Genomic DNA, 72089 nt, shown 5'->3' with positions numbered 1-72089 from the left:
AGATCAAAGGTTTGAATGCAGCAGTTATGTTTAGGAGGTATTGACTGGGACGAAAACGTAAGTCCAAATTCTCAATCAAAATGGAACACGCTCGTCTCTGATTTCCAAAATATATCCTCAATTACTATTCCAAGGTGAATTCAGTATTATCCGACTGATTGTGTGGAAATTCATGGTTTTTCAGACGCTTCTCAAGCCGCATATTGCGCATGTGTCTACATCAGATGTCAAAACACAACAACAGAGAAGAAAGCAAAGGTCGAATAAATCCCAAAAGAATAAAGGGCGGAGGACGTCCAAGCAACAACATCAACCGAAACAGTACCAACAACACCGGCCATCACAGCAACACAATCACCGTCCGAATGGACCCCAGCAAAATGACCGCCGTTCTGGCCATCGCTATCAACAACAACAACGTCACCACCATAAACCCCGCAACAACCACAACAACCATCGCCAACGCAATAATCAGCCAGCTCACCGTGTTCAACATCAACGCACCCAACCCAAGGCAGTAAGCAAAAGCGTCCTGATGCCCGATCAGTTGGTATTATCACAAGCCATGAAATCGTTTGCCATCATATTTTGAATTTTTAAAAAATAATATTTGAATTTCTAATGAATTGCTATCTGTATATTCGTAGAGTAATTATAATGAATTACCCTAGCGTTAAGTATATGAATTATATTAAGCACTAAAATCCATTGTGAATAGAAATCAGTATTTTGGAACTAGTGGTTACTTTCGTTAAATCTCTATTTGAATTGTATAAAACTCAACGAAGTAACCTAAAACTAAGCTTGCATTGTTACAAATCTAAAAACAAACTTCACTTGTTATCCAGCTACAAAACGGCGAGCATCCTCTTCTCTTCTCTTTTTTTTAACCCTTCTCTCATTTAAAAATAAAAACAGAAACCTACGCTTTATAACGTTTTCCGAAACTTTTGTTCTTTTTATTTGCATGTTATTACTGCAATATTATTTTCCTTTGGGTTGGAGAATAATATTGCAAGGTTACAACCATCTCGTCCACTTAAAAATACAGTCCACTTTGTCTCGTTGGTGCTCATCCGAGTTGGAATTTATTTGCTCTACACTCACTCATTTTTATTCAGCAGTTGATTAGATATACAATGTTGTTTTGTTGTTGCTTTTCAATTGTGGCTTTTGTATTTGAAAATATTGTGTTTAGTGTTGAGTTTGGTTTTGCTATCGGTAGGACTTAGCGACTACATTGTTTTGATTGCTAACTACCGACAAATTTCGTTAATTAACGAAATTAGTATCATTTTAATTTGTCCGATTTTTGTCGGTAACCAGAAAATGAGTTAGGGAATCCCACTACAGACTGATGACTGACATATGTGAACGGCCTCACTGTTAAACAACTGGTTATTTGAGCAAAACTGAAAGTCAAAACCAATCGTGTTTTGTGGTTGCATGATGAGTGACAAAAATGAAAGGCCACACTATCAAGCAACCGATTATTTGAGCAAATTTAAAACGGACAATGTGTACCCAATTTTACTTTTTAACGACTGCAAACACTATTTTTTGGTTAATGAGTACCGGTCCACACTAGAGTGATTTCAATGAAAAAATTGCATGAAATTATGCATCTCTAGATCGACTTCCATAGTAGAGTAAAACAAGTAAGAAAAGTCTATAGTCGGACGGAGGAAAGGATAATTTGGTTCACACAAACTAAAATGTAATGAAACCCACTTATGTAGTTCTACTACTTCCGTTGTTTAACCGCTACGTTATCGAAATTTTTACCAATTTCACACAAAAGTTTCAGTCCATTTAACCCGCTAAGTATTATCTGATCTTCACGTTAGTTTGTACGCTTCTTCTTCATCATAAACTCAAACTTTGTTTAAAATTTTGCAGGTTATTATTTTGACCTACAAAAGTGGTTAAAATTGTTGTTTTGGTCCATTTCATTCCCTGAAGATTTCACGATCATCACCAAAAACTAATCATTTCTATTCTGGCCCGAACCCAACCTCCTTAAAAAATTCGTTACAATCGGTCCATAATTGCGGCCTTAAGCTAGTTTACAATTTTTAATGGACGGACACACATCGCTAAATCGCTTTATCTCGTCGATATATGAATTTTACCAAATAAGGGGTCTAGGACGAATATTTCGTGGTGTTACATAAACTTTTGGAGAGATAATATGTAGCATGGGATAAAAATGTGGTTCTCTACACAGAACCCATTATATATTAGGCAGTTTGCCCGTTATCTTGCAAACACTCCCAGCAAAATGTTCGATGCCAAAGATGACATTCAATCATGGGTGCAAGTGATCTAGCATGTCATCTTTTTAGCATCTTCATCGATGAATTTTATATGAGCGTGGACCCCAAAAGATGACGTTCTTTTCTGGATCCTAAGCATGTCATTTTAACCAATGCTTTGGCATGTCATTTTCACCAACCCCTTGGCATGAAATTTTCATGTCTTGTTTGGAAAATCGAAATGCTGTATTGAAATATGGTTTTCATGAAAAACAAAACTCTTTATTAATTCAAACGAATTCATGAAATAGCTACAATTAATTTATCAGTTTAGTTTTTCAAAAGTTTACATCCAAAATTGCAATGTAATCACCACCGCAGCAACGCAAAAGATTACTTCCTCCGTTCTCCGCAACTGATATTCTTTCATCTTACAAAAGGTTTTTTCAATTATCTTCCCATCACCAGTTCAGATTTCAACATGGACTCCAAATGCACTCCTTTAAGTATTTTTATTTCGTAAATTACTTTTATTTTATAATTTTGTTATTTTATAACAACATTTTGGTAATTTATACTCTTTTGTTTAGTGACGGAAATATGTAGGGATCTACAACCCGGCTTGCTTTAGGGATCTCTAAGAACAAAATGTAACGAACGGGGAGGAGAGACTTTTTATGGAAAATACCATTTATGCTTAATTAATTTATTTTTAATTGTTTCTTTCCAAAAGTAGTTTCTTCTTTATTTTCAGATTCTTGTTCCTTTTCGTTTCGGACTTTTTTTTTCAAATTCCAAGAAGCGAGATTTGATTGATTTCATTCTATGTCAGATTTAGAACAGACAAGGGAACTTTTAAAATAGCAATGTGTGCAGTCCGATTCTATTTTTAGCTCGATGGTTGGGACTTCATATAATACCAATTGTTTAGAAGTTTTAGTTGGTTGATATGCAGGAAATGTAAGACAACATCACGACGACAGTTCTAACAACTTTGGTCTGTTCCAGAAACTGCGAGAATCTACTTATTTTTACTACGATAACAATTTTTCCTTTATGTTATCGGAAAAAATAGTAAAAATTAGTAGATTTTTGTAGTACTGGAACAAACCAAAATGAAAATAAACAGGTGTGTAAATAAAAACACAAACATCATCTCTATTGGATCGATGGAATGGGTACAAATGCTGATGAAAAGATCGGATCTTTCACGACTTCCTTTGCATTGGTTCAAATCCTAATGAAAAGATCGGATCTTTCACGACTTCCTTTAAACCAATGCAAAAGATGACATGAAATCACGTCATCGCAAAGAACCCCTTCCGTCAAATTTTGCTGGGCTTTATTGCAATTTACATCAGAGGAAAAGTCAGTAGTTTTTTTCCATATGTAGCCTACTTTGCGAAATATATGTATATATCCTCAAGGAATTAAAATATCGACCAAAAATAAAATTTTTGTATTTTTCATACAAAAGTAATGGTCCAACGATCGGTCCATAATTGCGGCCTGGAGCGTGTTTACAATTTATAATGGACAGAAGGACGGACGGACACACATCTCAAAATCGCTTTATCTCGTCGAGATATGAAGATTGGTATACCACATTGGGGGTCTCCGACGAATATTGCGCGGCGTTACATGAATTTTTACCAAAACAAACTTATAATACCCTTTTCCACATTGTGGTATAGGGTATAATCATAAAATTTCTGTAAAATCATAAAATTGCGATTTAAGAACGCCTAATTTCATGAAATTTTTAAATGAAATTCACGCTAGTGTGGACCAGGACTGAGTACATGCATACGTATATTTATTTATTAGTGGAAAAAAATTGGCGATATTTACCAAGGGGTAAGGCAGGGAAGACTATAGTTCAGATCTCGCCACAGATCTTCATCAGTTCCCTAGTTTCTTGTTTTTCAATAAGAAACTTTTTATACCGAAGTGTCAATTGCTCGCTCAAATAGATACGTGCGCAAAAAACACTCTGATCGAGAATTTCTTTGGCACTACCTAAACTCGAGCAACTTCACTTGCAAAAAAAAAACAAGTCTTTCCCACTGCTTTAATAAAATATTAAAACAACGACTATGGGATTAATCCTGACTATTTTGAAAAACAAAATAGAAGTCGTCATCCCAAATAAAAAACATCAACCCTCCTATGTATATTTATTTTAATTCTAATTGTTCGGTTTAGTAAATAATTTGAAACAAAACTTCTTTAAACCTGTTAAAGGACCGTAATTTATATACAACCATATACATACCAAATTATGTTCGAATTGAGTCTGCTTAATATGCACTCAATTTTTAAAATGGCAATAACTAAAAATTTTAAACTATTTATTTAGGTAAAATACTACATTTTGGTAGTCTTTGGTCGGATCTACATCCTCATATAAAAATAATGAACAATATCTTGAAATTAACCCGAAAAATTTTCTTCGACAAATTATGAGTTATTTGGTTTGAGTCACAACGCTGCGTATAACCTGAGTATTTATCTGTGTATACATTTATTAGTCTATGATCCAACCATTTTAAGATCTATGTTGATTACAAAATGCATATCAGAAACATTTTTGCGTCTATTGATTGTTTATAATACATTTTGGAATAGTGGTTTAATATCCCACATATTCTTTGGGAAGATCTTCTAGAAGATTTCCTGGTCTTCTCATAAAAGCCTCACTTGTCTGCTCCTCTCATTTTCTATTAGAAGTCATTAATGACTGAAAGACTTTTAGGTACTTTAAGAGAAATCGTACTGAAGACCATCTGAACTTCTATAGCAGTGATATTGATCATACTACACTTCTTTTTGAATTTGTATGAGAACAGTTAGAGTCTTCTTTAAGATGATCTTCCTGCCATTTTTTAAAAGATAACCTATCGTATGCCTTGAGGAAATTTTGGTTTCTTGAAGTAGTTTTGAAGAACAATACGACTTTAATTACGGAGAATTCTTCTTTATAACAGAAGAGCATGTGGTCATCTGTTGATCAATTTTCTACGAGATTTTTAGTGAAACCTTTTTAATTTCGCCCTAAGAATGTTTTTTCTCCTCATTACATTCTGTCTACTACCTTAAAATACGACTATGTACTTCGTACATAAAATGAAAAGTAATGACATATTCTAATGAGTGACGTTTCCTTTCAGTATCTACGCTAGAGTTATTTAAAACTAACACCAACGATAGGATCACGTCCTACTCGTCAAACCCTTTGTACACAGGTAATACCCATGTTTCAATTATTAGAAGGTTGGGCAGGTTCATGAAATTATAAAAAAACAACTCTGGTGCCGGTTTGCTTATAACTTCAAATTAATTAAACCTGTTGCATGGTTTTGTTTATTTGAAATATTGTCAAATATTCACGTTATGGTATTGGCCCCATATAACGGTACCTGCAGATTTTAGTTCAGAAAACTTGACTTTGGAGGATATAAAACGTTCGGCTCGGCCCAATGGACACTGAGCTCACCGGGGTCACCTTGAGAGCTACCTTTAACATCCGTTAAGGGTAGCGAGCTAGCATGTTTACTCATAAAGACGTTAAAACTTGAGGTGGGCATTGGACTAATAACACACCCCTCCCAAACATCGTACTATGAATGGACAGAAAACAATCCCTCTGTAGGTGAAGACCCCCGCAAACGTTGTATGTATCATAAACTGCTAATCGGCGCCTGGATTGTTCCGACTATTTATAGAAGTGCGGTTTACGCACTGGAAGATAAACTTGAAAAATACATGTCCTATACAGGAAATAAGATGGATTTGGAAAGGCGTTACAACAACACCTAAAAGTGACCACTGTATTACAGCTGCCATTAAAATAAAGCCTGGTGCAGATTTGTTGTTGGTCGGAGGTAAAAGCGTCTGGTATGCGGCTTCATTTCAGTGATTGAAAGAATTGCTACAATTCGTACAGAAGCTAAATTTTTCAGCATCAGTTTTATTTGTTCTCATGACATTCGACATTCATCGTTCTAAGGAGCAAACATGGACCACCACCTTGTTGAAAATACGTATCCACATAAAGTACGAACAGACACAAAACGGAAGTTGGACATCGGCAAGCTGCAATCATAACACATATCCACAGCATTTCCACTCATCTGGCCAAATTGCTTAACTAAAGTATCCATCGACAATGTTGAAGTCATTTCTGTTTTCAAATATCTTCTTCTATTTGTCTCCTTCTTTGTCTTCTATTTGTATTTATCAATATCAAATTTGATTTTAAATAAATTGATTTTGTCGTTTGTCAACCTTGTCAAAACTGTTTTGACACAATAGGAGGACCTCAAGAAAAAATTGTAATCAGATGTTTGCTCTGTCCTACCTTGTAATGGTAATACCGTTCCACGAACGTTAAATCAATAAAAATACAGTCCACTGCGATTAGAAAAATACTTTCACATCGTGTTTTATTTCTTTCTAGTTTTCTTTTCATATTGCTACGCAAACATTGGTCCAATCGAGCCGGATTTTACGATCGGTCTCTTTGCCTTTACAAGGAAAACCCAAAAGGACAACAAAAAGCAACGACTACGTCGCAGCAGCAACAACAACAAAGGATCTACGATCAACCACATCAATTTATTTTCCAATAAATTGCGATTTTTACCATTAAAAGTAAAAAACAAAACCGTTTGTCGTTTTACAATAAATATTTAATGTCCGTCCGCCACCTACGATATTGCCGTCGGTAAAATTCATTTAAAAATACGAACAAAACTAAGTGTCAAATCGCCCACTATTTTCTCACATAATAGCAACTACAATCACAGTGATTTTTTTATGTTTATTAATTTCCACATTTATTGGTGTTTTCGCACATTTCTTTTATATTTAATATAAGTTCATATTGTTATTGTGGTGTTTTCCTTTTATTCTCTTCTTCGTGTTCGCCAAAAACACAAAAATCATCACAACAATAACAATTCCAATATAAAAGAACAAATGTCATTCACTTGTCATTACTGCTGATTGTATCCACCTTTAATTAATAAGGGTGGCAGATTTGGCACTTATATACCATTTACACTACGATCGATTTCATTAGGGGTACTCGCATGTACTAGAAATTACATTTATTTATATAAAAATAATTTTGTGCCGTTTTAACGTACTTTTTGAGTTGAATCCTTCGGATATTGACTAAAAATAAACATTATTCGTGTTTTCCCTACCCTACAATCGGTAATAGTGAAATTTTTCGATGTTTTTACACATTTTTGGAAATTTGTTTTCGGCAAGCGCTATCTTCGATATATTGTCACAGTTTACGTGTATTATACGGTACACTCTAAACATTTTGCGAAATTTTGAATACACAGAGAGAAATTCTGAGTGGGTTTTTTTCTTAACATTTAAAGAATTTTTTTGTGGTTTAATCACGTTAAACCTCAAATATATTGCCATATCCACGATACGACTACTAATAAACTCAGTGTATTTTACCAATAAAAAAATTTTATTTTGAAGCATAACGTGTTTTAAAATTATTTTTTCTAATATTTTAGTGAAAATTTACTACCTTTATTGGATTTTCGCATACAATTAAAAAAATAATTTTCGTGCAATTTTGTTGAATTTGTACAACTACGTGCATTATTTAGGAAATTTATTTAGTCTTCGACTACATTTAATTACTCAATACGACATTTCGTGTCACAAATTATCTTTGTTTTGGACTTTAATCCTGAATTTCAATTTCAAAATGCCCCTCACTCCTTTAGATTTATTCAACAGAGCTGCTGATGCTTTAGTCAAATTTGATGCCTACTTCAGTTCCCAACAGGACGATGAGCTCGATGTTTATATCTTAGAATTGCTAGGAGCTGAGGCGAGAACATTATGGGAAAAAGTTAAACTACAATCTGATATATGACTCAATTATCTATATGAAGATAAAAATTCCAATAAGGACAACTTTGTAGCTGCCGACATCAAATTCCATGTCGCATACAAGTGTTTTATGATTGTTTTATCGTCCATTAATAGAAAGTTAGGTGTACTCCGGACCTCGTCTCAGTCACCTACTTTCACTTCTCCAAAGTCCCATATAGATAAACCTACAGTACCACGTACTGAAGATACGGCGACCTTTTCTAATGTTTCACATCGCTGGTCACAGACTTAATTTACCCCCCTGTGACATCGAAGTGTTTAATAGCGATTTTCTCTTCTGGCCTACGTTCAGGGATTTATTTTCTGTTCTATATTAACAACAGTGGCATAAGTGATATAGAACGCTTATGTCATTTAAAGAAAAAGACCAGTGGTGATGCTCATGAAATAGTGGCTAAGTTTTCGCTTACCCACACAAATTTTAGTCTGGCGTGGAATGCTTTGCAGCAAACTTACGAAAATCCACGTATTTTGGTGAACCACCAACTAAAACGCCTCCTTGACCTACCAGTTTTAGAAGAGGAAACTAGTTTAGGGTTGAAGACTTTGCAAAGAGGGATAAACGGTTGTATTTCGCCCATGTTTAATTACGACGTGCCGACAGAAGACTGGGATCCTATTCTAGTTTTCCTTTCTCTTCAGAGATTACCTAAACACTGCGTTGTGCTATGGGAACAATACATTAAAAACAAGTCTGCATTGTCCTGGTAGGCAGATTTGGACCAATTTCTCACGGAAAGAATCCAAACTCTGACCTGCTTACGTGATATTAGGGTCATAGACTACGTCGAACCTCTTAATCACAACAAAAGACTTTCCCATTCCACGAATAGTGAAAGCACTAAAACATCTGTGGCCACGCACAAAGCACACCTCGTTCTTCACGGTATTCTCGTGCACCCTAGCCTAAATCGTGTGCTCTTTGTTCACGACAAAGGCACCATCTTAGGGTTTGCCAAAAATTCCCTAGACTTTCAGTTCCTGACAGGTTAAATATAGTTAAGAAGAATTACTGTTGTATTAACTGTTTGCCCCACGGACATAAAGCTTCAAAATGTAATAGTTTACATAATTGTAGCAAATGTACTAAAAGGCATCACACCCTGTTACACAGGGAGGTCTCACCGCATCGTACGTCTCCGACGTTACCTGATTCCAGGAGTTTAGTTGCTTTAAATTCCCCTTCTACCTCTACAGGTCTTTCATCTGGGTCTAATTCTAGACAAGTGTTCCATACCACTCAGAATAGGGAAATATTGTTAGGCAATCAATTTATTTTCCAATAAATTGCGATTTTTACCATCACAACAAAGGTATGTACACATTTCTTTACGTGAAAAAGTGACATACCAAAATTTACAAGCGTTGTGCATAATTAAAAGTAAAAAACAAAGCCGTTTGTCGTTTTACAATAAATATTTAATGTCCGTCCGCCACCTACGACATTGCCGTCGGTAAAATTCATTTAAAAATACAGACAAAACTAAGTGTCAAATCGCCCACTATTTCCTCACATAATAGCAACTACAATCACAGTGATTTTTTTATGTTTATTAATTTCCACATTTATTGGTGTTTTCGCACATTTCTTTTATATTTAATATAAATCCATATTGTTATTGTGGTGTTTTCCTTTTATTCTCTTCTTCGTGTTCGCCAAAAACACAAAAATCATCACAACAATAACAATTCCAATATAAAAGAACAAATGTCATTCACTTGTCATTACTGCTGATTGTATCCACCTTTAATTAATAAGGGTGGCAGATTTGGCACTTATTTACCATTTACACTACGATCGATTTCATTAGGGGTACTCGCATGTAATAGAAATTACATTTATTTATATAAAAATAATTTTGTGCCGTTTTAACGTACTTTTTGAGTTGAATCCTTCGGATATTGACTAAAAATAAACATTATTCGTGTTTTCGGCACCGTGCACCCTACAATCGGTAATAGTGAAATTTTTCGATGTTTTTACACATTTTTGGAAATTTGTTTTCGGCAAGCGCTATCTTCGATATATTGTCATAGTTTACGTGTATTATACGGTACACTCTAAACATTTTGCGAAATTTTGAATACACAGAGAGAAATTCTGAGTGGGTTTTTTTCTTAACATTTAAAGAATTTTTTTGTGGTTTAATCACGTTAAACCTCAAATATATTGCCGTATCCACGATGCGACTACTAATAAACTCAGTGTATTTTACCAATAAAAAAATTTTATTTTGAAGCATCACGTGTTTTAAAATTATTTTTTCTAATATTTTAGTGAAAATTTACTACATTTATTGGATTTTCGCATACAATTTTTGACATCACGTGTCATTTCGAAACTAATAAAAGAATTTTCGTGCAATTTTGTTGAATTTGTACAACTACGTGCATTATTTAGGAAATTTATTTAGTCTTCGACTACATTTAATTTCTCAATACGACATTTCGTGTCACAAATTATCTTTGTTTTGGACTTTAATCCTGAATTTCAATCTCAAAATGCCCCTCACTCCTATAGATTTATTCAACAGAGCTGCTGATGCTTTAGTCAAATTTGATGCCTACTTCAGTTCCCAACGGGGATGAGCTCGATGTTTATATCTTAGAATTGCTAGGAGTTGAGGCGAGAACATTATGGGAAAAAGTTAAACTACAATCTGATATATGACTCAATTATCTATATGAAGATAAAAATTCCAATAAGGACAACCTTGTAGCTGCCGACATCAAATTCGATGTCGCATACATGTGTTTTATCCACTAATAGAAAGTTAGGTGTACTCCGGACCTCGTCTCAGTCACCTACTTTCACTTCTCCAAAATCCCATATAGATAAACCTACAGTACCACGTACTGAAGATACGGCGACCATTTCTAATGTTTCACATCGCTGGTCACAGACTTAATTTACACCCCTGTGACATCGAAGTGTTTAATGGCGATTTTCTCTTCTGGCCTACGTTCAGGGATTTATTTTCTGTTCTATATTAACAACAGCGGCATAAGTGATATAGAACGCTTATGTCATTTAAAGAAAAAGACCAGTGGTGATGCTCATGAAATAATGGCTAAGTTTTCGCTTACCCACACAAATTTTAGTCTGGCGTAGAATGCTTTGCAGCAAACTTACGAAAATCCACGTATTTTGGTGAACCACCAACTAAAACGCCTCTTTGACCTACCAGTTTTAGAAGAGGAAACTAGTTTAGGGTTGAAGACTTTGCAAAGAGGGATAAACGGTTGTATTTCGTCCATGTTTAATTACGATGTGCCGACAGAAGACTGGGATCCTATTCTAGTTTTCCTTTCTCTTCAGAGATTACCTAAACACTGTGTTGTGCTATGGGAACAATGCATTAAAAACAAGTCTGCATTGTCCTCGTGGGCCGATTTGGACCAATTTCTCACGGAAAGAATCCAAACTCTGACCTGCTTACGTGATATTAGGGTCATAGACTACGTCGAACCTCTTAATCACAACAAAAGACTTTCCCATTCCACGAATGGTGAAAGCACTAAAACATCTGTGGCCACGCACAAAGCATACCTCGTTCTTCACGGTATTCTCGTGCACCCTAGCCTAAATCGTGTGCTCTTTGTTCACGACAAAGGCACCATCTTAGGGTTTGCCAAAAATTCCCTAGACTTTCAGTTCCTGACAGGTTAAATATAGTTAAGAAGAATTACTGTTGTCTTAACTGTTTGCCCCACGGACATAAAGCTTCAAAATGTAAATAGTCTCACCGCATCGTACGTCTCCGACGTCACCTGATTCCAGGAGTTTAGTTGCTTTAAATTCCCCTTCTACCTCTACAGGTCTTCCATCTGGGTCTAATTCTAGACAAGTATTCCATACCACTCAGAATAGGGAAATATTGTTAGGCACGGCTATGGTCCATAGTGTGCACCAAGGTACTACATACCCAGCCAGAGCTTTAATTGATCCTGCTTCTGAATCATCTTTCATTTCTGAAAATATGCAGAGTAGAATAGGTATAGCCACAAATGCAGTTAGAGCCTCAATTTTGGGTGTAAGTAGGTCAGTTTCTGTCATTTCTAACAAAGAATGTTCCATTCACATTGTGTCTCCGTTGGACGCTACGCATTCAGTCGACACAACTGGTCTTGTCGTCCCGACCATTGCAGATAATCTGCCCTCCTGTTTCATCCCAACTGACACTCTACCACAATTGCCAAATCTACGTTGGCGAACCCCGATCCATCCTTACAGGTCCAATTCCATTCAACCATTCTGGGCCTTCTATTTAGGGATTCTCCTTAAAATAGTTAGGGTATACGACTGTGGGCATTGAGTTTTCGGGCTCCCAATTATCCATACAGACGCGATTGACAGTCATGCACTTGCTGACACAATTTATCTCGGCTCGTCTCATTGCTTTGGCACAATATACTCGAATGGAAAAAACTTTCTCTAATGATCTTGACTTACGTACCGAATATAACTCGGGTTTAAACGAATATGTAACTGTATGGTCACTTACCATACTTATGAGCAGCACTGTAAAGTTATTTTCTTCAAAATTGATTAGCGGTTCGCAATATGTTCATTGGTACATATGTATGCACATATACATACATACCGACGGCCGCTAACTAAGACCATTTTTTTTGCTGATTTCCAACGATTCCTGGAAGGTGCACAAGTTACGATATCGTCAACGCCAGAATCCAAAATCAGTTCGTCGTCAATCTTGAAAGTGTTCGATCGTGCCCACACCTTAAAGTGAACAAGTTACAACATACATTTAACATCACAACATTTTTTCTTGTTAAACATAAAATTTCACATACAACAAAAAGATAAAACAACATTACATTTGTAAATACACACAAAAAACATTGAACATAAAGTAAATTTAAACGTACAACATTGAATTACAAATACACGTACAAATTATCTACTTAAAACCAAAATTTGTTAATAACCCTAATTATTGCACTAAAATTACCCTGAAAATTGCACATACCCCCTAAATATATTGTGAACTAAAGCTTACATCTAATTTGAAACTTACCTTTAACTTGTGCTAAATTAAATCTAAACACTTAAAATTACCTAAAACTAAAAATAAATTGAACTATAAATATCATTTAAACTTACCCTACATTGTGCTAGTTAAAAACCAAAAATTGCGTTACAAAGCCTAGCTAAAATCAACACACATTGTACATACACACACATAACATTCATTGAATTACAACACAAAATAAAATCAAACACATTACAATTTGAAACAAAAAATACTTCATATCGAGAAGTCTGTATTGATAACAAATACAACTCCTATTATCTTCCTCATCACGCTGTTGTTCGCCCCGAACACAAATCAACAAAAGCACGAATTGTTTTTAATGCATCTCGCAAAACAAAGTCCGATTATTCGTTAAATGATGTCTCCATACCGGCCCAACTCTCCAAACAGATTTAAAGTCTGTCATTTGTATTGGAGAAAGTATCATTATGTCTTTAGTGGAGACATCCAAAAAATGTACAGACAAATACTCGTACATCCTCATGATAGACCCTATCAGCGCATTTAATTCCGTCAAGACGACGAAGGCCCCATAAAAGATTAGCAACTTAAGACTGTAATATATGTTTTTAATTGTGCGCCGTTTTTGGCGATCCGCACACTTTTACAATTGGCAAAAGACTCCGAAGATCAATATCCTGATGTGGCAAAAATTTTAAGGCAAGAAACTTATGTCGACGATATTCTCTTTGGCAGTTTCTCAACTGAAAAGCTATTCAAAAGCAAAACGATCTTATTGATGTTCTTAAAAGTGCTGGTTTCCCTCTGAAAAAACTTACCGCTAATGACCAAACAATTGTCTCTAATATTGAAACCGAAGATTTATATGATTGCGATTTTCTCCACTTACATGAATCAAGTTCGACCAAAACTTTAGGTATGAAATGGATGCATTCTCAGATCAGTTCTCATATTCCCTTGGCTCTCTTTCGACAAATTCATCTATGACTAAACGTATAGTTCTATCAGCTGTCGCACAACTATTCGATCCCGCAGGGTGGATGGCACCATTATTATTAGATCAAAGGTTTGAATGCAGCAGTTATGTTTAGGAGGTATTGACTGGGACGAAAACGTAAGTCCAAATTCTCAATCAAAATGGAACACGTTCGTCTCTGATTTCCAAAATATATCCTCAATTACTATTCCAAGGTGAATTCAGTATTATCCGACTGATTGTGTGGAAATTCATGGTTTTTCAGACGCTTCTCAAGCCGCATATTGCGCATGTGTCTACATCAGATGTCAAAACACAACAACAGAGAAGAAAGCAAAGGTCGAATAAATCCCAAAAGAATAAAGGGCGGAGGACGTCCAAGCAACAACATCAACCGAAACAGTACCAACAACACCGGCCATCACAGCAACACAATCACCGTCCGAATGGACCCCAGCAAAATGACCGCCGTTCTGGCCATCGCTATCAACAACAACAACGTCACCACCATAAACCCCGCAACAACCACAACAACCATCGCCAACGCAATAATCAGCCAGCCCACCGTGTTCAACATCAACGCACCCAACCCAAGGCAGTAAGCAAAAGCGTCCTGATGCCCGATCAGTTGGTATTATCACAAGCCATGAAATCGTTTGCCATCATATTTTGAATTTTTAAAAAATAATATTTGAATTTCTAATGAATTGCTAACTGTATATTCGTAGAGTAATTATAATGAATTACCCTAGCGTTAAGTATATGAATTATATTAAGCACTAAAATCCATTGTGAATAGAAATCAGTATTTTGGAACTAGTGGTTACTTTCGTTAAATCTCTATTTGAATTGTATAAAACTCAACGAAGTAACCTAAAACTAAGCTTGCATTGTTACAAATCTAAAAACAAACTTCACTTGTTATCCAGCTACAAAACGGCGAGCATCCTCTTCTCTTCTCTTTTTTTTAACCCTTCTCTCATTTAAAAATAAAAACAGAAACCTACGCTTTATAACGTTTTCCGAAACTTTTGTTCTTTTTATTTGCATGTTATTACTGCAATATTATTTTCCTTTGGGTTGGAGAATAATATTGCAAGGTTACAACCATCTCGTCCATTAAAAAATACAGTCCACTTTGTCTCGTTGGTGCTCATCCGAGTTGGAATTTATTTGCTCTACACTCACTCATTTTTATTCAGCAGTTGATTAGATATACAATGTTGTTTTGTTGTTGCTTTTCAATTGTGGCTTTTGTATTTGAAAATATTGTGTTTAGTGTTGAGTTTGGTTTTGCTATCGGTAGGACTTAGCGACTACATTGTTTTGATTGCTAACTACCGACAAATTTCGTTAATTAACGAAATTAGTATCATTTTAATTTGTCCGATTTTTGTCGGTAACCAGAAAATGAGTTAGGGAATCCCACTACAGACTGATGACTGACATATGTGAACGGCCTCACTGTTAAGCAACTGGTTATTTGAGCAAAACTGACAGTCAAAACCGATCGTGTTTTTGTGGTTGCATGATGAGTGACAAAAATGAAAGGCCACACTATCAAGCAACCGATAAATTTTACTTTTTAACGACTGCAAACACTATTTTTTGGTTAATGAGCCCCGGTACACACTAGAGTGATTTCAATGAAAAAATTGCATGACATTATGCGTCTCTAGATCGACTTCCATAGTAGAGTAAAATCATAAAATTGCTGTAAAATCATAAAATTGCGATTTAAGAACGCCTAATTTCATAAAATTTTTTAATGAAATTCACGCTAGGTTGGACCGGGACTGATTACATGCATACGTATATTTATTTATTAGTGGGAAAAATTGGGCCATATTTACCAAGGGGTAAGGCAGGGAAGACTATAGTTTCAGATCTCGCCACAGATCTTCATCAGTTCCCTTGTTTCTTGTTTTTCAACAAGAAACTTTTTATACCGAAGTGTCAATTGCTCGCTCAAATAGATACGTGCGTAAAAAACACTCTGATCGAGAATTTCTTTGGCACTACCTAAACTCGAGCAACTTCACTTGCAAAAAAATCAAGTCTTTCATCCTGCTTTAATAAAATATTAAAACAACGACTATGGGATTAATCCTGACTATTTTGAAAAACAAAATAGAAGTCGTCATCCCAAATAAAAAACATCAACCCTCCTATGTATATTTATTTTAATTCTAATTGTTCGGTTTAGTAAATCATTTTAAACAAAACTTCTTTAAATCTGTTAAAGGACCCTAATTTATATACAACCATAGACTAATAAATGTATAGACGGAGAAATCCTCTCAGTGAGTATGTTCGAATTGAGTCTGCTTAATATGCACTCAATTTTTAAAATGGCAATAACTAAAATTTTTAAACTATTAATTTAGGTAAAATACTACATTTTGGTAGTCTTTGGTCGGATCTACATCCTCATATAAAAATAATGAACAGTATCTTGAAATTAACCCGAAAAATTTTCCTCGAAAAATTATGAGTTATTTGGTTTGAGTCACAACGCCACGTATAACCTGAGTATTTATCTGTGTATACATTTATTAGTCTATGATCCAACCATTTTAAGATCTATGTTGATTACAAAATGCATATCAGAAATATTTTTGCGTCTATTGATTGTTTATAATACATTTTGGAATAGTGGTTTTATATCCCACATATTCTTTGATCTTCTAGAAGATTTCCTGGTCATCTCATAGAAGCCTCACTTGTCTGCTCCTCTCATTTTCTATTAGAAGTCATTAATGACTGAAAACTTTTAGGTACTTTAAGAGAAATCGTACTGAAGACCATCTGAACTTCTGTAGCAGTGATATTGATCATACTACACTTCTTTTTGAATTTGTATGAGAACAGTTAGAGTCTTCTTTAAGATGATCTTCCTGCCATTTTTTAAAAGATAACCTATCGTATGCCTTGAGGAAATTTTGGTTTCTTGAAGTAGTTTTGAAGAACAATACGACTTTAATTACGGAGAATTCTTCTTTATAACAGAAGAACATGTGGTCATCTGTTGATCAATTTTCTACGAGATTTTTAGTAAAACCTTTTTAATTTCGCCCTAAGAATGTTTTTTCTCCCCATTACATTTTGTCTACTACCTTAAAATACGACTATGTACTTCGTACATAAAATGAAAGGTAATCACATATTCTAATGAGTGACGTTTCCTTTCAGTATCTACGCTAGAGTTATTTAAAACTAACACCACCGATAGGATCACGTCCTACTCGTCAAACCCTTTGTACAAAGGTAATACCCATGGTTCAATTATTAGAAGGTTGGCAGGTTCATGAAATTTAAAAAAAAACTCTGGTGCCGGTTTGCTTATAACTTCAAATTAATAAAACCTGTTGCATGGTTTTGTTTATTTGAAATATCGTCAAATATTCAAATTGAAATAAATTATGTATGCATGTCCACGTTATCGTATTGGCCCCATATAACGGTACCTGCTGATTTTAGTTCAGAAAACTTTACTTTGGAGGATATAAAACGTTCGGCTCGGCCCAATGGACACTGAGCTCGCCGGGATCGCCTTGGGAGCTACCTTTAACATCCGTTAAGGGTTTACTCATAAAAACGTTAAAACTTGAGTTGGGCATTGGACTAATAACACACCTCCCAAACATCGTACTATGAATGGACAGAAAACAATCCCTCTGTAGGTAAAAACCCCCGCAAACGTTGTATGTATCATAAACTGCGAATCGGCGCCTGGATTGTTCCGGCTATTTATAGAAGTGCGGTTTACGCACTGGAAGATAAACCTAAAAAATACATGTCCTATACAGGAAATAAGATGGATTTGGAAAGGCGTTACCACAACACCTAAATGTGACCACTGTATTACAAAACAAAAAAACAAAAAAAACATTGTTCCACAACATCCCATACGGGACAAGGGAGACTTCTCTCATATCAATGAGTGCACCCCGATTCATATTTAGCTCAATGATATGGGACTTACTGTTTATCGCCGAGTCCGAACGGCGTGTTTTAAGACACCACTTATGGAGAAGTTTTTCAAGGCTGAAATACTCAGGAAATGTCGCCAACATTACTGAGGGGTATTTTGCCACCGTTGAAAAATGTTTGATGTTGCTTGGCCGGGGAATCGAACCCCCGACCTTCTGCGTGCAAGGCGGGCGTGCATACCATTGCACCACGATGGCACCCATACCACCACTGTATTACAGCTGCCATTAAAATAAAGCCTGAGTTTGGTGCATATTTGTTGTTGGTCGGAGGTAAAAGCGTCTGGTATGCGGCTTCATTTCAGTGATTGAAAGAATTGCTACAATTCGTACAGAAGCTAAATTTTTCAGCATCAGTTTTATTTATTCTCATGACATTCGACATTCATCGTTCTAAGGAGCCAACATGGACCACCATCTTGTTGAAAATACGTATCCACATAAAGTTCGAAAAGACACAAAACGGAAGTTGGACATCGGCAAGCTGCAATCATAACCCATATCCACAGCATTTCCACTCATCTGGCCAAATTGCTTAACTAAAGTATCCCTCGACAATGTTGAAGTCATTTCTGTTTTCAAATATCTTCTTCTCTTTGTCTTCTATTTGTATTTATCAATATCAAATTTGATTTTAAATAAATTTATTTTGTCGTTTGTCAACCTTGTCAAAACTGTTTTGACACAATAGGAGGACCTCAAGAAAAAATTGTAATCAGATGTTTGCTCTGTCCTATCATGTAATGATTGTACCATGGTAATACCGTTCCACGAACGTAAAATCAATATAATTACAGTCCACTGCGATTAGAAAAATACTTTCACATCGTCTTTTATTTCTTTCTAATTTTCTTTTCATATTGCTACGCAAACATTGGTCCAATTGAGCCGGATTTTAAGATCGGTCTCTTTGCCTTTACAAGGAAAACACAAAAGGACAACAAAAAGCAAAGACTACGTCGCAGCAACAACAACAAAGGATCTACGATCAACCACATCAATTTATTTTCCAATAAATTTCTTTACGTGAAAAAGTGACATACCAAAATTTACAAGTGGTGTGCATAATTAAAAATAAAAAACAAAACCGTTTGTCGTTTAACAATAAATATTTAATGTCTGTCCGCCACCTACGATATTGCCGTCGGTAAAATTCATTTAAAAATACCAACAAAACTAAGTGTCAAATCGCCCACTATTTTCTCACATAATAGCAACAACAATCACAGTGATTTTTTATGTTTATTAATTTCCACATTTATTGGTGTTTTCGCATATTTCTTTTATATTTAATATAAATCCATATTGTTATTGTGGTGTTATCCTTTTATTCTCTTCTTCGTGTTCGCCAAAAATACAAAAATCATCACAACAACAACAATTCCAATACATATGAAAGAACAAATGTCAGTCACTTGTCATTACTGCTGATTGTATCCACCTTTAATTAATACGGGTGGCAGATTTGGCACTTATATACCATTTACACTACGATCGATTTCATTAGGGGTACTCGCATGTACTAGAAATTACATTTATTTATATAAAAATAATTTTGTGCCGTTTTAACGTACTTTTTGAGTTGAATCCTTCGGATATTGACTAAAAATAAACATTATTCGTGTTTTCGACACCGTGCACCCTACAATCGGTAATAGTAAAATTTTTCGATGTTTTTACACATTTTTGGAAATTTGTTTTCGGCAAGTGCTATCTTCGATATATTGTCATAGTTTACGTGTATTATACGATACACTCTAAACATTTTGCGAAATTTTGAAAACACAGAGAGAAATTCTGAGTGGGTTTTTTTCTTAACATTTAAAGAGTTTTTTTGTGGTTTAATCACGTTAAACCTCAAATATATTGCGGTATCCACGATACATTATTGACGTAGTCTACGACCACTAATAAACTCAGTGTATTTTACCAATAAAATAATTTTATTTTGAAGCATCACGTGTTTTAAAATTAGTTTTTCTAATATTTTAGTGAAAACTTACTACATTTATTGGATTTTCGCATACAATTTTTGACATCACGTGTTATTTCGAAACTAATAAAATAATTTTCGTGCAATTTTGTTGAATTTGTACAACTACGTGCATTATTTGGGAAATTTATTTAGTCTTCGACTACATTTAATTTCTCAATACGAGATTTCGTGTCACAAATTATCTTTGTTTTGGACTTTAATCCTGAATTTCATTCAAAATGCCCCTCACTCCTTTAGATTTATTCAACAGAGCTGCTGATGCTTTAGTCAAATTTGATGCCTACTTCAGTTCCCAACGGGACGATGAGCTCGATGTTTATATCTTAGAATTGCTAGGAGCTGAGGCGAGAACATTATGGGAAAAAGTTAAACTACAATCTGATATATGCCTCAATTATCTATATGAAGATAAAAATTCCAATAAGGACAACCTTGTAGCTGCTGACATCAAATTCAATGTCGCATACAAGTGTTTTATGATTGTTTTATCGTTCATTAATAGAAAGTTAGGTGTACTCCGGACCTCGTCTCAGCCACCAACTTTCACTTCTCCAAAATCCCATATAGATAAACCTATAGTACCACGTACTGAAGATACGGCAACCATTTATAATGTTTCACATCGAGATGGAGATGTTAATGCTGGTCACAGACTTAATTTACCCCCCTGTGACATCGAAGTGTTTAATGGCGATTTTCTCTCCTGGCCTACGTTCAGGGATTTATTTTCTGCCCCCTATATTAACAAGTGATATAGAACGCTTATGTCATTTAAAGAAAAAGACCAGTGGTGATGCTCATGAAATAGTGGCTAAGTTTTAGCTTACCCACACTAATTTTAGTCTGACGTGGAATGCTTTGCAGCAAACTTACGACAATCCACGTATTTTGGTGGACCACCAACTAAAACGCCTCTTTGACCTACCAGCAACAACAACAAAGGATCTACGATCAACCACATCAATTTATTTTCCAATAAATTGCGATTTTTACCATCACAACAAAGGTATGTACACATTTCTTTACGTGAAAAAGTGACATACCAAAATTTACAAGTGGTGTGCATAATTAAAAATAAAAAACAAAACCGTTTGTCGTTTAACAATAAATATTTAATGTCTGTCCGCCACCTACGATATTGCCGTCGGTAAAATTCATTTAAAAATACCAACAAAACTAAGTGTCAAATCGCCCACTATTTTCTCACATAATAGCAACAACAATCACAGTGATTTTTTATGTTTATTAATTTCCACATTTATTGGTGTTTTCGCATATTTCTTTTATATTTAATATAAATCCATATTGTTATTGTGGTGTTATCCTTTTATTCTCTTCTTCGTGTTCGCCAAAAATACAAAAATCATCACAACAATAACAATTCCAATACATATGAAAGAACAAATGTCAGTCACTTGTCATTACTGCTGATTGTATCCACCTTTAATTAATACGGGTGGCAGATTTGGCACTTATATACCATTTACACTACGATCGATCTCATTAGGGGTACTCGCATGTACTAGAAATTACATTTATTTATATAAAAATAATTTTGTGCCGTTTTAACCTACTTTTTGAGTTGAATCCTTCGGATATTGACTAAAAATAAACATTATTCGTGTTTTCGACACTGTGCACCCTACAATCGGTAATAGTAAAATTTTTCGATGTTTTTACACATTTTTGGAAATTTGTTTTCGGCAAGTGCTATCTTCGATATATTGTCATAGTTTACGTGTATTATACGATACACTCTAAACATTTTGCGAAATTTTGAATACACAGAGAGAAATTCTGAGTGGGTTTTTTTCTTAACATTTAAAGAATTTTTTTGTGGTTTAATCACGTTAAACCTCAAATATATTGCGGTATCCACGATACATTATTGACGTAGTCTACGACCACTAATAAACTCAGTGTATTTTACCAATAAAATAATTTTATTTTGAAGCATCACGTGTTTTAAAATTATTTTTTCTAATATTTTAGTGAAAACTTACTACATTTATTGGATTTTCGCATACAATTTTTGACATCACGTGTCATTTCGAAACTAATAAAATAATTTTCGTGCAATTTTGTTGAATTTGTTATTTAGGAAATTTATTTAGTCTTCGACTACATTTAATTTCTCAATACGAGATTTCGTGTCACAAATTATCTTTGTTTTGGACTTTAATCCTGAATTTCATTCAAAATGCCCCTCACTCCTTTAGATTTATTCAACAGAGCTGCTGATGCTTTAGTCAAATTTGATGCCTACTGCAGTTCCCAACGGGACGATGAGCTCGATTTTTATATCTTAGAATTGCTAGGAGCTGAGGCGAGAACATTATGGGAAAAAGTTAAACTACAATCTGATATATGCCTCAATTATCTATATGAAGATAAAAATTCCAATAAGGACAACCTTGTAGCTGCTGACATCAAATTCGATGTCGCATACAAGTGTTTTATGATTGTTTTATCGTTCATTAATAGAAAGTTAGGTGTACTCCGGACCTCGTCTCAGCCACCTACTTTCACTTCTCCAAAATCCCATATAGATAAACCTATAGTACCACGTACTGAAAATACGGCAACCATTTATAATGTTTCACATCGAGATGGAGATGTTAATGCTGGTCACAGACTTAATTTACCCCCCTGTGACATCGAAGTGTTTAATGGCGACCTACTTTCACTTCTCCAAAATCCCATATAGATAAACCTATAGTACCACGTACTGAAAATACGGCACTCATTTATAATGTTTCACATCGAGATGGAGATGTTAATGCTGGTCACAGACTTAATTTACCCCCTGTGACATCGAAGTGTTTAATGGCGATTTTCTCTCCTGGCCTACGTTCAGGGATTTATTTTCTGCCCCCTATATTAACAAGTGATATAGAACGCTTATGTCATTTAAAGAAAAAGACCAGTGGTGATGCTCATGAAATAGTGGCTAAGTTTCAGCTTACCCACACTAATTTTAGTCTGGCGTGGAATGCTTTGCAGCAAACTTACGACAATCCACGTATTTTGGTGAACCACAAACTAAAACGCCTTTTTGACCTACCAGTTTTAGAAGAGGAAACTAGTTTAGGGTTGAAGACTTTGCAAAGAGGGATAAACGGTTGTATTTCGTAAATGTTTAATTATGACGTGCCGAGAGAAGAATGGGATCCTATTCTAGTTTTCTTTTGTCTTCAGAGATTACCTAAACACTGCGTTGTGTTATGGGAACAATGCATTAAAAACAAGCCTGCATTGTCCTCGTGGGCAGATTTGGACCAATTTCTCACGGAAAGAATCCAAACTCTGACATGCTTACGTGACATTAGGGGCATAGACTACGTCGAACCTCTAAATCACAAAAAAAGACTTTCCCATTCCACGAATGGTGAAAGCACTAAAACATCTGTGGCCACGCCACAAAGCACACCACGTTCTTCACGGTATTCTCGTGCACCCTCGCCTAGATCGTGGTCTCTTTGTTCACGACAAAGGCACCATCTTAGGGTTTGCCAAAAATTCCTTAGACTTTCAGTTCCTGACAGGATAAATATAGCTAAGAAGCATTAATGTTGTCTTAACTGTTTGTCCCACGGACATAAAGCTTCAAAATGTAATAGTGTACATATATATAGTCCTTTAATTCCGACTGGAACATAAGGCCGTCGCAAATGTTTTCCATCTATCTCTATCCATGACAAGGTTTTCAATTTCACTCCATATTATTCGGCTCTCGTTTAATTCAGATTCTACTTGGCGCCTCCAGGTGCTTTTCGGTCGACCAATACGTCTCGAACCTTGGGGATTGTACTCGATTAGTTGTTTGGATACGTCAGTCGAAGCTTTTCTCATGGTATGACCAAGCCATCTGTATTTCTTTCGTTTATTTTCTTCTTCCAGTGGTTGTTGATTCGACATATTCCACAGAGCATTGTTGGTTATGGTGTTGGACCAGTAAATACCATATATGCGACGCAGGCACCTATTCGTAAATGCTTGCATGGAGGCACGGCTATGGTCCATAGTGTGCACCAAGGTACTAGGTACCCAGCCAGAGCTTTAAGTGATCCTGCTTCTGAATCATCTTTCATTTGTGAAAATATGCAGAGTAGAATAGGTGTAGCCACAAATGCAGTTAGAGCCTCAATTTTGGGTGTAAGTAGGTCAGTTTCTGTCATTTCTGACAAAGAATGTTCAATTCACATTCTGTCTCCGTTGGACGCTACGCATTCAATCGACACAACTACTCTTGTCGTCCAGACCATTGCAGATAATCTGCCCTCCTGTTCCATCCCAACTGACACTCTACCTCCTCCGGGGCAAAAATATTTATCTATGTTCGAAAGAGGGTATAAATACTGATACTGAAAACGGAATTTAATCCCGACGGCACTCAAACCTCCATATTCCTACTCCCACGGAGTTAATTAATAATAGACCATTTTTCGAGGTGGCTACGCGACCTCACTACTTTCTCGTGTTATTGAAAAAATATAGCTTTGATGGCCGTGTTAGAGCCGCGAAGCATCGGGCTATATATCTGTAAAACGACCAACGGTTAAGAGGTCCTTCTGGCCTAAAAGTTTGTTCTTTGTTTAATTCTCGCTTCCTATCCATTTTTCTTATGACTTGGAAAATTTCGAATGACGGTAGCGACGATGGTGTGAGGATGACGTCCCCTTGTACGAAAAGGAATAACAAGCTGACTGCAAAGCCGCCAACCAATAAAGCCTACGGCAAACATGGCAGCCGATGCGGTCCACCTTCGGAGAATACAGTCCTATTTTTAAACAAATTAATTTCGCCCTCGGCGATTCCTCGGAGTTCCTCCAGGAGAAACTTGTGGTCTCGCCACGTAAATCTGTAAGAGGTGGTCTTCAATCACCTTTTGCAATCTCTACAAGATGATCAAGTCCTTCACGAGGCAATGCACGATCGTGCCCCACGGGCATACGAATGTAAAGAACTTTTTAAATAACTAACATTTAATTTTGCAACATAGCTGGATATTGCAAGGCCGGCGGAATGATCAATTTGCTACGAGATTTTTAGTAAAACATTTTTAATTTCGCCCTAAGAATGTTTTTTCTTCTCAGTACATTCGGTCTACTACCTTAAAATACGACTATGTACTTCGTACATAAAATGAAAGGTAATGACATATTCTAATGAGTGACGTTTCTATATAGCCCGCCTTTCAGTATCTACGCTAGAGTTATATAAAACTAACACCAACGATAGGATCACGTCCTACTCGTCAAACCCTTTGTACAAAGGTAATACCGTTCCACGAACATTAAATCAATAAAAATACAGTCCACTGCGATTACAAAAAATACTTTCACATCGTGTTTTATTTCTTGCTAATTTTTTTTTCATATTGCCACGCAAACATCTGTAATAAGAACTACTTGACCTTTTGTCTCTCTATGAAAGGACCTATTCCTATGCTATGAAAAATCCAGTTGTACTTCCATGAGAAGGGGTTCAAATGAATTTTCGATTATATGTAATGCGCACATCATATGTGTGGGGTAAATTTGACAATAGATTTATGCTGATGAAGTCGCAAATGTATGTTTTGTAATAAAGTTATTATTAAAATGCACGAAAGGAAAAATATTTAACAAATCGACGTTGAACTATGGACATTCCCTCTATTAGTCCGGTCAAAATAGACATGCGTATAAGGGGAAAATAGCAAAAATTCCCACAAAGCTGAATTTTGGTGGAGAGCTAGGGTTGGCCATTAGAAGCAACGTCCTAAAAGTCCCCATCGATCCCATGTGTGCAAAACAAGTTATTCGGGGTCAAAGGTCATTTTTGGAGGCATTATTCAGTTTTTTTAATTTTTCTCAAAAACGGTAATACTAAGCAAAAGCTCGCTAAAGTAAAAGTTGTAGATTCAATAATTGTCTACAAGATTGGTCTTTATGATTCTTAAAAAAGACTTACAATTTTCGAGATATCGCGATCTAAAGGTCAAATAAAAAATTAACCGCAAAAGTACATTATGAGGCGAACCGGTTAAAGTAACGACACTATGTGTTAGATACTTCCGTAAGCTTTCAAACGATATCCACCTTGCAGTAATCGGTTCAGTAGAACCGGGTCTAACCCGGTTTTTAAATTTGGCCTTTCGGGTCTAATAACCGGCGAACCGGATCCGTAACCGTTGAAAATTATACATTTCCGTAATCAGAGCAACAAACCCTACCTTCTGACAAAACTTGAAAAAAAATCGGAGAGTTTTCGTTGGGGTCGTTCCCGTTGGGCTTTCGATTATACATGTTGGTTAAATGGGCTATTTTTGCATAAAATGACTCTAACATTGAATAACTCTACTAAACACACTCCGAATTTGTTGGAATTTTTTTTAGAAGATAGCTATAATTTCGCTCTTCAAGAAAATATATATTTTTTTGGGGGACAGACCCGATTACTTTGCTTATTTTAGCCGGTTCTTCTGAATATGTGCATATTTCCCTTATAAGTGCATAAAAATCATGTGTTTTTTAGAACAGCTATATCTCAAGAATGGTTCCTTCTAAGAAAAAATTATAAGGGTCAAACTTGTAGATAATTTTTCTGTCTACAATATTTACTTTAGTCACTTTTTGATTAGATCAACCGTTTTCAAAAAATAAATCCGAAAACCTAAAAACCCTTACATTTTGACCTTTGACCCCCTTTGGGGGACTTTTAGGACGTTGCTTCTAATGGCAAACCCTAGCTCTCCACCAAAATTCAGCTTTGTGGGAATTTTTGCTATTTCAATGTCTATTTTGACCGGACTATATGGGATGTGGATATATTTCTGTTTTTATTTCATCATTTAGTAAACATGACAATTAGCAAAAACCAACTCATATGGTGTGTAGTTTGTGTCGACATGTGGTGTGATATTATATGCAAATGTAAGATGCTGTATCCAAGAGTCCCATACATCAACTTTGGAAAAAGTTACAAAGTTGTACAAACTTTTGGGTTATCGGACGGACCTATTGCTTTAAATTTTTCATTGCGTCTGGATTAAAAATATCTCATCACCAATGCTCAATGCTAGCTCCTTTATCCCTTCTTTACGCGCTGTTGCTACCAGCTTCTCCAAAGTCAACTCAGTGCTTAATAACTTATCTTCCCGCAGTACAAACTTTATCTTATTACTTTCTTCACATCAGTGAATGATGTACATTCCCAAATTGAAAGTCGATTGGGCTTATCCTTGATAGCATTGGTATTTATTGTACTCTTCTTTTAAACAATTTCAAAATCGTAGTCACTCAAATCCATGCGAATCCTTGTCATATTCGAAGAAGGATTGCGCTGCGAAAGAGGGATACCAATGGTCTGTGGTCAGTGACTACAATGTACTTTCTGCCATGTAAATACGGTCTAAGAAGTAGATTTCCCAATGTACTGCAAGTAGTTATTTTTCTATTACGGGTTTATTCATGTCATATTTGGAGAGAATAGCACTGGCGTAAGAAATTGGTAAATCTTTTTCTTTCTCTCCCTGAGATAATACCGCACCCCAAATAAACAACGTCGGGCTTTAAAAAACTGCATTTTGCTGCAGTTAGTTTCTTACTGAATATCATCAATCTTCCAAACACATTGCGCAAATTCTCATTATGGTATCATAATTCGGCTCCAAAAACAATTATGTCGTCGACATACAGGAATGCGAAGTCCAAACCACTAAGTGCATTTGTTAGTATGCTTTGGAAATTATTGGACGAAATCTTTAACCCAAATGGCAAACGTTTGAATTGAAAATGCCCTAAGCGGACGTGAATCCTTGTGCAGGTTGATTTGACGGAATGAACTTGTCATGTCCAGCGTCGAAAAATATTTGGCTCTGCCAAGACGATCTAGCATATCTACAATCCTCGTCAACTGAAATTTATCATTGACAATCTTATCATTAAATTTCCTGATTTCCACTACCAATCTCTATTTCTTCTTGTCATCTGTGTCCTGAAACTCTTTAAGGATTGAGCCGATTAATTGAATGGCATTCGTGTCATATGTACCGATGCCTAAACTGCCAAGTAAGTCCGATAGCCTTCCATCATCAGCCTCCTTCGTAGCTCTAGCATTTAATATGTGGTAATCTTTCAATGCATGAATCTCGCAATGTAACTCTTCCATTCTCACGTCTTTATCTGTGGTATTCAATATCTTCACATGCACTTTACCATTTGTCGGTATCAAACAATCTTAAGTACCACACTATCTTCTTCTACTCTCATATTAAGCGGTAAAATTGCCTCAGATGTTGCTGGTATCATCATCTGCTTTTTCTGAGCAGGATTAGAATTCATAGGCACCACTACATCTCTGCCATCAACATTAAATGTTATTGTAAGCGTTTCATAATCGATTAAACAAAAATATTTAGATAAGATATCACCCCCGGGTGCCACCGTGGTGCAATGGTATGCACACCCGCCTTGCACACATAAGATCGTGGGTTCGATTCGCCGGCCAGGCAACATCAAAACACTTTTCAACGGTGGCAAAATACCCCTCAGTAATGTTGGCGACATTTCCTGGGTATTTCAGCCATGTAAAACTTCTCTACAAAAGTGGTTTCTTAGACACGCCGTTCGGACCCGGCGATAAACTGTAGGTCCCATATCATTGTGCTAATATGAATAGGGGTGCACTCATTGATATGAGAGAAGTCTCCCTTGTCCCTTATGGGATGTTTGTGGAACAATTATATATATTATTATATTTCAGGAAAATTAAGGGCGGTTTAGCCGTAATTTTTCAGGAGATTCCTCTACCTTCCCTCCAAGTCCGTTGTTTCGGCTGGCTTATATGTTTCACGAAATCTATTATTTCTATATTGTCGTAACTTTTGCACAAGATTTCAACTATATTCGACTGAATATTAAAAAATAAACAGAAATTCTTTTTATTTCCGCCGTTTTTATAATAAAATATAACCAGATTTCTCTTTTCTAGGATAGCGTTTTTCTTAATTTCGCAATTTTTCAAATGTATACAAATATTGCAAAAAAGGTCGATAATGACCCGTTTTTGCCAAAATATTTAACCAAAGTTATAAAAACCGAATATTTTTGACGCATATAAAACAGGGTTTGTTATTCTCTCTTATAGGGTTGCCATGGATTCATGTTATAGGACCGGACCAACATTTTGACGTATTTGGTTTTTTGGTTATTGGGTATGGACTTCTGAATTCATATAAACTAAGGGAATTCTTACGAATGTAGTAAGAGTGTTTTCTCTATCAAAATCGAAGGGATTTTTATGTAAAAATACACCTACATATATTACCCTTCAAAGTTATCGACATTTGAAAAAAAACTGTACGTTTAACAGAAAAATTATATTTAAAAAATGCTTAGAAAGTATAATATAAAAATATAATTTTCATTCTGCCGTCTGAGTTTCCCTGCAGAGAGGTGGTACAAGTGAAAGCTCTATAATTTTTATTACCATTTTTTCGACCTCCCTGGTTATAATTTCGATCATCACCTCTTCGATCAACGCAATTTTTTGGGCCTGAATTGTTATAACGATTGTATCCCCGGTTCGTTCCTTTGTTACTGTAATTGCCTCCATAAACAGTTTTTCTACTGTCATTATTATCGTTGTTGTATCGAGTACCGTTATCGCAATCTTATCTTGTTATTCTTACTGTATCGAGTATTATTATTGTATCTGTTCGAGTATCTGTAACCGCTATTATTGTAACTATACCTTCTATCATGATCCCTTTCATCATTCTTCATTGCAAGCACGTTCTTTGTATCTAGCCTAAAACTCTTTTCAGCTGTGACACATCTCTATGTCGCCACATTGAAAGATGTCGGCATATTAGCTAACAGAATAGGTTGGTACTCTGGGTTTACCCACTTCATAAAAACATTCAGAGCCATTACCTCAGTAACCTTATAAATAGCTTCCTTAGTTTCATTAGAAGGATACTTTAAATTCGCCATCCCAAACTGATTCAGCTCATCTTTTCTCTAAAAATCTTTTCTCTAAACGATGTCATTATAAAATCACTTTGACTGGTACTTCCAATTCAGTTAGTAGTTGTTACAGAGTTTTTGGTTGTGGATAAGCTTCCTGTAGTGTTTTCTTCAACTCAGCAAAAGAATTTGGTTTATTAGAGCTACATTAAGAATTTCGCAGTAAGCGTAAAGATGTCAATAAAGCCATAAGAATAGCCATGACCAGATATTTTGAAAATAAGTTCTGTTCTGTAATCAATTTAAGTCATTGGTCAGACTAGCAAGGTTTCTCAAAAGCAATTTCTTTAAAGTTTTCGTTCAAGTTTCGTTGGTGTCCACACACGCTAACGTGAAATTTCAGATTTTTGCATGTCCCCTTTATTTCACCAGTCGTGTTTCTCATTGAAAAAACAAACCAAAATAAACTAAAAAACAACACAAAAAAAAAACAAAAAAAAAAGTACAAACACTTTTTTATTAATCAAATGTTTTTATTAAATTTAAAAGTTATTTTCTACTTTTTTGTCTTTTCATGCTTGTTTTGTTGCTAATCGTTTGTTTGATAAAGTAAAATGAAGGAAACCGGAATAAAAAACCAGCAATGAATAACAAGAAGAGGCATAGAAACCCATGTAAATGGGTTTCACTACTTCATACCCCTCGCCTATAAACTTAACGTCGCCACGTTGAAATCTTGCTAGTCTGACCATCGACTAAAAAAGAAGTGGAAAATTATCAAAAAAATTGGCATTGGAAAAAAGACCGATTGGTGTGGGAAATCCTGATGAAATAAACGAAAACTTTCTGAAACTACCAGCAATTAAACAAAATTTGCTCTGTCGCACAGGATCTGCAACATACCAATCTCTTGCATCTACAAACAATAGTGCCTTTGAGTTTAGACGTGTTACTTTGACAGATGTATCACTAAAGTGCTTTGCCATTTCATCTAACGCTGCCGGATTAGGCTACGTTCATCCCAAATTTTTAAAAAAAATATTGCCAAATATTCTGCGTCAAATTTAACATATATTCAATACTATACTCACCACGATCCAGTATCCAAGTGTCTGGAAACATGCTATGTTAATTTCCGTTTTTAAAAATAATTCCATGGAATGTGACCGACCAATTTCGATATTGTCATATCTATCGAAAATGTGTGAGAAGCTCCTACATGCGCAAGTAAGTGAATTCGTATATGAAAACAAGTTACTGACTGATAAGCAGTCATGATTCAGACCCAAACATAGCTGCGTCACACTACTTGTCTTACTAGATCACTCAAAGACATTTGATTGTGTAGATCATAATGTTTTGAAACTTAAACTTCGTGAACAGTTTAACTTTTGCTTCACTGCTGTGAAGTTACTTTACTCATACCTTTCAGAGCGTATACAATCTGTTGTACTTAACGAAACTCTCCCGTCGCCGCTATGCGTCCAAAGAGGTGTTCCTCGAGGATCAGTTCTAGGTCCACTTATTTTTGCCATGTATATAAATGATCCTCTACAGCAACTCCAGTACTCGAAGAAACTTATCAGCAAATTTTAATTGGCAACCAACAAATTGAAATTGTCGACAAGGCAAATAACTTGGGCATAATCAACAATCGCCTTACTTGGAGTGACTATGTTACTAAGACGACGTGAAAAGTTTTTGGAATGTTACGATATCTATACAAAACACAATTCTGTACACCGATACATATTCGCACTCCACTTGTAAAACATATTTGATGCCTATACTACTCTATGGATGTGAGATATTTGCTAGTAGAAGTAAGAGAGAGAGATATGTTTTCCGAATCAAGAGGTACCAAAGCTGTTCAGCATACTGCATCGCTGTTTGGAGTAACTTTCTCTGGCTTATTGAAGATAAGAACACTATCCTTTTAACACCGTATGATTTATACAAAGGAGCCTCGATATCTGTATGAGCAATTACAATTTGGTAAATCCAATCGAGGTATTTTACTTATACTAATTCGACATCGATATCTATTCTTAGAATGGCGTTTTACTATAAATTCCGTTCGACTCGTTGCCAAACTCAATTATTCATATTTATAATTCAATGACACCCCTATTTTATTATGATTATTTATTAGTTTACACATTAATCAGTGCATGCATTCTGTGTGTTTAACTTTTTAAAACTGTCATTACAATAGCACGTACCTTAAACTACGGTTTTGACAGCTTGTGGTGTGTATACAACTTCAATAAATAAATATATTTTTCTTTATTTAGCATTTTCAGATATAAATTGGCAATTTTTGTTCTCTGTTGCAAAAAATGCTTTAAATGCCACCATACTCTTCTATTTGATGCAATTTTGTCTTGATAATAGTCAAATTGACGACAAATTATCAAATTCGACAACAGTCACAGGTAACAAGAGACACCAGCCACAACAGCACCACCAAACAAAATGCCATTTTCAACAGCAGTCATGTCATAACAGCTCAAACAGTAGCAACGGAAAACCTAACCTACCCCAACTACGTCAACAACATAAACAAAACAACATCATCAACAAAACAATATTAACAACAGCAGCGGATTTACCAGCAAAAATAAAGAATAATTTAGTGTTTAAAATTAAATATTTCGTAGTGGAAAACATAACATATTATAAATTAAATAATTTGTAATAATTAAATAAAATATTATAATCAATAAAAAAAGATTAATTGGCGCCCAACGTCGAGCAAATGTAAGTGGAGTAACCATTCATTAAAGAAAAAATGTCAAAGTGAAAATAAAAAAGCGACAGAATAATGAACGCGGAGCAAGTTAAGCAAATCATCGATACTGCAGTTAGTTCAGCACTGCAGAGAAAGAGTGTCATAATTGAAGTACAATATCAAGTCGATCAAGACCAAATTAATGAGGTTAAAAGCCAATTTGATGCCCTGAAAACTCCTTCGGCATCTGTGAAGAGACGAAAATTGTCGTATCCATTAGTAATGAGGCCGTTAAATCTCTTCCGGAGCTTGTCGGCACACTCGAAAAATACGTACGTTTGCGAGCTAAAACAAACGCTGCATATATGATTGATATTGGTAATGCAAACGAATTTTACAAATCAGACGATGAAAGTGCCTTGGCAAATGCCTTTTCCACACAACAAGTTAACAACTTGAGCGCAGTGCTAGCATTATAACGGAGGCAACCGTCCACAGTGAAGCTTCTCTCACAAAAACCATAATGTCGGTTGACAAACCAGCAAAAGGTTTTCGCAATCAAACTATAAGTGCAGTAGAAAATGCAAAAGGAATGAAACTTACTTGAATATTTTCCTTGGGAAGAAAACAAGATATTTCATTGCATTTAACAATGACATTGATTTTATGAAATCGCTGCAACAAGCTGTAAAATTAAACTTTGTAAACGCAATTCATTGTTATCTACCAACGCTAGATCGAATCCAACAAGAACCTAAGTATTTTCTTCGAGTAAAATTTAAGTATTTGGACGATTACTATTTTCCGAAGGCCGAAGATATTGTAGCTATGTGCCGAATTTAAAATCAAAACTAATTTATAACCGACAACTTGTTAAATTTTCAAACGCCCATACCATAAAAATTTGGAAAAATTCTTCACATTACATTTGTTTCTTTTTTTTCATTTTTTCAAAATAGTCTGGCTTAATCCTAATTTTGTTGTTTTATTATTTTAAAACAACTAATTTATTAATGGGAAAACTTTGGCATTGTTAGTCAAGGGGTAAAGCAGGGAAGACTGGTTTCGATTTACGCCACTGGATCTCATAAGTTAAATTTTTTCTACAAAATGTAATAGAACTTTTTGGTTATCAGTATTTGTCTGATTAAAGTCAGGTGATTCGATTAAATCTTCATTTTGCAACCACCCTCTCCGCCCAAAAGTTAGCAGTGATTCCATTATGAAAGTTAGAAAAAAATTGGAATTGCGAGATAATGATCGTCCAAATCTTACAAATTATTAGATTTTTAGACGATAAAGTTCTAATGGTGAGTAATTTTTTTGATTACTATAGGTTCTGGGATGGAACAAAATATTTATTACTAAATATTTAAATCAAATACATTAAAGCCGATCTTTAAAAATATTCAGAACACTGATATTGGAAAATTTCGTTGAACCTGTTTTTTCACAAAACAATTTTAATTTTTCAAAATTTAGTAAAAATTCCAGCGTGTTTTTGTAAAATGTTTTTGCCCATTCGTTCGTCGATTTCATGAACGAAGACACAATTTGGTTTTCATAGCGGTTGACGTTTGTATTCGTGTGACAAACAAATGAAAGCTTTTTATTTTCGTAATTTTTTTGGTTTTCGCAACAAAATCAGACGAACGAATACGTCAAAAATAAACGAATGGAAAATACCCATCGTTTTGAATGAAAATTAAATAATTTGAGTAATAAATGGTACAAAACACACGCAAACTGGAAGGGAATTCAATTTTATTTATTTTCATAGAAGCACACGCGTATATGTACATCCGTTTCTTCATATTAGCACAATTATTTTTGGACAAATCTGATTACATTTTTTTTCTTATTGTTTGTTGGTCGTCTGTTTATCGGGGTTGCCATCAAGTAGCAAATTTTACGTGCAGATGCCTGCGCAAAATTCACAAAATAAGTATCATGGAAACCCTGAAATATAAAAGCTTTTATGAAATAGTCGAAAGCTTTTAGATAAAAACGAATGGTTCGTAGTATTTTACAAGAACCAAATTTTGAACGTATACGTTTTAGTACGAACGGTTCGTGTGACAGGCAAGCATTTTTACAAAAACACCCTGTTAGTTAAAATACCATCCTGACATTCCAACTTAAACACATTTTGCAATTTATCTTCCAATGATCCACAACCTTCCATAGACAAATATTGCGTTTGCAATACATTGAAAACAGATGCAAGTACAAAATAATTTAACGGAAAACAGTGTATAATTCAAGAATTACATTTGAGTTCTTATATTGTCCAAATGCCTACGACACAAAGACAAATTTTTGAATTTTTGATACAAACGTTTAGTTTTTTCACAGTATGATTAGTTCTTCGGTAGCCTGATCTCAGGGAAACACTTTCACTGAAGAATTTATACTCTTAGAGTACGTGAATTCGGCTTCAAAGTGCTCAGCTGATAGATCTGAGACTATATAATGCAAGTCATTGAACACAATTAGTTGTATGAATTATTGGGGAAAGATTTGGCTAAAATTTATAAGTATTTAGACAATAAGCTTTCACCCTTATGTGTCAAACCGAAGTTTCTACTAGTACTGGGAAGTCCCTCACTAATAAGAGGGGGATGGTCCATCAGGACATTATCAAATTAAAAGTCGCAGTCCCAAAATTACTGATCCTAACGTCATTGTTCTGTCACTCACTATTTATATTTCATCTATAATCCTCTCGTTTGTTAACATGTAAGAAGCTGAACATTTTTCCTGTCGCCCACAACAATACAATCGTTCACCTTGAGGATTCAACTGTTGCCGTTTGCAGAAATATTACGATGGCCGTTGAAAAGTGTAGCGTAACTACGCCAATGTTCTGTTAAACTTCAACTTCCTCGTCGTGTACCTTACAACTAGTTTCTGGTAACGCAGTGATGTGCCGCTACATTTAAAAACGCTGCACCAACAGTCGAACTTGACGATGGCGTTATTGTCATCAATGACCAAACTGCTGCAATAGAAGAAAAAGGAGAAATGGCATTGATGGTGAATGGGACATATCTAAAACTGTTTGAGGATGAAGTTAAAGTCAACGACACAATTTACAAAAACAGGAATGGCACGATATCATTAACACCTGGAATACCTCGATCAGCTGTCGTCAACCTGACGGAACATCTCGAAGTTTTAGTTTTGCCCTACCATCAAAACATTTTTCCTGTCGCCCACAACAATACAATCCTTCACCTTGAGGGTTGAACTGTTGCCGTTTGCAGAAATATTACGATGACCGTTAAAAAGTGTTAAAAAGTGTAAAATTCAAAATAGTATGGCAAATCATTCAAATTTGTCCATGGCGCTGGCCTTGCACTTGTGCAACTGAGGATGAAACGCACATGACTTCGGAGAGCGATGGATTGAGAGAGCACGAGTTGATCTGGCATAAGCACGCTGGTGTGGAGTGTTTTGGGAGCTGGACGCTGGCGATAGGATTGTTGACGGTGGTTGGTGTAATTTTTATTAGTTGGACGACGGTTCTGCTAGTGGTGTCGTTGGCGGTAGTTATGCTGGCAGCCATTTGGACGTTGATGTTGCTGAGGTTGTTGATGTTGGCGTTGTTTTTGTTTCGACCTCTTGGTGTTTTGACTTTTTTAGCCTTGCTTCCTAGAGTGACTTCTTCGTCTTCGACGTTGATTTGAAGAGCCTTGACGATTAGGGGATGGAAGTCGGTCGTGCACAGTAGTTCTGACCACGTCATCAGAATCTTCGTGGCGGACCAAGGCGGCGGAGGACTCTGGGTGCAACATTGAGTGGTGCTGGCTTCCGCACTTTTTGCAAGCCACTATAGAGTGGCATCTTCGGACTTGATGGCTTCGGGCTAGGCAGTTCGTGCAGTAGTCGTTGTCCCCGACTACTTTTCTTCTGTCTTCAACTCGCATCAGGATGAATTCGGGACAGAACCGAAGGGCATGACTTCTGTCGCAAATCACACATTGGTACAATTCCAGAGTGCTAGAGTTGCGGCGAGACCTACAATGTAAAACATTGTTAGTTAAATGTAATGGTATGATGGGGGTGGAAATGATAATGTGCATGTGTAGCAAATGAGTATGAGTCGAGAAAAATCTGTTAGCGCTTATATAGATTTGTTCTTTAGAGAAGAGCATGAGACGATTTTGAGTAGAGAATGAGACGAGCCTGAGTTGAGAATGAGACGAGTTTGAGTTGAGGATGAGAAGAGTTTGAGAAAAGCGTTATGATATTACGAATCTGAATCGAGCAGAGGTAAATAGCAAAGTTTAACAATTGGTCTTTTAATGATTCCAGACGCAGTTTTAATGTCAGCCACTCTAACGTGACTATCACTATCAGAATGTGTCGTTACGATTCTACCTAAGCGCCATTCCCTGGGTGGTAGCAAATCGTCCATGAAGACAACTAAATTGTCAGGTTTTAAATTTTGAGAGGAGTTTTTCCATTTATAGCGTTTATGTAGGGATTTTAAATAATTTTCTTTCCACCTAATAGCGAACTGCTGATGTATAGCTTTTAATTTAATCCACCTATTTACAATCGTTAAATTTTCAGAGATTTGTTCGGGTAATGCCATAATTGGTGAACCTTTAAGAAAATGTGCTGGAGTTAAGGCGGTAATGCCAGAAGGGTCTTCCGAGACTGCAGAGATTGGTCGAGAGTTGAGAACTCCTTCAATGCGGGTTAGAACCGTGGCAAACTGCTCAAAAGTTAACCTATGTGCACCTGCAATGCGTTCGAAATGGTGCTTAAAGCTTTTGACAGCTGATTGCCACAAGCCTCCCATGTGAGGTGCATGTGGGGAATAAAAGGCCATTCAAAACCGTGAGTAGAGTATTTGCCTGTATATCACTTGGGACAGTTTTGATAAAATGCGAAAACTCTCTAAGCAATTTCCTACTAGCCCCAATGAAATTCTTCCCATTATCAGAAACTATCCGAAAGGGTAGACCTTGCCTCCCAACGAATCGCGCACAGGACGAAAGCCACAAAAGAAAGTTCAGAGCATGGTTCTAGATGCATAGCTTTGGTGGAAAAGCATACAAATATGCAAGCATGAAATTTTAACATGGGAGCGTTTCTCAAAGTGGAACTCTTAATTTCAAAGGGACCTGCGAAATCAATACCAGTTACATGAAAAAGAGGAGTCAAAGCGCATCTTTCTGGGGGTAATGGGGCCATAATTTGGGTACAAGGTTTATTTTTGAAAATGATGCATGCTTTGCATTTATAAATAATGCTTTTCACTCTGCATGAAGCAGACATAAGTGTAAATGCAATATATACAATCGAGAGAAACGAGAATTTCCAGAGACTATCATGGGATGTCGTTCATTATAAGGAAGATCTGCGTTGGTCAATCTACCATTAACACGCAAAATCTGGTTGTGATCTAGGAATGGATTAGTTGATATTAAGGGGCTTTTGGGTGATATACCTTTACCATCTTCCAAATCCTTGCATTCCTGCCCATAAAAGTTTCAGAGTGAGAAAATTGAGGGAAAGTATTTTTAGTGAGCAATTGTTAATAAACCGATATACATATGAAAATACTCAATGTCTTCTTCGATAGCTGTCATGCTTTGTACATTTAGAAGGGGGGTTTGTAAGCCATTTGGGACTGCTGAACCACAAAAAGTTGGTTGCTATATCTTGAGGTCTACAGCCTCTTGTGCCAAGGTCTGCAGGATTGTCATGCGTGGGTACATTACGCCAAACACCATTTGGAACCAATTCCTATATTTGAGCCGTGCGATTGGCGACAAGTGTTTCCCATGACCAAGGGGGTTTGGACAGCCAACTTAAAACTACTGTTGAGTCTGTCATAGGGTTATACAGTGAAGTTTAAATCGAAAGTGGAGATAACATAATTAATCAGTTTTGCGAGGAGAACTGCTCCACTGAGCTCAAGTCTTGGTAAACAGACAGGTTGAAGAGGAGCAACTATTAAATTGGAAAACACAACTGACTTTTCGTTTTGACATCTGATATACACACATGCGCAATACGCAGCTTGGGACTCATCAGAAAAACCACGGATTTCCACACAATCAGTTGGATAATACTGAATCCTTATAGGAATCGTAATTCATGATATGTTTTGGAAATAAGAGACGAGCGTGTTCTATTTTGATTGAGAATCTGGACTTAATTTTTCGTCCCAATCAATACCTTCTAATCATAGCTGCTGCATTAAAACATTTGATCTAATAACAATTGGTGCTATCGCCCCTGTGGGATAGAATAATTGCGCAACAGCAGAGATAGCCATACGTTTAGTCATAGAGAAATTAGTCGAAAGTGAGTAAGTGAATATGAGAACTGATCTGAACTGATTCATACCTAAAGTTTTGGTCGAACTTGATTCCTGTAAGCGGATAAAATCGCATTTAAATCTTCTTTTTCAATATTAGAGAGAATCTTTGGGTCATTAGCGGTAAGGTTTTTTAGAGGAAAACCAGCACTTTGGAGAACATCAATTAAATCGTTTTGCTTTTGAATTGTTTCTTCAAAGAAAAGCTGCCAGATAAAATTTTTGACACACCAGGATATTGATTTTCGGAATCTTTTGCCAACTGTAAAAGTGTGCAGATCGCCAAAAAAGGTGCACAATTAATACCAAACGTAACAGTCTTTAGTTGGTAATCTTTTACGTGGCCTTCGTCGTCTTGACGGAATAAAATGCGTTGATAGGGTCTATCATGAGAATGTACGAGTATCTGTCTGTACAGTTTTTGAATGTCGCCACTAAAGACATATGGATATCTTCTCCAACTTAAAAAGGCAGATGTTAAATCTGTTTGTAGAGTTGGGCCGGTATGAAGAGCATCATTTAAAGAATAGCCGGACTTTGTTTTGCGAGATGCATTAAAAACAATACGTTCTTTCGTTGATTTGTGTACAGGGCGAACAACAGCGTGATGCGGAAGAAAATAAGAGTTATATTTGCCATCATTACAAACTTCTCGAGACGAACATTCTTCTACATGATCTAATGTGACATATTCGTTTAAAACCGATCTGTATTCGGTACGTAAGTCAAGATCATGACATCAAGTTTTCCCATTCGAACATATTGTGCCAATGCAATGAGACGAGCCGAGATAAATTGAGTCAGCAAATTCCTTCTTAAAAGGCAGCCGAACAATGTAACGTCCATCAGGTGAACGAGAAGTGATTTTATTGTAACATTTTTTCGCAGAAGTGGTCTGCTGTGGAAACCTTTGGCACATTTGGAACTTTCTCTAGTTCCCAAGGTTTCTTAACAACTCAGTTAATGGAGGTTCATTTTTCTCAATGATTGTGGTGGAGAAGAGATGCACACATTCGTTTTTTTTTTTTTTTGCCCACTTAAAACCCAACCGAATATATTATTTTTTATGCCTTCAAGATTTATAAATCAGTCGGCGTCATATCTAAGTATGAGGTCTATTTGTGAGGACTTATTAAAGTGTGGATTTGCCAAATCTAGATCTTTGAGATCAGAAGGGTGTGCAATTTCAGAGGAGATAGCCAGCTAGTGCGGCTAGTGCGGCTTGTTACCTCGGGAAGGATAATAGCAGATATAGAGAATCGAGCATCGCACTTTTTAGAGACGGTAGTCAACTCACAATCTTTATCAGAAACTTGTTGTTGACCTCCAACTCCAGAAATTTCAAAATGGCTTCGAATGGTGCACATTTTGAGAAGATTTCTGATTTTTTCATATAAAAATGTTCTTTGAGACTCAGAGTCAATTAACGCTCGTACAGTGCACCATTCCGTAAACTGTTCAATTTGCACTAGAGCCGTTCTTAGGAGAATCATGTCATTATTGGCAGAGAAATTAGCTTGTACATTTGAGCCTTTTTTATATGAAGTTGATGGCTTTTCTTGTTTTGGGGAGAATTTAGAAGACGATTTATTGGGATTGTACTTATTTTCAGTACCATCTTCTTGAGAAGAATCGTTGATGTGCTGTGATGTGATTTGTGGCAAATAATGCAAGTATTGATACTTTTGTAGTTGATTTTGATGTGAGAGGGGGAAAGGCAATTCGAGCAAAGTTTATTTTTAAATACAAAACTTAAACGCTAATGGGAGGAAATTTGTCGAAACTCTTGACAATCTCTTACTGCATGATTCGAATTACAGAGCATCCCACGACAATTTTAAATTATCGTCACACAACGGATATCTTTTGACTATCGCACCAGCAGGACCCCTGGTTTTATTCCAAAGATGATACAGTTTTTGAGCCTGAGACAATTCGGGATGGTCTGCGTAGACCGCCGTGAACATATCACGGAAAGGCGGCCATTTGTCGTAACCTCCTTTGAATATCTCGGTATCTCAAGGTGGCACTTTGATACAAACGCTTGATTTGGCAACGGGGGCTTGATTTATAGCTTGCGGAATTTGAGGAGGGATAATACTCTGCCTTGCTTTTACATTACTTGCACCTGATATCCTAAGTATATCTAAAATCTGTGATCTAGCAGTATAGTAGACCTCTGTGGTTGCGTTAAAATTTACCATAGCATTGTCTTTAAAATCTTTGATACTAGGCGCTTTTGGAGAAAGTATTAAATTCTCATAAGCATTTTGAACACGCTGCCATCGTTTTTCTAAATCCTCAAGTTTAACCTCTAAACCGGTATCAGTTTGATCAGTAATGTCACTAGCCTCAAATTGGGTACAAAAACTGAGTAAGAGATCACATTCAAACAAGAATTTAATTTGCTCTGGACACGTGTTTGCGGAATTAGTTGAAGAACGAGTAGCGCTGGCTAATTGAGCCTTCGGAGGTAGAAACGTTTAAACTCATTTTAAGTAGAGTGCTAAAAACAACAAATTAAGCTTTTTCGAACAAAGAAAGGGGCGTTGCTAATAGAAATAATAGTAGTTTTAAGGGGTGACTACGAAACCAAAGCTATAGTTTTAAAGGGTGACTATATAACCTTTAAGAATGAAAAGAGCGGGGACAATTATCCAAAGCAATTTTTTCGAAATTAGCAAAATATCTATTAAAAACGACTTTAAATATTAAAAAATAATTTCCCATACTAAAAATCAGAGCGACTTTGTTTTCAAAGGAGAAAATTCAAAATCCGACAAAATAGCTAAAGTCGTCCAAATTCGTATTCTGTAAATTCCAAGCGAAATTCTTTGACTTTGCACAACAAATCAATCTTAAGTTCCAAAAAAAAACAACAACAACAATATATTGCAACTGCAATCAAAATTGCTTCAAAAGAGTATATAAACAAAATTCGACCAAAATTCAATCACGTGCCAAAATCCCAAATCCGAACAATTCTTACAGGGATTACTTGCTTCGTGTAACTCAGATCCAAATTAAGAAACCAATTGCAGTAGTTGTATAAATTAGTGAATTATCAAAGTTCACCAAATTCGACCAAATTTCGTTGGAGAAAAAATTTCCAACAATTATAAACTCGTACAATTCCGAACTTCACCAAAAAGTTCACAAACCAATGTCAAAATGTTGCAGAGATTATTCAGATTATCATCCGAAAAAAATAATTTTAGGAAATTTAAAATTTTCACGATGTTAAATTTTCATTGTGTTCCCTACTTTGAGCGAAATATGAAAAAATAATTTCCTATACAAATCCGTTCAAACAGTGCGGGAACGAAAAATGGCAGAAATTGCAAAAACTCTAGAAGAAATGTCAAAATCAACGTATCAGGCAGGCAATCAGGTAATCAGGTGGCTGCAAACAAGCTGCTAGTTTCTACTCAGCCGAATTTGTATAGCAGAAAATTTTATTCTGCTCCATTTTTGTTTAAAGAAAAGTGCGAGTTTAGTACGGAAACCCGTTTCTGGCTCAAAATGGAACAAAAATAATGCACGTAGTACCAGTTTTCAGGTTCTGGAACACAACCTTATGCCTGTTCCAGAACCTGCAAGAATCTACAAAATGTTACCATTTTTCGATAACATAAAGAAAAAATTGATATCGTAGTAAAACTTTTAGATGCTTGTAGGTTCTGAAACAGGCATCATTGCTCTGTTCAAATGACATTATACCATCAATTACCACACACATTTGGAAAACATCGAACATATCCCTCTCAGTTACTTAATTTATACTCACTGTTAATGCTGTCCAACACCAGAAACTCCGTGTTGATACTTTTGCAAGGTGCCAGTAGCATCTCTACATCTTTGAACAGATCCCAATCAGAGGGCAATCCTCCAGTTGTACCAATTTTCTGCTTTTCTTTCCTGCAATTTTTTATACATACATATGTACATATTCTATTAATATTTTGATGATAAAACTTACCGAAAGCGAGCTGTCACGTTATGCATCTTCGTTTTTAGTTCTCCAGCCGTGTAATTATAACCTAATTTTTGTAATTCTGCTGCCATTTCTTGCAATATGTGACTGTTTTTTCGGCATCCTCGAAGTTGACCCATGTAATTTTGCCATACCTCTAATAATGCCCGTTCACTATTTATATCCCATCTGCTGGGAGTTTTTCGGTTTGCTAGCAAGAAACATAAAATATGCATAATATTATCTTTTGAATTTGTATTTTAAAAATTATTCCTCACCTTTTCCTTCAAAATGCTCCATTTTAATTCTTTTCAAATTATTTAACAAAACCGAAAATGTGTATAACTGATTTTGAAAATAGAAAAAGAAGACTTGTTACAATTTATTACGAATGTATCGTAAGAACAGGTTAGTTCGTGTACGTAATTGTGATGTCATGTTCACACGAGCGTTTCAATTACGTTGTTCGCCTGTCGAACGACGTACACGAATTAACCCGTTTCCACGACACCATTCGTAATTAACAGAAACATAAACAAAATTTCCTTCATTTTGGATTCCTTTTTTTCACGAAAATTTGAACCGAAAACACATAAAATATACATTAAATGAATAGGAAAAGCAATAGACCTTCCTTCAAATGTATTTTCTATATTTAACTACACACATTTCATTAATTTTTTCCATAAATTTTGAATAATTTTGTATTTTCAATATATTTTTATATGTTTCTATTTTCAAAATTAAAGAGAGAGAGACATGTCAAAACAATGTTTGTGTATACAGACTTCCAGTTATTTGTTTCTGATTTTTTACGCGATTTTGAACTAATGGACAAGAAATGTGTTTGGAATTAAGAAGGAAACACATCCATCTTCCCTCTGCATCTATATAAAATGTTTAGTTCATTAACTTCCATTCATCCTTTTCCTTTTTTCTAAAAATTTTTGTGTTTTTAACAAATTTTCCAATTTTGAATTTAGACATGTCATAATTAATTTTTTCGATAAATTCTCTCATTTGTTAGGGATGGGACATACTTATTCGTCGTTCAGAGAGTATTTCTAATCGAACAACGTAGAAAAATCGTCGTTCGTTCATAGAATTTTGTGTGGGGAAATAAGTAATTTATTCGTAGTTATGGGTCGAACAACGAATAGAGAATGAACGACGTACCGTGGAAACGGGCTATGAGAGCGGAATACGTAATTAAAGTACTGGTCTGAACATGGCATTATATGTTCAATTAATATAAAATCAATGTAATGCTTGGTTTACATTTACGAAATCCACTCGATTTCAACTGTCAAATCCATAGGTTAAACGTCAAATGAAATCCAGATGAGATTTCATTTGACGTTTGAGCTATGGAATTGACAGTTGAAATCGAGTGGATTTCGTGAATGTAAACTTAGCATAACAGGATTTAAAAATATTATTGTAAGTTATAGTACGTTTACATAAAACTGGATTTTATACACCCACTGGGTTCCAGATATCAATTTCATTGCATATGTGTCAAATAAATCTTCATAAGACCGTGTTTAGACATTCAAACTGGAAAGTAAATTTTTCTTCTCAATTTCTTTTAAAATTTCCTATTTGCTTAGACACGGAAATCATGTTTGTGTCAATTTTATAATTTTTCTTATTCTTCTTCACACTCATTTTCTCATTGCGCTGTTCAAAAACAAAGCCAAGGCATTGTAATGAAAACTAAAAACGGACGTGTGTGATAAACCGTTAATTATTAAAGGAACCCTTGAATTGCATTTTAATTTTGATATTTCCACTTATTTCGAATTGTTTTTTTTTTTGCTTAAAAAATTGTTTTTCCTCCAAATGGGTTTTTTTCAATTGTCTAAGCTGTTGTTTGTTTCTCGACAGAGAAAATAAAATGAAAGAAAATGCAAAAACAAATCTGCAGCCAACTTCAGGTTGTATACGAAGAAAAACGAAATAAAACAGAATTTGCCAGTACAGAGGTGTGTGTACCCCCTCTTATTCCTCTCTACTCCCTCGCCCACAAACTCAATTTTCTTTCACATCAACTTTCCATGTATAAACAGGGACTAAAGAAGGTTAACCCGGCAAAAAGCTATAATATAAACAGGCTATTAGGCCATGTTTATATTAGGTGTGTACGACAACTTTTCCAGCAATAATTACTCAGTCAGTTCCTCTCTCAGTGAATTTTAATCTCTAGAGCAAGAAAAATTGCAGAAAGTTATCGAACAACATTTTGCAAAAACTTGCAAGAAAGTCAGCTGTTTCCGAAAATTTATGAAAATTGTTTTTGTTTCTTTTGATATTTTAAACCAAATGGAACAAAAACATATATTTTAAAATTGCATTTGACACAACGCTTTATAATCTAAAAAAATTTTAAATTGTGAAATTTTTTTTTGGTCAAAAATGTTAACATTTCAAGTTGTTTACATTGAACACCTGATTAAAAGTCAGCTGGCCGAACTTACAAATTTTTACGGGACAAATTTTCCCAGCAAAAATTTGCAATTACGTACACGAACTAACCTGTTCATACGATACATTCGTAATAAATTGTAACAAGTCTTCTTTTTCTATTTTCAAAATCAGTTATACACATTTCGGTTTTGTTAAATAATTTGAAAAGAATTAAAATGGAGCATTTTGATGGAAAAGGTGAGGAATAATTTTTAAAATACAAATTCAAAAGATAATAGCTTCGTTCCCGTACTTTTTAATAGTAAAACTCGTAAAAGAGAGAAAGAGAGAAAAATTGTTTTTACAAAAAAGTTTTTTCAAAAAGTTCGGGAACGAAAAAATGGAAAATACGTCAAAAAAAAACTGGAACAAATGTCAAAGTCGGCGTATCAGCCAATCAGACGCCGGCAACCATGTTACTATTTTTTTACTCGCCCAAATTTGTCGTGTAAAAAGTTTTTAAAGAGAGCGTTATTCCGCGCCATTTTTTGTTTAAAGAGAAGTGAACATTTTACAACTTTTTTGTGTACGGGAACGCTTTTTCGAGTAAAATGTGTAAAAGTCGTAAAAATTGTAAAATCTTTTTAGTTCTGGAACACAGCTAATATTATGCATATTTTATGTTTCTTGCTAACAAACCGAAAAACTCCCAGCAGATGGGATATAAATAGTGAACGGGCATTATTAGAGGTATGGCAAAATTACATGGGTCAACTTCGAGGATGCCGAAAAAACAGTCACATATTGCAAGAAATGGCAGCAGAATTACAAAAATTAGGATATAATTACACGGCTGGAGAACTAAAAACGAAGATGCATAACGTGACAGCTCGCTTTCGGTAAGTTTTATCATCAAAATATTAATAGAATATGTACATATGTATGTATAAAAAATTGCAGGAAAGAAAAGCAGAAAATTGGTACAACTGGAGGATCGCCCTCTGATTGGGATCTGTTCAAAGATGTAGAGATGCTACTGGCACCTTGCAAAAGTATCAACACGGAGTTTCTGGTGTTGGACAGCATTAACAGTGAGTATAAATTAAGTAACTGAGAGGGATATGTTCGATGTTTTCCAAATGTGTGTGGTAATTGATGGTATAATGTCGACTTAAAACCCAACCGAATATATTATTTTTTATGCCTTCAAGATTTATAAATCAGTCGGCGTCATATCTAAGTATGAGGTCTATTTGTGAGGACTTATTAAAGTGTGGATTTGCCAAATCTAGATCTTTGAGATCAGAAGGGTGTGCAATTTCAGAGGAGATAGCCAGCTAGTGCGGCTTGTTACCTCGGGAAGGATAATAGCAGATATAGAGAATCGAGCATCGCACTTTTTAAAGACGGTAGTCAACTCACAATCTTTATCAGAAACTTGTTGTTGACCTCCAACTCCAGAAATTTCAAAATGGCTTCGAATGGTGCACATTTTGAGAAGATTTCTGATTTTTTCATATAAAAATGTTCTTTGAGACCCAGAGTCAATTAACGCTCGTACAGTGCACCATTCCGTAAACTGTTCAATTTGCACTAGAGCCGTTCTTAGGAGAATCATGTCATTATTGGCAGAGAAATTAGCTTGTACATTTGAGCCTTTTTTATATGAAGTTGATGGCTTTTCTTGTTTTGGGGAGAATTTAGAAGACGATTTATTGGGATTGTACTTATTTTCAGTACCATCTTCTTGAGAAGAATCGTTGATGTGCTGTGATGTGATTTGTGGCAAATAATGCAAGTATTGATACTTTTGTAGTTGATTTTGATGTGAGAGGGGGAAAGGCAATTCGAGCAAAGTTTATTTTTAAATACAAAACTTAAACGCTAATGGGAGGAAATTTGTCGAAACTCTTGACAATCTCTTACTGCATGATTCGAATTACAGAGCATCCCACGACAATTTTAAATTATCGTCACACAACGGATATCTTTTGACTATCGCACCAGCAGGACCCCTGGTTTTATTCCAAAGATGATACAGTTTTTGAGCCTGAGACAATTCGGGATGGTCTGCGTAGACCGCCGTGAACATATCACGGAAAGGCGGCCATTTGTCGTAACCTCCTTTGAATATCTCGGTATCTCAAGGTGGCACTTTGATACAAACGCTTGATTTGGCAACGGGGGCTTGATTTATAGCTTGCGGAATTTGAGGAGGGATAATACTCTGCCTTGCTTTTACATTACTTGCACCTGATATCCTAAGTATATCTAAAATCTGTGATCTAGCAGTATAGTAGACCTCTGTGGTTGCGTTAAAATTTACCATAGCATTCTCTTTAAAATCTTTGATACTAGGCGCTTTTGGAGAAAGTATTAAATTCTCATAAGCATTTTGAACACGCTGCCATCGTTTTTCTAAATCCTCAAGTTTAACCTCTAAACCGGTATCAGTTTGATCAGTAATGTCACTAGCCTCAAATTGGGTACAAAAACTGAGTAAGAGATCACATTCAAACAAGAATTTAATTTGCTCTGGACACGTGTTTGCGGAATTAGTTGAAGAACGAGTAGCGCTGGCTAATTGAGCCTTCGGAGGTAGAAACGTTTAAACTCATTTTAAGTAGAGTGCTAAAAACAACAAATTAAGCTTTTTCGAACAAAGAAAGGGGCGTTGCTAATAGAAATAATAGTAGTTTTAAGGGGTGACTACGAAACCAAAGCTATAGTTTTAAAGGGTGACTATATAACCTTTAAGAATGAAAAGAGCGGGGACAATTATCCAAAGCAATTTTTTCGAAATTAGCAAAATATCTATTAAAAACGACTTTAAATATTAAAAAATAATTTCCCATACTAAAAATCAGAGCGACTTTGTTTTCAAAGGAGAAAATTCAAAATCCGACAAAATAGCTAAAGTCGTCCAAATTCGTATTCTGTAAATTCCAAGCGAAATTCTTTGACTTTGCACAACAAATCAATCTTAAGTTCCAAAAAAAAACAACAACAACAATATATTGCAACTGCAATCAAAATTGCTTCAAAAGAGTATATAAACAAAATTCGACCAAAATTCAATCACGTGCCAAAATCCCAAATCCGAACAATTCTTACAGGGATTACTTGCTTCGTGTAACTCAGATCCAAATTAAGAAACCAATTGCAGTAGTTGTATAAATTAGTGAATTATCAAAGTTCACCAAATTCGACCAAATTTCGTTGGAGAAAAAATTTCCAACAATTATAAACTCGTACAATTCCGAACTTCACCAAAAAGTTCACAAACCAATGTCAAAATGTTGCAGAGATTATTCAGATTATCATCCGAAAAAAATAATTTTAGGAAATTTAAAATTTTCACGATGTTAAATTTTCATTGTGTTCCCTACTTTGAGCGAAATATGAAAAAATAATTTCCTATACAAATCCGTTCAAACAGTGCGGGAACGAAAAATGGCAGAAATTGCAAAAACTCTAGAAGAAATGTCAAAATCAACGTATCAGGCAGGCAATCAGGGGCTGCAAACAAGCTGCTAGTTTCTACTCAGCCGAATTTGTATAGCAGAAAATTTTATTCTGCTCCATTTTTGTTTAAAGAAAAGTGCGAGTTTAGTACGGAAACCCGTTTCTGGCTCAAAATGGAACAAAAATAATGCACGTAGTACCAGTTTTCAGGTTCTGGAACACAACCTTATGCCTGTTCCAGAACCTGCAAGAATCTACAAAATGTTACCATTTTTCGATAACATAAAGAAAAAATTGATATCGTAGTAAAACTTTTAGATGCTTGTAGGTTCTGAAACAGGCATCATTGCTCTGTTCAAATGACATTATACCATCAATTACCACACACATTTGGAAAACATCGAACATATCCCTCTCAGTTACTTAATTTATACTCACTGTTAATGCTGTCCAACACCAGAAACTCCGTGTTGATACTTTTGCAAGGTGCCAGTAGCATCTCTACATCTTTGAACAGATCCCAATCAGAGGGCAATCCTCCAGTTGTACCAATTTTCTGCTTTTCTTTCCTGCAATTTTTTATACATACATATGTACATATTCTATTAATATTTTGATGATAAAACTTACCGAAAGCGAGCTGTCACGTTATGCATCTTCGTTTTTAGTTCTCCAGCCGTGTAATTATAACCTAATTTTTGTAATTCTGCTGCCATTTCTTGCAATATGTGACTGTTTTTTCGGCATCCTCGAAGTTGACCCATGTAATTTTGCCATACCTCTAATAATGCCCGTTCACTATTTATATCCCATCTGCTGGGAGTTTTTCGGTTTGCTAGCAAGAAACATAAAATATGCATAATATTATCTTTTGAATTTGTATTTTAAAAATTATTCCTCACCTTTTCCTTCAAAATGCTCCATTTTAATTCTTTTCAAATTATTTAACAAAACCGAAAATGTGTATAACTGATTTTGAAAATAGAAAAAGAAGACTTGTTACAATTTATTACGAATGTATCGTAAGAACAGGTTAGTTCGTGTACGTAATTGTGATGTCATGTTCACACGAGCGTTTCAATTACGTTGTTCGCCTGTCGAACGACGTACACGAATTAACCCGTTTCCACGACACCATTCGTAATTAACAGAAACATAAACAAAATTTCCTTCATTTTGGATTCCTTTTTTTCACGAAAATTTGAACCGAAAACACATAAAATATACATTAAATGAATAGGAAAAGCAATAGACCTTCCTTCAAATGTATTTTCTATATTTAACTACACACATTTCATTAATTTTTTCCATAAATTTTGAATAATTTTGTATTTTCAATATATTTTTATATGTTTCTATTTTCAAAATTAAAGAGAGAGAGACATGTCAAAACAATGTTTGTGTATACAGACTTCCAGTTATTTGTTTCTGATTTTTTACGCGATTTTGAACTAATGGACAAGAAATGTGTTTGGAATTAAGAAGGAAACACATCCATCTTCCCTCTGCATCTATATAAAATGTTTAGTTCATTAACTTCCATTCATCCTTTTCCTTTTTTCTAAAAATTTTTGTGTTTTTAACAAATTTTCCAATTTTGAATTTAGACATGTCATAATTAATTTTTTCGATAAATTCTCTCATTTGTTAGGGATGGGACATACTTATTCGTCGTTCAGAGAGTATTTCTAATCGAACAACGTAGAAAAATCGTCGTTCGTTCATAGAATTTTGTGTGGGGAAATAAGTAATTTATTCGTAGTTATGGGTCGAACAACGAATAGAGAATGAACGACGTACCGTGGAAACGGGCTATGAGAGCGGAATACGTAATTAAAGTACTGGTCTGAACATGGCATTATATGTTCAATTAATATAAAATCAATGTAATGCTTGGTTTACATTTACGAAATCCACTCGATTTCAACTGTCAAATCCATAGGTTAAACGTCAAATGAAATCCAGATGAGATTTCATTTGACGTTTGAGCTATGGAATTGACAGTTGAAATCGAGTGGATTTCGTGAATGTAAACTTAGCATAACAGGATTTAAAAATATTATTGTAAGTTATAGTACGTTTACATAAAACTGGATTTTATACACCCACTGGGTTTCAGATATCAATTTCATTGCATATGTGTCAAATAAATCTTCATAAGACCGTGTTTAGACATTCAAACTGGAAAGTAAATTTTTCTTCTCAATTTCTTTTAAAATTTCCTATTTGCTTAGACACGGAAATCATGTTTGTGTCAATTTTATAATTTTTCTTATTCTTCTTCACACTCATTTTCTCATTGCGCTGTTCAAAAACAAAGCCAAGGCATTGTAATGAAAACTAAAAACGGACGTGTGTGATAAACCGTTAATTATTAAAGGAATCCTTGAATTGCATTTTAATTTTGATATTTCCACTTATTTCGAATTGTTTTTTTTTTGCTTAAAAAATTGTTTTTCCTCCAAATGGGTTTTTTTCAATTGTCTAAGCTGTTGTTTGTTTCTCGACAGAGAAAATAAAATGAAAGAAAATGCAAAAACAAATCTGCAGCCAACTTCAGGTTGTATACGAAGAAAAACGAAATAAAACAGAATTTGCCAGTACAGAGGTGTGTGTACCCCCTCTTATTCCTCTCTACTCCCTCGCCCACAAACTCAATTTTCTTTCACATCAACTTTCCATGTATAAACAGGGACTAAAGAAGGTTAACCCGGCAAAAAGCTATAATATAAACAGGCTATTAGGCCATGTTTATATTAGGTGTGTACGACAACTTTTCCAGCAATAATTACTCAGTCAGTTCCTCTCTCAGTGAATTTTAATCTCTAGAGCAAGAAAAATTGCAGAAAGTTATCGAACAACATTTTGCAAAAACTTGCAAGAAAGTCAGCTGTTTCCGAAAATTTATGAAAATTGTTTTTGTTTCTTTTGATATTTTAAACCAAATGGAACAAAAACATATATTTTAAAATTGCATTTGACACAACGCTTTATAATCTAAAAAAATTTTAAATTGTGAAATTTTTTTTTGGTCAAAAATGTTAACATTTCAAGTTGTTTACATTGAACAGCTGATTAAAAGTCAGCTGGCCGAACTTACAAATTTTTACGGGACAAATTTTCCCAGCAAAAATTTGCAATTACGTACACGAACTAACCTGTTCATACGATACATTCGTAATAAATTGTAACAAGTCTTCTTTTTCTATTTTCAAAATCAGTTATACACATTTCGGTTTTGTTAAATAATTTGAAAAGAATTAAAATGGAGCATTTTGAAGGAAAAGGTGAGGAATAATTTTTAAAATACAAATTCAAAAGATAATAGCTTCGTTCCCGTACTTTTTAATAGTAAAACTCGTAAAAGAGAGAAAGAGAGAAAAATTGTTTTTACAAAAAAGTTTTTTCAAAAAGTTCGGGAACGAAAAAATGGAAAATACGTCAAAAAAAACTGGAACAAATGTCAAAGTCGGCGTATCAGCCAATCAGACGCCGGCAACCATGTTACTATTTTTTTACTCGCCCAAATTTGTCGTGTAAAAAGTTTTTAAAGAGAGCGTTATTCCGCGCCATTTTTTGTTTAAAGAGAAGTGAACATTTTACAACTTTTTTGTGTACGGGAACGCTTTTTCGAGTAAAATGTGTAAAAGTCGTAAAAATTGTAAAAACTTTTTAGTTCTGGAACACAGCTAATATTATGCATATTTTATGTTTCTTGCTAACAAACCGAAAAAAAATAGTGAACGGGCATTATTAGAGGTATGGCAAAATTACATGGGTCAACTTCGAGGATGCCGAAAAAACAGTCACATATTGCAAGAAATGGCAGCAGAATTACAAAAATTAGGATATAATTACACGGCTGGAGAACTAAAAACGAAGATGCATAACGTGACAGCTCGCTTTCGGTAAGTTTTATCATCAAAATATTAATAGAATATGTACATATGTATGTATAAAAAATTGCAGGAAAGAAAAGCAGAAAATTGGTACAACTGGAGGATCGCCCTCTGATTGGGATCTGTTCAAAGATGTAGAGATGCTACTGGCACCTTGCAAAAGTATCAACACGGAGTTTCTGGTGTTGGACAGCATTAACAGTGAGTATAAATTAAGTAACTGAGAGGGATATGTTCGATGTTTTCCAAATGTGTGTGGTAATTGATGGTATAATGTCATTTGAACAGAGCAATGATGCCTGTTTCAGAACTTACAAGCATCTAAAAGCTTTACTACGATATCAATTTTTTCTTTATGTTATCGAAAAATGGTAACATTTTGTAGATTCTTGCAGGTTCTGGAACAGGCATAAGGTTGTGTTCCAGAACCTGCAAACTGGTACTACGTGCATTATTTTTGTTCCATTTTGAGCCAGAAACGGGTTTCCGTACTAAACTCGCACTTTTCTTTAAACAAAAATGGAGCAGAATAAAATTTTCTGCTATACAAATTCGGCTGAGTAGAAACTAGCAGCTTGTTTGCAGCCACCTGATTGCCTGCCTGATACGTTGATTTTGACATTTCTTCTAGAGTTTTTGCAATTTCTGCCATTTTTCGTTCCCGCACTGTTTGAACGGATTTGTATAGGAAATTATTTTTTCATATTTCGCTCAAAGTAGGGAACACAATGAAAATTTAACATCGTGAAAATTTTAAATTTCCTAAAATTATTTTTTCGGATGATAGTCTGAATAATCTCTGCAACATTTTGACATTGGTTTGTGAACTTTTTGGTGAAGTTCGGAATTGTACGAGTTTATAATTTTTGGAAATTTTTTTTTCTCCAACGAAATTTGGTCGAATTTGGTGAACTTTGATAATTCACTAATTTATACAACTATTGCAATTGGTTTCTTAATTTGGATCTGAGATACACGAAGCAAGTAATCCCTGTAAGAATTGTTCGGATTTGGGATTTTGGCACGTGATTGAATTTTGGTCGAATTTTGTTTATATACTCTTTTGAAGCAATTTTGATTGCAGTTGCAATATATTGTTGTTGTTGTTTTTTTTGGAACTTAAGATTGATTTGTTGTGCAAAGTCAAAGAATTTCGCTTGGAATTTACAGAATACGAATTTGGACGACTTTAGCTATTTTGTCGGATTTTGAATTTTCTCCTTTGAAAACAAAGTCGCTCTGATTTTTAGTATGGGAAATTATTTTTTAATATTTAAAGTCGTTTTTAATAGATATTTTGCTAATTTCGAAAAAATTGCTTTGGATAATTGTCCCCGCTCTTTTCATTCTTAAAGGTTATATAGTCACCCTTTAAAACTATAGCTTTGGTTTCGTAGTCACCCCTTAAAACTACTACTATTTCTATTAGCAACGCCCCTTTCTTTGTTCGAAAAAGCTTAATTTGTTGTTTTTAGCACTCTACTTAAAATGAGTTTAAACGCTTCTACCTCCGAAGGCTCAATTAGCCAGCGCTACTCGTTCTTCAACTAATTCCGCAAACACGTGTCCAGAGCAAATTAAATTCTTGTTTGAATGTGATCTCTTACTCAGTTTTTGTACCCAATTTGAGGCTAGTGACATTACTGATCAAACTGATACCGGTTTAGAGGTTAAACTTGAAGATTTAGAAAAACGATGGCAGCGTGTTCAAAATGCTTATGAGAATTTAATACTTTCTCCAAAAGCGCCTAGTATCAAAGATTTTAAAGAGAATGCTATGGTAAATTTTAACGCAACCACAGAGGTCTACTATACTGCTAGATCACAGATTTTAGATATACTTAGGATATCAGGTGCAAGTAATGTAAAAGCAAGGCAGAGTATTATCCCTCTTCAAATTCCGCTAGCTATAAATCAAGCCCCCGTTGCCAAATCAAGCGTTTGTATCAAAGTGTCACCTTGAGATACCGAGATATCCAAAGGAGGTTACGACAAATGGCCGCCTAACTCAATTTTCTTTCACATCAACTTTCCATGTATAAACAGGTTTACCCGGCAAAAAGCTATAATATAAAGAGGCTATTAGGCCATGTTTATATTAGGTGTGTACGACAACTTTCCCAGCAATAATTACTCAGTCAGTTCCTCTCTCAGTGAAAAAGAGCAAGAAAAATTGCAGAAAGTTATCGAACAATATTTTGCAAAAACTTGTAAGAAAGTCAGCTGTTTCCGAAAATTTATGAAAATTGTTTTTGTTTCTTTTGATATTTTAAACCAAATGGAACAAAAACATATATTTTAAAATTGCATTTGACACAACGCTTTATAATCTAAAAAAATTTGAAATTGTGAAATTTTCTTTGGTCAAAAATGTTAACATTTCAAGTTGTTTACATTGAACAGCTGATTAAAAGTCAGCTGGGCGAACTTAAAAATTTTTACGGGACAAATTTTCCCAGCAAAAATTTGCAAGTTCACAGTCACAAACTCTCCAAAAATCTCTCCAAACTCGCATTCTTTTGCTGGATAATTTTGTTATCGAACAGCATTCAGTAAAGATTTGTACGAATTTGTACAAATTTTTGGATTATCGTACAAACCTATTATAGCCTTTTGCAGGGTTAACCTTCTTAATGAGGATTTATTTGACGCATACGCAAGGGAATTGACATCTAAAACCCAGTGGGTTTGTTAAATCCGGTTATATATAAATGTATTATTACTAATTCATGTACTTTCTTGATGTTTTTGTATGATTGCAAATTGTGATTTTTATATATTTAAATAGTCCCCTGAAGAAGTCGCCAAACAAGCGACGAAACGTTGGGATGAGAAAGCAATAAACCCCTTGTTTTATTTGCTTAAATTTACCAAAGGTCAAATAGATAAACACAATCAACAATAATATCAACTTTTCTTTGTACTTTTCATTCATAAATTTGGTTTTTAATTTTACCAAATTTTGTTGCTAACCAAAAATGCGTTAGAGAATCTCACTACTGCACAAAAAAATTAGGTCTGTTTCAGTACTGCAAGAGTCTACTAATTTTTACTATTTTTTCGATAACATAAAGCACAAAATGTTATCATAGCAAAAATTAGCGGCTTCTAGCCATGGCACAATAATACAGGTACAACGGCAAAAACAGCTGATTATCACACTAGTTGTCAAAATGCATTATTGTGAATAAAATTATATACAAAAGGAAAACAAGCAATTCACAGTAATATTGTTAAAGTGAACAAATTTTGACGTTTGGTGTGGCTGATGAAAAAGATTCTGTAGCTGGTTTTCGAATTTCCTTCGTATACGCCACCATGATGCGGATCATGGTGTGTACGCGATCCCCACGAAAGGGGAGGTCGGCAGGGGTGGGAAAGCGAGGCGTGGGAACGTTCGAAAAAAAATCGTCCGATTATTGTTATCGATCTTATCTTATTCCGCCATGCTTCTAGCATAGAGCTACAAAAAATCTATGGCACTAACGATAATATCGATTATTTTTTAACAATTCCATAACGATAGATATTTTTGTCTATCGATATTATCGGTTTAAAAACCCCTAACCTAAAATCTATTGAAATAAATAGATATTACGCGGCTTTTCGGTTGTGTGGAAAGTATCGACATTTCCGCCATTTTTATTTCCAAATTACTGGTGATGACAAATTAGCGAAATGAAATAATAATCGAAAATATCAATAGTTTGACAGCTCTAGTGTTTTCTAAAGCTGGCAAACCATCGATATTCCCAACATTAAATATTTTCGATATAATGTTTTAAAATATCGATTGCTATCGATATTATCGTTAAGTTGTCATCGCCATTAATTTGGAGATGAAAATGGCGGAAAGGTCAATGATTTTCTTGAAATTATGCAAAAGTAGTTCACAGAAATGTAAAGGAGAATAAACAAGTGCTTTTATTGGATTACGAAACTCCCTCGTCGTCTGACTACGAAACTCCCCCGCAGTCCCCTCGACAACAACCGCACACGCAGCCTTTAACACCAGCCGTTGTTGTCCTAATCCCAGAGAATGATTCCTTTTTGCAATTTAATTGCAATGGACTCCGAGGTAAGATCGAGGAAATAGTAAATTTCATGAGTCGGAAGAACATCAAGGTCGCTGCGGTGCAAGAAACCAAGCTCAACAACAACTGTAGCTTACAACATTGTGATGGTTACTATGTGCTAAGGATAGATCGCACCAGAAGTGGAGGTGGGGGATTAGCTTTCCTATTGCACCAGTCTGTCCAATACAGGCCTATCTCGATTGAGCCTGTCTCTAATGACCCGTACATGGAATGTATGGGGGTAGCAGTCAGGTGTGGAACTGCCGAGATAGAGTTGCTGAACGTATACATCCCGCCGAAAAATAGCTGTATCTCAAGAGCGGGACAATTGTCTAAAGCAACTTTGGTTCTAAAAGTGTTCTTCCAAATTCAAAGGAAAAATATCAAAATCCGACCAAATAGTAAAATCGACCAAATTGTTTTTTTTTCATAAATTCCAAGCGAAATTCGTTGACTTTGCCCACAAATTAACTTTAGCTTGCAAAAGAACCCAAAATATTGGAAAAGCGATCAAACTTGCTTCAAACGATTATATCAACAAATTCGACCAATATCCATTCACGCGTCAGTATCCCAAATCCGACCAATTCTAACACAGAATTTTTTATTTCGTATATCTCAGATCAAAAATTAAAAAAAGGCGATTGTTGAGGAAGTAGTATTTCGTATATCTCAGATCAAAAATTAGCAAAAAACAATGGCGATAGTTGAAGAAATTAGTGAATTAATAATACCCAAAAATTCGACCAAAAAGTAGTTGAAGGCACAAACATTTTTCAAATAACTTTTTAAACTCGTACAATTCTGAATAACATCACCAAAATGTTCAGAAAAAATATCAGAGTGTTGAAGAGAGCATTCAGATTATCAACGGAAAATAATTATTTAAAAAAATGACCAAATTCGAGAAAATAGTTAAACGTCCAAATTTAGCCAATCCGACGAACTGGAAACTCTTTTCGGGTTAACACAATCACATTGTAACAACATTTCTCCGCCAATCAGGGTATAGTTAAAAAATTGGACCAAAAATTCAACAACGAAAATTGCCTAAATTAAGAAGTTTCGGTAAACTGGAAACTTTTCAAAATTGAATAAATTTTCCAGAAAATTTTGGATTTGAAAATGTTTTGACTCAAAAGATCAATTAATAATCTGACCAAAAAATTAGTAGACCAAATTGAGAAGATAAAGAACAGTGGCAACTCTCTCGCACGTAGTACGATTAGTTACTTTCCAAATACAATAAATGTTTGATGTGAAGTTGAATCAAAAATTCAATAAAAAATGTTAGACCAACAAATTTTAATAAATTCGACCAAAAATGAGTATACGGAAGAGCTGACAACTCTATTGTTATAAGTTATGGGTTAAAACTTGATAAGAAATAGCTGGCTCATTTTGTGTAATCGGAATTGTAACAAAATTTTGGATCAAAATCCGATAAAAACAATTTGAATATTTTCAAATTCGACCAAAACGTCGTAATTTTCACAAGAATTTATCAAAGAAGGGCAGTAAATTCGCCAACGAATTCACAAACCACTTTTCGCACAGACATAAATTTTAAAATGTTTGAAAATATTTGTTTTCACTTACCACAAAAAACGAGATGTTTTTGTATTATATGGCAACCCAAGTAAAAATCAAAAATATTTATGTATGAATGTATGTATAGTATACATGCGGGTTAGTTCAGCGTTATTAGTTAAAATATGTATGTACATGCATTGAAAAAATCATGAAATATTTTAAAATTTTAATGCTTGGTTATTTTGGTTCTTTCCACATATTCAACGAAATATGTATGTATATGTATATTTTCTCTTATTTGTTGTATTTCTCTATTCTAACTACAGCGCTGGATTGGCGCTCTCAAATAATGTAGTTAGAATATTCAGCTATTGCTTTAGCTATGTACCGCTATTTATGGAGTTATGTATGCTTGTGGGTATATGTTGTGTGTAACGATGCGTGTTGTTGTTATTTCTTATTATGTTTTTTCTCGTTTTATATTTTCTGTTTACAGTAAGTGTTAAAGAAACGTACATGGTGCATTAGTACAGTGAGTTTCAAAAGATCGTATAAGGTGCATTAATGTGTAGTGTTAAGCCAACGCTTAACATGTGCGTTGTCGAATAATAACCTAAAAATTAATTAACCTGATCTTTCGTTTTTATTAAAATTAAAAAATAACTCGAAATGTTTCTATTTAAGTATTTTCAGATATAAAAAGGTTTGATGATCAGTGCGAAAACGAAAATAGTTAAAACATTTTAGAATTTTATGTGTGTATGTGCGTGTATGTGTGCGTTTTCGCATATATTATGTAAAATTTTTGTATTTATGTATGTACACATATGTATCGTGTAAATAAACATGTGAATATGCTGAGAGTTATGGAGCTACCTCATTGTTATTGTTGCTAATTTTCAATGATCACTGCTTCTTTACGAACGGTTGCGAAGGACCATGAATAAGTATGAGCGGAGAGGGTAATTCCAAACCAAAGGTAGAGACAAAGGTGACCAAGAGGAATCCAACCTTCAAGTGAACTGTATATAATTGTATAAATTTTAAGCAATATCATTTTTCACCCAATGAAAAATAATATTATGGTGATGATAACAAGATGAAATAAAAGATAAAATGTTCGGAAAACGTTATAAAGCGTAGATGCTGTTTATTAAATAAAATGATTGAAGTTCTTTGTATTCTTTTAAATTCTATAAACCTTAGCTTGTGTTAATTCGTTCAGTTTTTTAGTACTAGAAATATGTAGTTGACGAGAGTACTCACTACTTAATACAAATTCACAATAAGCTTAAGTAGTAACATAACAATTCATATACTTAACGCTACAGTGATACTTCAATATACTTAATCTATTTATATAAATTACAATTCATTGATAATATAAAGTTTAAATAATAATATAAAGTTTAAAATTCAAAATATGGCAAATCATTCAAATTTTTCCAAAAATAGATATTGCAAACCCTCCACAAATTCACTTAGATCCGATTAAATATTTAAATAAAATTCCACATTTAATGGGAACTTACTATTTGTATGTAAGTCGAGCTTAATCTCATATTTGTTGTTTTCAAATTTAAAAACAACAAGTTTAAAGTGGGAGAGAAGACTAGTTTCGTCCAACGCCACTTGGACTCATCAGTTCTCTTAGTTCTTTGTATTGAAACAAAGAACCCTTCCCCAATTTTAATCAAGAATAAGTGTGACTGATGAATTCGTTTAAATGCGAATTCAACCGAAACACCTAAAAACTCTCGTAGCCGCATATGTAAACCAAATTAACTGCTCCCACTGTCATGTGTCTCCACATTGCAGAGAATGCACATAACTATTTTGGTAGTTGTCGAAAAATTACAACAACCAATCGTCCACGGTGCTCTGTGTCTATTTTTAGATTCACTTTGGCAGTTTTGTTGAGATATGTGTTTTACTTACTATTTGTATGTAAGTAGAGCTTAATCTCATATTTGTTGTTTTCAAATTTAAAAACAACAAGTTTAAAGTGGGATATAGTTAAGTCCAAGTGGCGTTGGACGAAACTAGTCTTCTCTGCCATCCCCAAAAGTAATCAATTTGACTACTTCCCACTTTAAACTTGTTGTTTTTAAATTTGAAAACAACAAATATGAGATTAAGCTCGACTTACGACAAAACACACATCTCAACAAAACTGCCAAAGTGAATCTAAAATCAGTAAGGAAAGGATCAAAGTCGGGCGGGGCCGACCATATGATACCCCACACCACTATGAATATGCAAAATATAAATCGGAGCTATATCCAGATCTTAACCGATTTCGATATAATTTGGCACATTTATTTCCAGACCGAATTCAATCACACATTCTAAATATCATTGAAATCGGACTTATATAGCGTGTTTGGTACAGAATATACTTGACATCGCCCGAAAATATATATGGGAGCTATATCCAAATCTGAACCGATTTCGATATAATTTGGGACACTTATTTCTAGACCGAATTCAGTCAAACATTCCAAATTTCATCAAAATCGGACGTATATAACGTGTTTGGTGCAGCAAATACGTGAAATCGGGCGAAAATATATATGGGAGCTATATCTAAATCTGAACCGATTTCGATATAATTTTGCAAATTTATTTCTAGACCGAATTCAGTCACACTTTCAAAATTTCATCAAAATTGGACGTATATAGCGTGTTTGGTGCAGCAAATACGTGAAATCGGGCAAAAATGTATATGGGAGCTATATCCAAATCTGAACCGATTTTCACCAAAAGCAATAGCGTTCTTCCTATGGCTAAAAAATTTTAGTCCCCAATTTTCAGCTGAATCGGACAAAAAATGCGACCTCTACGTTGCGAACAAAAATACATGGACAGACGGACGCACATGCATAAATCGACTCAGAAAGTGATTATATGTATATCTCCAAAAGGAACAATGGGTCTATTTCGTTTCCTTTTGTATGTTACATACAAATGCACAAAGACATAATACCCCTTACCGAAGTGTGGTGTAGGGTATAAATAGACACAGGGTGCCGTGGACGAATGGTTGTTGTTATTTTTCGACAACTATCAAAATAGTTATGTGCTTTCTCTGCAATGTGGAGACACATGACAGTGGGAGTAGTTAATTTGGTATACATATGCGGCTACGAGAGTTTTTAGGTGTTTCGGTTGAATTCGCATTTAAACGAATTCATCAGTCACACTTATTCTTAATTAAAATTGGGGAAGGGTTCTTTGTTGCAATACAAAGAACTAAGAGAACTGATGAGTCCAAGTGGCGTTGGACGAAACTAGTCTTCTCTGCCATCCCCAAAAGTAATCAATTTTAACTACTTCCCACTTTAAACTTGTTGTTATTAAATTTGAAAACAACAAATATGAGATTAAGCTCGACTTACATACAAATAGTAAGTAAAACACACATCTCAACAAAACTGCCAAAGTGAATCTACTTAATGGGAATATAAACCATTTATCAACGTTCTCTAAATTAATAGATAGAGTATACCCTATCTTTGCATCGTGTGATGAATAATCGCAACTAGTAATCGGCAAAGCTATAGAAGTAATAGAAATAAACACACATGTGCAGTTATGGACAGATATCAAACAAACCCTACGAAATAATTTTGGAGATAGGAAAAGTAGTGAGCAACTCTTTCATGAATTAAGGCAGTGGCATTCCAAACAAACGTATTAGATTTTTACAATGACGTTAAATATTCCTTGAGGCGATTAAACAACAAAATAACAATAACGTTAGGTGAAGGCGAAGCAGCCAATCAAGTATCAATTAATAACCAAAGAACGGCACTCCACATTTTTAAGAATAAAGTGGCGGAGCCTATGAAAACCATACTTGCGTTTAGGAATCCTTCATTCCTAGAAGATGCTATGGATATTCTTTACGAAAACGGCTATGATAAAACGGATAAAGATGGTCGTCCTTATTCGGAAACTCATTTAGACCTCATAAAAAAAAAAACAAAATAATAGGAGAAATTTTAATTCTTATGACCCAGAGTTACAAGAAAGACCATACAACAACCAATTCAATAGACCACAGCAAAAAGAGCAGGCACGACATACAATAATCAGACTAACTGATCCTAACAACCATATTACAGTGAACAACAACGACAATATAATAATAAAATTCACAGACCATATAATAACTTACCCAACCATATTTTGATGGGCAAATACAACAAAGTAATAACCAAATCCAGAGACATATAATAATGGTCAAGAACCAGCGTTGCCCCAGAGTTACAAGAAAGACCATACAACAACCAATTCAATAGACCACAGCAAAAAGAGCAGGCACGACATACAATAATCAGACTAACTGATCCTAACAACCATATTACAATGAACAACAACGACAATATAATAATAAAATTCACAGACCATATAATAACTTACCCAACCATATTATGATGGGCAAATACAACAAAGTAATAACCAAATCCAGAGACATATAATAATGGTCAAGAACCAGCGTTGCCGACAGTTTTTGGTAGGAAATCGTCAACAAAATTTGGAAAATCGTCAAAATGGTTCAAAACTAGGTTTGGTTACCGTTTTATGCGATTTTTCGCTAATAGTTTTGTCAATGAGACTGACACAATAAAATATACAACCCACAGATATAAATATAACCCAATTTCAGTTAAATACCGCCATAAAACAGATTTCAGAAGATGATAGGTTTCCTTGTGGTTATCGATTTTGCAGAAATGCAGCAAGGTAATTCTGGGTAATGCTGGGTACACACTGTCAGTATTTAATGACAGCTTTGCTGTTGCTTGCTAGTGTGGCTGTTCATTTTTGTAATTCATCATGCAACCACAAAATATTTTGTGGTTGCTGGACGGTTTGACAGTTATCGATAATTGGAAATATCGACATTCAAACCTGACTGACTGAACTGTACCCAGCTTAAACATTGCCAGTTTTGAATGACAGATTGGCTTAAATGTAGCTCGCTTGGCACTATGATCGTCCATGTTTGTCTGTACACGTACAATTTGTTTGATGAGCAGTCGGAAATCGACAAAAACTGTCATTAAAGAAGGCACCGGTAAGAAGTATTTTATCTCGAAAATGTTTCAATGAAGACTTTCATCCATTAACAATTCTAAAAGAACATTTTCAGGTGATGTAAATCGAAGATCAGGCAAAAATTATGAAAATACCTGTATTCCAGATATGTGCCTAAATATATCCAATCCGTCTGGAAATTGCTATAAAATCTGAACCTATCGACATAAAGGCCAGAACAGAATCAGTGGTCGCTTGCTTTGCTTGCTTCCCAAATGCCAAATTATAAAGGAATGCCAGAGCCTCCTAATGGAGAACGCAGGCGAATTTGCAAAGAGCCTCTGGTATTCCGTTATAATTTGACATTTTGGGAAGCAAGCAAAGCAAGCGACGATTGACTCTGTTCTGGGCTTAAACAAATCGGAAATTTTTCGACCACACAATTAATAGCTCTGCTCCTTTACGTGCAAGAATCTTCAAGTTTTAACACTTTTTACTTGAAAAGCGTTCCTTCACTTCTGAGACCATACAATTCATATGGGAGCAGTTTACAATTTTTCCTACTTTTGCCGGTTTTACCACTTTCAAAAGTAAAGGAACAAACCAAATATTAGCAAAAAAGTATTCATCCCACTATTTGGAGAATTGAGGGATACCAATAAAAGAATCGTATTCCTAATATGTAAATTCAAACAACATATGACGTAATCATTGGAGACAATGTTTTAAAGTAATTAAACGCAATCATAAATTTGAAAGATGACATTTCAGAAATTGAGAATTTAAGGAATATTGTTCTATAGACTGTAATATATGAAATAAAAAAGGTACCCGGACATAACTCCCAAAATGTTTTTGGGTGTTATGTCCCCTTTGCTTTGCGGAAATAACTCCCAAAATCCGTTCGGAGTTATGTCCGTGAAGTAAAGCGGACATAACTCCTACAAAAAACGCGGACATAACTCCCAACGTTGTTTTTAATTACAAAATTATTTTTCGCTTAATTTATGAAATTTGTTGCGTGTATCCGTAGGAGTTTTTTTATTTCTGTAATTTCGGGCCGGCCGTACAAATGCGTAGATATATTTGGTCTGTTCGTTTACTCAATAATTTGTACAAATTTGTGTAAGTCCAGTAACTATTTGTAATCGACTAATGTCTTTTGCATTGTACTGTAGAGTAAACGAACAACACCCAGTAACAATTTGTACAAATTGTAAGTAATCGAACACACATATTGAATGCTGCAGCCGGCCATGAAAAGAGTGAAAACGGATACAGTTTGCAGCCTTATTAATGGATGTAGTGCATAAGTAACGCACTCAATAAAATACAACTCTGCCTTCATGGCAGAACGAACAGATATTTAGACGGAACAAAAACAATACGAACGAAAAGAAACGTCGGAAAATTGTGGAAATCAGGAAAAGGAGGGAAATTAAGCATCCTTTTTCTAGATATAAAAGGGGAAAACGACTAAACTCGGACCATTTTCATTTCTAAAGCGGTGCCGGCAAATTAAAACCTCCAAACATATTATTTAAACATAAAGCCAACAAACTAGAAACAAGAAAAAGAAAACACAAACATTTTGTTTTGCAATGTATGTGCTTTTTTATTAAAAGACTCGAAAGTTTCGTTTTTATAATTGCTGTGGGCGTTATAAAATTCGTAAGTTTCGTGATTGTAATTATATTTTCGTTTACTGATTGTGAGGAAAGTTTAAAACGTTTAGCCTAAATTTCTATTAATTTTAGTTTTTTTTTTTTAAAGACAAAAGAAATGAGTCTCGCAGACCGCTAACAGAGCTCTATTAGGCAGGTCTTAATAATATTAAGGATTGACCCAGGTTGGCCTAAAAATATACATCGCTATACGTCAGAAAAGGTAATCTGAGAATTGACTCAATAAATAATTGTGATTGTTGGTGTTAAGTTTTCATATAGATTTATTTCTATATTTCATATAGATTTAAATATGTTAATTCCTCAATAAATATGTTCTTTGTTTAATTGTATTGAAGAATTATGATGTTGTAATTTTTGTTTGTGAGGGAGGAAAGGTAGTGTATAATGATTTATGGTTGTGTTAAGACTTAAGGGTCAAGGATGGGCGGGCGAAGTGTGGGAGCACATACACCAACCTCTCCTATTTCTATTGTACTCGTGTTTGTTATCGTTTCATTTTATGTAGTAGTGTGTAGTCTTCATTTTTAATTGTTCGTCCCCTATGGCTACGGTAATCTCATTTTCTAATAAAAACTACCTAATTTTGCAAACACAGCTTTAATTATTCAAACTATTTAGGTTAGCTCTTAGAAAATAAGGATTTCCGTTCCATATACTATGGTCAGATTCAATAATCTTGTTAGTCGAGTGTAACAATGAATGTATTGTCTTTATGGCCTGTCCTTTTTTGTTTTGTTTTTTTTTTATCTTTGTTTCTTATTATGTTTTTATGTATAGGATAAGTCCTAATATTGAGTTAGCATAGGAAGAAAAGTGCACTAGCCTCTGTGATGTAAATGTTGAATGTCACTGAAACGAACTAACTAGGGCACTCATGTATAAAAATATTAAATGAAAAAACAATAAAGAATAAAAAAATACCCCAAGCTAAATTCCTCACAGACAGCTGAAAACACGCTCACCTACCTCTGATATATGTTACTGCTTAATGAAAACTAACAAAACTAGAACCCATTTTATAGTTGATTAAGCGTTCGCAATGTACATTGCTAGAAAGCAACCGAACACGAGATATTTTTTTATGTTTAGGAAAAAGGCCGTGGTACTACCCTCAAATTCGTTTGATGTTTTTTATGTATAGGATAAGTTCTATTATTGAGTTAGCATAGGAAGAAATGTGCACTAGCCTCTGTGATGTAAGTTTCATAGATGAGCGTTGTTACGAAGTATTCTGTTCTTCGTTGGTATTTGTCTCAAAAATGCCATAGTGCAATATCTAAATGTTGAATGTTATCTTAAATCCGTAAATCCAGTCAACGAGTACACTGAAACAACCTTACTAGGACACTCATGTATAAAAATATTAAATGAAAAAAATAAAGAATAAAAACAAAATAATAATATATATATATATATATATATATATATATATATATATATATATATATATATATATATATAATATATATATATAATAAAATAATAAATATATAATTATAATTAATTTTTTATTAAAATCTAATATTGTAATAATCTTTGTGTTTAGCTTATTAATTCATATTACCTTTTTTTTGGAACTTAATTGTTGTTGTCTTGTCTTTATTTCCTTTTACAACTGATTTTATACTACCCCACAACAAGTTTTATTTTATTTGTTCCTAAACCATATATATTATATACCAAATACCCAAAACTGGTGAGTGATTACGTTGCGGAAAAAAAGGCGAAGTAAACGTAATAGACATCTAGCCTTTGATAATAGCCGACTTTCTATAACCATAAAATCTAATCAAAAAAGGAAAAACATCCGCAAGCACCTAAGATGGGAAATCAGCAAAGCGACGTAAACATTGACGTTCAGAATATGTTACGCGAAAGCTTGACTGATGCTAGACCAGGATTGAGGGCAATGGTGGAAGAAAGTGTGGCGAAGGAAATGGAGAAAGTGTATTCGGTAATAGAAAAGCTTGACGCCATCGTATCGGCGGACAACCTAATCTTCAACGTCAACAATCAGACCCCACTATTTCGCCTTGTTTCCACCATAATCTAGGGAGACAACGAATAATCATAATCGAAGGGATACGTTAACTCCTTCCATATAGTGATGTTACACATGGGATCAGAGTGGAACGTTTTGGTATAAATTTTTCAGGAAGGCCTCTAGAGGTGGAAGACTATTTATCGCCTTCAGCATTTTCAAAAACAATATAAATTAGAGATCGGAGATCACTAATGATTGGGATTCCCTAAATCACGGATAAATAGAAAGGTTTAAAACGAGGCGTACTTGCTTTGAGGCAATGTGGGATATACTGGAATGCAGGCAAGGCCCGACTGAATCCATTGATTCATTCTTCCGTCCGGGAGTATGATCTGATCGCACTGGTTAAAAATAATTTAAGGAAAATCCTATCAAGTATTGTATACTCGATGCCCGTCTCATCTCTGGACCAACTACGGGTGGAGTGCTTGTAGATAGGACGCACGTTCTCCCGTAAGGATCAACTACAATCCGAGCCACCACCCAATATGAACAAAAAAAATCCGTGTACATGCCTTCCAGGAAGAGGAAACCGAACATTTCAACCACTTTGAAGAGCTTAACGATATGATGGAAGTGTCTGCTATAAACCAACAAATGATATGTTGGAACTGCCAACATACCGGACACGGATTCCGTGATTGTTCTTCATCGCAGAGGAATTACTTCTGCTTTAAATGTGGAAAACAGAACACCACAGCTCCTAAATGTCAAAGTTGTAAGGCGAGAATCGGGAGGAAGAACATGGTATCGGTACCGCGGGTTGTTCCAAGAGATAGTGTATAAAGAAATAGACAACATGCTCACGTTAAATGTCATTGAGGAAAGCGACTCACCCTGGAGTAACAGGACCACGGTCGTCCGAAAGCCCAACAAAAATAGATTTTGCATCGATGCGAGGAAATTGAATGCCGTAACGGACAAGGATGCATATCCATTGCAGAATATTGATGGGATATTGAGCCGAATTGATCAGACCCATTTAATCAGTAGTGTAGACCTGAAATATGCCTTCTGCCAAATAGAGCTAGAAGAGGAAGCGAAGTCCTATACCGCATTCATTGTTCCAGGTCGACCTCTGTATCAGTTTAGGGTCATGCCGTTCGGCCTTTGCCATGCGGCACAAAGACTTTGTCGATTAATGGACAAGGTGATACCAGGGCGCTTGAAATCGAACGTATTCATTTATCGCGACGATCTATTGATTATTGCGGACGATTTTTAAAAACACATGAAGCTCTTAAATGAGACTGCAGAATGTTTACAGCGAGCAAATTTAACGATCAGTCTCAAGAAATCATTGTTCTGTTATTATAGGGAGTGGATGCTTGAAAACGGACTCCGAAAAGTGAGTGCAATACAAAAAATTCCGCTTCCAAAATCTCCAAGAGAAGTGAGAAGTTCTCTCGGTACTGCAGGTTGGTACCGGAGATTTTTTGAAGATTTTGCCTCCATCTCGGCAGTCCTAACCGATACGTTAAAGAAGGGGCACAAATTCACAATAACCGAAGAAGCCAAGGAATCCTTCCAGTCACTAAAACAAGCTGTCACATCGGCACCAATCTTAAAACATCGTGACTTCAGCAGAGAGTACGAGTACGGCATCGGAGCCGTACTGTTCCATAAGAATGATGACGGCGGGGAATCCCCAATAGCGTTTTACTCGACGAAACTAAATTCATGTCAAAAAAACTATTCTGCCAGCCTTAAATCGCTGATGTCCTTAAAGGGTTTAAGCGGTAGGCTCGCTCAATGGTCCCTCCAGCTGCAGGCTTACAACTTTTCTATAGAGCATCGGAAAGGATCCGAAAATATCGTGACTGCTACCCATTCAAGAATGCCCAACGATACCGAATTAATAGTGGAGGAAATAAGTGAAGATTACCTACTAGATTTTGAAACCACCGCCTTTGAAGAATACATAGAACTGCGCGATACAATCATACAGAACCAGGAGCAGTTCCCTGACTTAAAAGTTGACAACGACGAAATCTATATTCACATGAAGAATTTTGACCAAACTATGATGGAATTGGAGTGGAAGTTGTGAATCCCACGAGATATAACCTATGTAATAATAAAGAAGGCGCATAAATATGCCGATGCAGTACACGAAGTTATTACCAAAACCTTAAACAAATTAAAAAATTTTACTACTGACCCAAAATGGCGTCTCAAGTAAGACAAGCTAAATTCCTCACAGACAGCTGAAAACACGCTCACCTACCTCTGATATATGTTACTGCTTAATGAAAACTAACAAAACTAGAACCCATTTTATAGTTGATTAAGCGTTCGCAATGTACATTGCTAGAAAGCAACCGAACACGAGATATTTTTTTATGTTTAGGAAAAAGGCCGTGGTACTACCCTCAAATTCGTTTGATGTTTTTTATGTATAGGATAAGTTCTATTATTGAGTTAGCATAGGAAGAAATGTGCACTAGCCTCTGTGATGTAAGTTTCATAGATGAGCGTTGTTACGAAGTATTCTGTTCTTCGTTGGTATTTGTCTCAAAAATGCCATAGTGCAATATCTAAATGTTGAATGTTATCTTAAATCCGTAAAGTCCAGTCAACGAGTACACTGAAACAACCTTACTAGGACACTCATGTATAAAAATATTAAATGAAAAAAATAAAGAATAAAAACAAAATAATAATATATATAATATATATATAATAATATATATATATATATATATATATATATATATATATATATATATATATATATATATATATATATATATATATATATATATATATATATAATATATATAATAAAATAATAAATATATAATTATAATTAATTTTTTATTAAAATCTAATATTGTAATAATCTTTGTGTTTAGCTTATTAATTCATATTACCTTTTTTTTGGAACTTAATTGTTGTTGTCTTGTCTTTATTTCCTTTTACAACTGATTTTATACTACCCCACAACAAGTTTTATTTTATTTGTTCCTAAACCATATATATTATATACCAAATACCCAAAACTGGTGAGTGATTACGTTGCGGAAAAAAAGGCGAAGTAAACGTAATAGACATCTAGCCTTTGATAATAGCCGACTTTCTATAACCATAAAATCTAATCAAAAAAGGAAAAACATCCGCAAGCACCTAAGATGGGAAATCAGCAAAGCGACGTAAACATTGACGTTCAGAATATGTTACGCGAAAGCTTGACTGATGCTAGACCAGGATTGAGGGCAATGGTGGAAGAAAGTGTGGCGAAGGAAATGGAGAAAGTGTATTCGGTAATAGAAAAGCTTGACGCCATCGTATCGGCGGACAACCTAATCTTCAACGTCAACAATCAGACCCCACTATTTCGCCTTGTTTCCACCACAATCTAGGGAGACAACGAATAATCATAATCGAAGGGATACGTTAACTCCTTCCATATAGTGATGTTACACATGGGATCAGAGTGGAACGTTTTGGTATAAATTTTTCAGGAAGACCTCTAGAGGTGGAAGACTATTTATCGCCTTGAGCATTTTCAAAAACAATATAAATTAGAGATCGGAGATCACTAATGATTGGGATTCCCTAAATCACGGATAAATAGAAAGGTTTAAAACGAGGCGTACTTGCTTTGAGGCAATGTGGGATATACTGGAATGCAGGCAAGGCCCGACTGAATCCATTGATTCATTCTTCCGTCCGGGAGTATGATCTGATCGCACTGGTTAAAAATAATTTAAGGAAAATCCTATCAAGTATTGTATACTCGATGCCCGTCTCATCTCTGGACCAACTACGGGTGGAGTGCTTGTAGATAGGACGCACGTTCTCCCGTAAGGATCAACTACAATCCGAGCCACCACCCAATATGAACAAAAAAAATCCGTGTACATGCCTTCCAGGATGAGGAAACCGAACATTTCAACCACTTTGAAGAGCTTAACGATATGATGGAAGTGTCTGCTATAAACCAACAAATGATATGTTGGAACTGCCAACATACCGGACACGGATTCCGTGATTGTTCTTCATCGCAGAGGAATTACTTCTGCTTTAAATGTGGAAAACAGAACACCACAGCTCCTAAATGTCAAAGTTGTAAGGCGAGAATCGGGAGGAAGAACATGGTATCGGTACCGCGGGTTGTTCCAAGAGATAGTGTATAAAGAAATAGACAACATGCTCACGTTAAATGTCATTGAGGAAAGCGACTCACCCTGGAGTAACAGGACCACGGTCGTCCGAAAGCCCAACAAAAATAGATTTTGCATCGATGCGAGGAAATTGAATGCCGTAACGGACAAGGATGCATATCCATTGCAGAATATTGATGGGATATTGAGCCGAATTGATCAGACCCATTTAATCAGTAGTGTAGACCTGAAATATGCCTTCTGCCAAATAGAGCTAGAAGAGGAAGCGAAGTCCTATACCGCATTCATTGTTCCAGGTCGACCTCTGTATCAGTTTAGGGTCATGCCGTTCGGCCTTTGCCATGCGGCACAAAGACTTTGTCGATTAATGGACAAGATGATACCAGGGCGCTTGAAATCGAACGTATTCATTTATCGCGACGATCTATTGATTATTGCGGACGATTTTTAAAAACACATGAAGCTCTTAAATGAGACTGCAGAATGTTTACAGCGAGCAAATTTAACGATCAGTCTCAAGAAATCATTGTTCTGTTATTATAGGGAGTGGATGCTTGAAAACGGACTCCGAAAAGTGAGTGCAATACAAAAAATTCCGCTTCCAAAATCTCCAAGAGAAGTGAGAAGTTCTCTCGGTACTGCAGGT

At 35.2% G+C, this 72089-nt stretch overlaps 1 protein-coding gene and 1 long non-coding RNA gene across 2 annotated transcripts; one reads left to right on the top strand and one right to left on the bottom strand.

Moving 5' to 3' along the window:
* The first annotated feature begins 20945 nt into the window (after positions 1 to 20945).
* Positions 20946 to 32866, top strand: LOC141392998 (uncharacterized). Its single transcript, XR_012409953.1, has 3 exons — positions 20946 to 21174; positions 30732 to 31348; positions 32416 to 32866. It is a non-coding gene; the product is annotated as an uncharacterized lncRNA (long non-coding RNA).
* An 878-nt stretch (positions 32867 to 33744) lies between these two features.
* LOC141392997 (uncharacterized) lies at positions 33745 to 43367 on the bottom strand. The gene is made up of 3 exons (XM_073965955.1): positions 43169 to 43367; positions 42977 to 43107; positions 33745 to 36872 (listed from the first exon to the last, which is right to left on the bottom strand). The coding sequence occupies exons 1-3, from the start codon at positions 43300 to 43302 to the stop codon at positions 36829 to 36831; spliced, it is 309 nt and encodes a 102-aa protein (XP_073822056.1). The 5' UTR covers positions 43303 to 43367; the 3' UTR covers positions 33745 to 36828.
* Positions 43368 to 72089: the final 28722 nt, after the last annotated feature.

The sequence above is a fragment of the Musca autumnalis genome, unplaced genomic scaffold (genome assembly GCF_047663935.1).
Source record: "Musca autumnalis isolate F117 unplaced genomic scaffold, ASM4766393v1 scaffold_2, whole genome shotgun sequence".
Classification (NCBI taxonomy): Eukaryota; Metazoa; Arthropoda; class Insecta; order Diptera; family Muscidae; genus Musca; species Musca autumnalis.
This window is presented reverse-complemented; position numbering and strand designations above follow the sequence as displayed.

Coding starts and splice junctions, on each gene's coding strand:
- LOC141392997 (XM_073965955.1), bottom strand. CDS start 43,302: ATGGGTCAACTTCGAGGATGCCGAAAAAACAGTCACATATTGCAAGAA. Junction 43,108..43,168: donor AACGTGACAGCTCGCTTTCG/GTAAGTTTTATC, acceptor AAAAAATTGCAG/GAAAGAAAAGCAGAAAATTG. Junction 36,873..42,976: donor GGTGTTGGACAGCATTAACA/GTGAGTATAAAT, acceptor TTTACATTGTAG/GTCTCGCCGCAACTCTAGCA.